Source organism: Grammomys surdaster, unplaced genomic scaffold (genome assembly GCF_004785775.1).
Source record: "Grammomys surdaster isolate TR1022 unplaced genomic scaffold, NIH_TR_1.0 332255, whole genome shotgun sequence".
In the NCBI taxonomy this organism is placed as follows: domain Eukaryota; kingdom Metazoa; phylum Chordata; class Mammalia; order Rodentia; family Muridae; genus Grammomys; species Grammomys surdaster.
In genome coordinates, this window is record NW_021627514.1 from 41,052 (window position 1) to 104,289 (window position 63,238).

At 42.3% G+C, this 63,238-nt stretch overlaps 1 protein-coding gene and 1 pseudogene across 2 annotated transcripts in view; one reads left to right on the top strand and one right to left on the bottom strand.

Annotated features, from left to right (window-relative positions):
• Positions 1-12,128, top strand: part of LOC114616469 (zinc finger protein 39-like) — a 13,758-nt gene extending 1,630 nt beyond the window's left edge. The window contains exons 2-6 of one of the 2 annotated variants that reach the window (XM_028761921.1): positions 1-4; positions 493-588; positions 5,325-5,451; positions 5,575-5,664; positions 8,199-12,128. The exon at positions 1-4 is cut by the window's left edge and continues 100 nt beyond it. In XM_028761921.1, coding sequence (XP_028617754.1) covers positions 568-588; positions 5,325-5,451; positions 5,575-5,664; positions 8,199-9,781 — 1,821 coding nt within the window. In that variant the 5' untranslated portion in view covers positions 1-4; positions 493-567 and the 3' untranslated portion in view covers positions 9,782-12,128. The remainder of the gene's footprint in view (positions 5-492; positions 589-5,324; positions 5,452-5,574; positions 5,665-8,198) is intronic. The other variant, XM_028761922.1, reaches the window with a different exon arrangement.
• A 25,574-nt stretch (positions 12,129-37,702) lies between these two features.
• LOC114616468 lies at positions 37,703-59,142 on the bottom strand (annotated as a pseudogene).
• Between the last annotated feature and the right edge of the window lie 4,096 nt (positions 59,143-63,238).

Genomic DNA, 63,238 nt, shown 5'->3' on the forward strand with positions numbered 1-63,238 from the left:
TCAGGTAAGTGTACATACCAAAGAGAGCCCATCTGATCCTAGCCTAAATTACTGACCAGCCCAATCATGCTGTATTTAAAAAAATTTGAAGGGTCTTGTTATCTAGTGTAGATAATTATCATCCCCTATGATAGACAGGATTCCAAAATTTAATGACACTTTGCTAATATTGGCAAAACAGTAGGTACATTATAGGTCATGATTTCCTCTAAGTGAAAGATGAGTCACATAGAAAAACTGTAGACATGAATACATAGGATTGGTGTTCAGCTCACAGCACCTGTTAGGCTGGCTTCATTCATTTGCGGGTTGGTGACTCTGCTGTTACTTAGGGCCCCAAAGGCATCCCCTCCTGTACAATTGAAGGCACTGGGTTGAGGAGTCGGGCAGATGAACATAGGGGGCAGGTTTTCCCGGTTTTGCTAGGGCCTTTTACTCTGAAGCTCGCCATCTTGGGATGCGTCCCTAGGCTCAGTCTCCTCTACTCTGGAGGTCTAGGTGGCTGTGCTGTAGACTCTGTTGCCCTGTGACGTGCTGGTGCGGGGAGTTCCATAGGGAGGACGCTCGATGTCCTGGAAGCCAGAAATGGTGAGTGTGTGGGTCAGTGTTTTGAACCAGGGACTATAATTGGTGGGAATCATTTGTGGCTCTGGAGTCTACAGGCCAGAACCCTGTACTGGGTCACTGGGCCCCAGGTCCCCTCTTGCTGTGGGGTGGGTGATGGGCTGGTAATTGGGACCCAGGTGGCCTGTCTCATTCCTGCAAGGTGACTTCAGCTCCTCTTGGAGCTCTTCGAGCCTTTAGTTCCTTACCGACTGTAGGGCTGCAGGCTGGGCCATCAATGGGCACAGGGTACGTTGTATTCTGTTCCCAAATGATTTTTTAAAAAGTTTTTACAGAATCATGAGTTTAACATTTAACACAAATGATACAACTTTAAAAAATACTTCACGATTTCATACATATGCATAGCATACTTAGATCAATGCCCTATAGCCTGTTTTCATCTTCCCTTCTCACTGAATATTCCTTCCCAAGAAGCCCTTCTCTTTCTTGTCTGTTTTTTTTTTTGTTCTTAAATTATTTTTTAATGGCCCACTGCTGTCATGAGTGTGGCAGGGGGATTATTGACTGCAAGGTGGCAACATCACTGAGGAATATTCAGCATTTACATAGTGTCCATATTCCTTAAGGAGTGGTGGGGCCTTGTCTCTCCATGGTGGACTGCACTGGGCCCTTCCTGTGTAGGTAGCCACTGCCAGTCTGTTTCCCCAGGCTCCTTGGCCTGCCTGTAGTTAGCCTTTGGTCTTTGGCCCCTTTCTACTCTGTGTTGCTTGAGCTGAGGCCACTGGCTATCTTCTCACTGCCTTGTCTATCTCACTGCATTTTCAGCTTAAAGCCTCCTCTTTCCCCAGCATTCTGCCCCTCTGTTCAGAATAAAGTCTGCCTTTTGTTACACCAATCTTCTTGTTCTTGGAGTCACCTGTAGACAGCTTCTGTTCCTCTATCTGACACAAGAAGTTCCCATTTTCAATCAGTCGTCATCTTCTTTCTTACTTGATATCTTTTTCATTGTAGGATTTAAAAAAAAAATGTGTCAAACTCGGAACTTCACACATCTTAGCTCACTGCTGTGGAAATGACCTACATTCCTAGTCCTCAGAACTGTTTTTTCCTTTCTTTTTTCTGCCTGAACTAGAGGTGGCAACTTTTAATTTATTTTAAAGCAGAAAAGATGGAAACATACTTAGATTTTCGTACTGCGTGTCCTCAGATGTCTGCTGGTTCCTTGCTCCTCTTTCCTCACTGTAAGCTGGCTGGTTACACTGTCTGTTCATAGCTAAATGCAGTGGCCAGCATCTGAGATACACTGATGTCATTTATGTTAAGTCCCTATGGTGAGTACAGGACATGTCATGTAACACTTATGCTCTTATCCTAAATAGTATAAATAAAACGTAGCTGAAGTTACACTGCTTAGTATGTATTAATTGCCATTATTTTTTTTTTTTTTTTTTTTTTTTTGGTTTTTTGAGACAGGGTTTCTCTGTGTAGTCCTGGCTGTCCTGGAACTCACTCTGTAGACCAGGCTGGCCTCGAACTCAGAAATCCACCTGCCTCTGCCTCCCAAGTGCTGGGATTAAAGGCATGTACCACCACTGCCTGGCTTAAATGCCGTTCTTATTTGTAGTATTTGTTGACTTTTAATTAGCATTTAAGACAATGTATAACAGCATCCTTACACTACTTACTATTTCTTATGATTTTTGTTATGGTGCTAATTTTCCAATGAGCTTTTTTTAATCTGTCATCAAGAGCATAGAGCATTTATTTCTCTGACTAAGAGTACCAGAGGAAAAATATTGTTTTTTCTCTGTGTAGTACATTCTCAAACCTCCTGACAAAGGGAAGATGTGAATGTGTGGATGACACTCCTGACTTCTGCTTAGAAGACTGTACATCACTTGCATTCCCAGGGCAGAGGGAGCCCAGATAGCAAAGGGAGGCTCCTGTGAATGAGGCTTCTTCAGTATTTGACTCTGATAAAGCCATGGCAAATCAGAGCTATGATAGTTGAGGTGTTGAACTTTTCCCCATAGCTTCTCTATTGAAGCCTATATCTAAATCCACATGCCAACTGTAGGTGAAGATAGGCCTTACAGGAAGTAATTAGCAGTAAATGAAGAAATATATGTGGGATGTTAACACTATATAGTTGAACTTCCTCATCCAAAAGATGAGGAAAAGCTGGGTGCTAGCACAGTGTAAGAGCATTTATCTACCATGCCCAAATCGACAATTTGAGCCTCAGAATTGAAAACATGAAAACAAGAGGAAGGGAGAATTAACTTGTTCTTCCATGGAAAGATACTCTGATTAGGATGTCACCTAGATGTCAAGAAGGGAGACTGTCAGGAACTGAACCACCTTCAACCTTGACTATTTATGAACTGTGACAAAATTTTGCTTTCACCCATTCTGTTTAAGTTTTTATTGCAACCCATGGTAACTAATACTGGGGGAAGCATTGGATTTGGAAGAGTAGGAATAAAACCTGTACTACTCTGTTGCTATGTGTGTGTTCATTTTTTAAGACGTAATTTATTTTTTGAAGCATGTATGTAGAGATCAGAGGACCACCTTTGAGAGTTGGTTCTCCTTCCACTGTATAGGACCTAGGGATTGAACTCAGATCGTCAGACTTCCTGATAGTCATCTTTACCCTCTGATGTATCTTGCCACTGTGTAAGTTTTTTTTTTCATAACAACATTGAAATCAACTGTTTGACATCTAGGAAGAAAATTTACTGGCCTAAGAAAAGTTATTGATTCTATGTTGTAGACTTTATCCATTTATTTGCTGTATATTTGTTATGTAAATTTTATGTTCATTAATGTAATTTTTGTTACTCTTTTGATAACCTTAATTTGTTTTATTCTCTGATAAGTTGGTATATTTTTGTTGCTACAGTAGGTACCTTTAATTTGGTATTTTGTTATTGTCTGGACATATTCTTATGTGTGAACATTTTCTGTGATGGCAATTGCTCAACTGAAGTTGCCTCTTCTCAGTTATGTCAAGTTGACAAGTAAGAGTAGCCATCACAGGAAATCTATTAGGCCAGCTGACTAAGCTAGAGGAAGAGAGCCAGTAAGTAGCATTTCTCTCTTGTCTCTGCTTCAGTTCTGCCTCAGTTCCTGCCTACTGGTTCCTATTTGAGTTCTTGACTTAGTACCCCTTGATGATGGGCAGTAACCTGAAAGGTGTAATAAATTTTTTTCTCTTAAGATTGGTTTTGATCAGAAGCAAATTAAAAATTTGCTGTGTTATTATTTATTTGCATTGCTGGATGTTGAAACCAGGGCTTCATGCGCTAGGAAATCTGTCACTGAACTACAGCCCCAGTCTTTTTGTCACCTGTATTGTGTGTTTATTCAATCCTCCTATTGGGAATAATGTCCAGGGAATTCTCTTTGGATTGTAGGTATATGTTGTGAAGATGATAGTCTTTCTTGTTTCTGTTTCATTGGATTTGCAAATTTTCATTATAGAGTGCTAAATACTTCTGCGATTGAGCATATTAACTCTGCAGTTTTGTGAATATTTCTTAGGAAGGCGTCAAATTCTATTCACCCAGACAACACACCAGTGAATAGGTGAAAGAAACTAATTCTACTCCAGTCTTGTTCAGTGAACTTCAGTTAGGATTACTTAGAGTGTTTAGTAACTCGCAAGCAGTTATACCACTGAAGGGAATGTCTCTCTAGTTGTACATCTTTGAGAAGGATTAGAGCCCCTCTTCTTATAACTATCAACTGTCTATAAATCAGAGTTAATGATGTAGATGGTCAAGTGTTACCTTGGTTCATGTTAATTTACGTATCACATAGCACCCGTGTCTCCTTTTAGACTCTTTGATTAAGGAAATAGGTAATAGTTACTTTTATGTGGACCCTAGCAGTAGCAGTTATTTTTGTTTAGTGAGAAAATACAGAATTGGCTATAACTACAATTATTTTTTAAAGCAGGTTTAATTTTTAAAAATTTTATGTATATGAGTGTGTGAATATTTTGCTCACATTTATGTAACATGACTGTGCCTGGTGCCCTTGAACACAATTAGATCCTCTGAATAGGAGTTCTAGATGCTTGTGAACTACCATCTGGGTGCAGGGAATCAAATTTGGGTTCCTTGGAAGAACTGATGAGCCATCTCTCCAGCCTTGGACAATTACTTATGTATATAATCGACTATTAACAAGTCCTTGAAATTAAACTGTTAGAATTACTTAAATACAAAATCATTGGATAGTAAATGATTTGACCATTTACTGGAATTATTACTCATTACACGAGCATACTCAGACACAGTATTCTGTGTAGTTCTGTTAGCCTATCTTATGTCCTTTGTGCTGTTGTAATTGGACTTCTGTTGCTTCATTTTCATGAGAACACATCCATGAAAACATTTGATATTTCTTTCTTGTATAAGTAGCAGATGCTTTCTGTTTTCTACATCATTGTCTTGTTGTACATAGAACATTGCTTTTTTTTGTACACATCAACAATGTGTTTGTTCTTGTGTCTTTGGACTATATCAGGTGCTTTCCTGAGGAGAATTTTATTCATTTATTCCTAGTAATAAGGGTTGTTCAGAAACTTGAAGAAAAACTGGATAATTACATTTTCTTTAATTATTAAATTCATGTGTAGGTAACATAACACTTTCTTCCACGATACAGAGTTTAAAGCAAGTTTTGTTATATAAGACAGGTATCCACATAGGATGAGCTCTCGGCTGAGGAGAAATGTGTCATTACAGGGGTTGGTGTCGTTTGAGGATATAGCTGTGGAATTCACCTGGCAGGAATGGCAGGACCTGAATGAAGGTCAGAGAACTCTCTACAGGGATGTGATGCTGGAGAACTACAGCAACTTGCTGTTCTTGGGTAAGTGGAGAATGGAGTATAAACTGTCTATCAACTAATTGGCCTCATCATGGGATGTCTCCTCAAATGAAGATTCTTTCTTCTCTCTGCCTGGCTTTGAAGTATAATATTTTCCATTTATAGGGCACTGCAAGACCAAACCTGAGCTGATCTTCAATTTGGAGCAGAGACTTGGGTCATGGATTGTAGAAGGTTCACACCAGAGCATACCAGGTACATCAGTGCACAGTAGTTAGGGATTAGGATGATGAGTACTAATAGATACAGTAACAACATTTAGCCCCATGTCTCAGTCCTAAAAATGGCTAATCTCATTAAGACGTTTGTCTAATACACTCTCTGATTGGTCAGGGTTTACTGCTGTGAACAGGCACCATGACCAAGGCAACTCTTATTAGGACAACCTTTAATTGGGGCCGGCTTACAGGTTCAGAGGTTCAGTCCATTATCATCAAGGTGGGAACATGGCAGCTTCCAGGCAGGCATGGTGCAGGAGGAGCTGAGAGTTCTACATCTTCACCTGAAGGCTGCTAATGGAAGACTGACTTCAGGCAGCTAGGGTGAAGGTCTTAAGCCCAAGCCCACAGTGACACACCTACTCCAACAAGGTCATACCTCCTAATAGTGCCACTTTCTTGGCCAAGCATATGCAAACCATCACACTCTCCACAGAAGACTTTTTGTCATTATTATTGAAATATGTTATTTTTTTGATTTACTATAAATTCATTCCCTATATGAATCTTAGAGAAAGAACATATATTGTTTTATTTTAGGAAAAGTCTAATAAACTGAGTTGTATGGAAGTAGGTAGGCATTTATATTATTTATGTAATTAAATTGAGATGAGTATTTTCCAAGTTTGCTACATAATATGCAAGTGGCTGTCTACCAAAGTCTTAGTCATGGGTATTAATAACAGATTTATTAATGAATAACTTATGGCTAGTATTAAATTATAGGTATTGTTGCAGTTATAGGTGAAATTTGTGAGAGTAGCGTTAGAGTGTTCTAGAGTAAAGCAGTAGATTAAGAATGTTTTATGGTTCTCTGAATAAAAAGAGAGATGATAACAAAGGACAAACTATCCCAAGTCTTTAGGGCAAGTAAAAAGAAATCAAAACTATAATGCGTGTGCATACACACACATAGAGAACTATAATGTACATGCACGCACACATGCATGCACGGAATAGATAGCCTGTAATTATCTTCCTTTGTGGAGAAAACCCAAAGCCATAAGCCCAAAGCTAAGTCTGGAGAATGTAGGCAGCCCTAGGGACAAGGGGATAGAGAAGAGACCCACAGTTGTCAGAAGGGCTAAATCCAGTTGAGTGTTCCTTGTCTGAAAGTGACTTCTTCATAACAGGCTAGCATTGGAGGAGAAACCAGTTAGGTTACTCCCAGAATACAACTTGAGAGAGGTACTTGAGGTAGTACTCATTCAGTTTTTGAGACTAAGCGATACTGTGGACATGAAATCAAGAAATAATCACAAATCACAGAGGGTATAGACATGCTATCACCATTACAAATTTAACAAACTAGAAGACCTTTTAAGATAAAAGATTTGATATGTATCTTCCAATAAGAATCCTAAGTTTAAGTGTTCTTAAAGCAGATGGCCAGATGGAATAAAGACTTGCTGTGTGTAGCATCTCCTCTCACTGGACAAAGTACATATATGTTTAAAATATGAATAATATTTTTTGAAACAAGCATTGTAAAGGTACTCATCAGTAAGCCAACTTCATACCAAATTAATTTGGATGGGATAAAGAAATTTACTGAATATTCATAAAGGAACCAATCCATTAAAGTATAGTTATTCCAAATGCTTATTATGCACTGAATATTGGTGTTTTGATTTCCATTAAAAAAAAAAAAAGGAAGACAAGTTCTGAATAGAGCAGTAGCATTCTTGGAGTGAATAATGTATCAGAAAAAAATACAACAAAGGAATCTGACCAAGGCAACATCCACTTTTATGAGTGAAATATGAGTAGCTAAACTAGTCTATCATCAACAGCCAACTCAGTAACAAGATTTAATGGGGCAACTTTATAGTTAAACAATGAGACCGAAGAGACATCTATAGTATATACTGTACCAGTGATTGTGAAATACACATCTAAGTTTTCTCTAAAACAAATCAAAATTGAGGTTGTAAAGCTAGCTCTAATAAATAAAAAAACATTGAAAATAATTTCTTTAACCTTTTAAAATCAAAACCAAAAATGCTAAAACCCAATAGCCAGAGAAATGAAAAAAACAGATAATGTGTTTGAATAGTTTTGAGTGATCAGTGGCTTGTAAAAATATAGGTGAGTTAAATTTCCAGAATGAAGTAAACTCAGAAAAGTAGAAGGGGAGTGTGTGGAAGGAGGAAGAGAACCTGCAGGTGTGGGCAGAGAAAGGTAGATATGCGCATTATCAGTGTACATTGTGTACACATACAAAAACAAGATAGTATTCAATTGTGTACATGCATAAAATCACAGTACATATTAGTTTGTACCATTAATATATGTTAAACTTAGAAGTCACATATGACATTGAGTTACGTAAAGGAAAATTCATACCATTTTGGTAAGCAGTTTAAGAACTTAATTTTTTCATTTTTGGTAAAATGATTTAAAAGCAAATAGATGGGTAAAGCATAAAGATTAAATTAAGAATTTGTGTGTGATGTGTGTGTTATCCCAGGATAGTCCAGTTTGTGCATATTAATATGTCTGTCATTTTAGATTTCCAGAAAATGAATACCCCGAACAAGACCAGTCCAGAAACCAAAGCAAGACATGTGTGGCAAGTTGCCCTCAACAGTGATACATCAAAGGAGTTGGCTGGAATAGGGAATACTTGCAATGTTAGCACAAACCACATTTCAAATAAGACTGTAAAGAATGAGAACTCACTAGGAATGAGTCCTAGAAAGTTCATTCTGTGGAAGGATGTGTATCTCTATAGTGATGTTGATGAGATAGAAGTTGGAGAAGAACCTGATGATCTTAATGGAACTGTAAAATCTGTCAATCGTCCAGAGCATGTTAGTCTATATAAGTTTCAAAGTTCACAAAGTTACTTTCAGAGTCTTATACCAGGGAAATCCTTCAACACAAAAGCAGTATTACTTACTCATAAGTTCAATGAATATGCAAAATCCTTAGGTGATACAGCATTTATTGGCAAAGAGATGGCTCAGATAAGGGTGAAATCTTTTGAATGTAATGAATCAGAGATAAAGTGTAACAAGCCTGACCGTAATGAAAATGAACCAATGCATGTGGGAGAGAAACATTACAAATGTAGTGACTTTGAGAACCCTTTTATTATTGAGTCATACCTTCCAAAACATAAAGGACAACATGAAAAGCTCTTTGTCCAGAAGGAATATGAGTTTTCTCAACAGTCAGAAGTGAGTCTTCATCAGAAAATCCGCAGAGGGAAAAAGACATATGAATGTAAAATATGTGGCAAGTGCTTTTATTGGAAAACAAGCTTCAATAGACATCAGAGCACTCACACTGGTGAGAAGCCCTATGAATGTACGGAATGTAGTAAAGCTTTCTGCCAAAAGTCACACCTCACTCAGCATCAGAGAGTTCATACAGGTGAGAGGCCATATATATGTTTTGAATGCAGGAAAGCTTTCTATCGTAAGTCAGAGCTTACTGACCATCAGAGAATTCATACAGGTGAGAAGCCATATGAGTGTAAGGAATGTGGGAAAGCTTTTTGCCAAAAGCCCCAACTTACTCTACATCAGAGAATTCATACAGGTGAGAAGCCCTATGAGTGTGCAGAATGTGGGAAAGCCTTCTCCACCAAGTCCTATTTAACTGTACATCAGAGAACTCACACAGGTGAGAAACCTTATGAATGTACGGTATGTAGGAAGTCATTTATCTGTAAGTCAAGTTTCAGTCATCATTGGAGAACTCATACAGGTGAAAAACCCTACGAATGTAAGCAGTGTATGAAGACCTTCTACCGTAAGTCAGGCCTGACTCGACACCAGAGAACTCACACAGGTGACAAACGCTATGAATGTCAGTTGTGTCAGAAAGCTTTTTACTGCACTTCACATCTCATTGTACATCAGCGAACGCACACAGGAGAGAAGCCTTATGAGTGTAAGGAATGCAGGAAAGCTTTCTATGATAAGTCAAACCTTAAACGGCATCAGAAGATTCATACTATGAAGAAAGCCTCTGAATGCAAACAATCTAACAAATTTTTTCTAAGTAGTACTTCTCAACATCAGACAATGTATTATGAATATGAAGAATGCAAGAAAGCTTTCCACCAGAAAACCAACTTTACTTAAACATCCAACACTCTTACAGGTAAGGGAACCCTGTGATTAGAAAACATTTATCCAAAAGTCAGATCTTATGTACATTGGGGCACTTAAACAAGGGATTAAACCAAATAATGAATAAACAGTGAAGGAAAACTTTGATTCTTGTTTGTTTATCAAAGAACTCACAACTGACTGTGGCAAATAATTTAGCCAGCTATATTAACCCAATATAAGATAGATGTTTATGATGGAGGATCACATAGAGGAAGACACCATGACTTAGGAGAAAATAGGGCAAAGTTTTCTACTTGAGGCTCTCTTTGACATACTACCAGAACCTAGTGTGAAACCAGTGAAAGTGAGGAATGCCCCAAACTCTGAGTAGAATTTGGAAGTCATTGCTGGGTGTTGGGACATGTGTGTAATCTCAATACTTGGCAGTTTGAAGAAAGAAGATGAGTTGTGGTCTAACCTTGGCTACAAAGCAATTTCAAACCCAGCCTGGGTTACATGAGGACTTTAAAAAAAATGACAATTCAAAATATAAGAATCTGAGAGTCTAAACTTCACAAATGGTATAAAGGGGACAAAGGACAATACAATTTGGGGTAAATTGCTATACCTCACTTCCATTTGAATCAAAGATGCTATAGGAGCTCTATTTGAGTTTTGTAGAAACTTGTGGAACTTTGTGGCAATTACATGACACTGAGCATCACTCATAAAAGTAATCCCACTTGAATTTAAGCAGTTAGGGCTGAGAATGTAGCTCAGTGACAGTGTTTGGCTGCTATTGGTGTTATCTGTCCTTCATATAAATTACATCTACGATCACCTTAAAGGCTGTATTACATTTATCTGTACATGTCCATAGCACAGCATACAGCATATCAAAGTCAGAGGACAAACCCCAGAGTCCGTTCTCTTCTACCTGGTGGGTTCTTAGTATCAAACTCAGGTTGTCAGGTTTGGCAGAAAACATCTTTACTCTCTGAGCCATCTCTCCCGCTCCTGTATTTTATACTCAACAACTGTTGTAAATTAAAGCGATACTGGAGGTATTTTCAGCCAGTCCAGAATGCTTTACTGGGAAGGACATTTCTTTTTATCACTTATAGTAGTCTCCCTAACTTCAGTTTGGAGATAAGGTCTTGGTACAAATGCCCTGAAGTCCCGCTTATCTTGCCTTAGGCTTGTGAGTGCTTAGATTAAATGTATGTGCTACTATGCCCAGCCATAAAATTTTAAGGAAGAAAAAAAATTTTCTGGAGTTATTGGATGGTGTGTTCATGTTCTAAATACCCCATCAATGTTACAAAAAAATTGAGCAAATGAAAAGATTTGATTTTACAGCTCAGTGAAAGGATGACAAATCTGTCTCAAATGGTAATGATGGTATTGTGAAATTTCAAAGATGCTGGATTAAATACCTATATCTTGTTCATCACAGACAAGCAGAAGGCAGGGAAGCTGAAGAAGATAATGAAAGGTGAAATAAAATACACTCTCATTTGGATTGTATTAAAATCCTAAAATGTAAAAACATTCTGATCATATTACTTGGGCGTTAATTGGAAATAATAAATGATTTAAAAATATTATTTCAAGTTGTATTCAGTTGTGTACAAACAAGCAGGATGGTCATTCCCAGTCAGCATAAACTGACCTCCAATCTGGGGCATTTGTGGTTGACATAAATGAAAGTTGATAGTTATAATGAAATCTAGTGGACAAGCTTGAACACAATTCATAATAGAACTATGTTCTGCATTTTATAGTTTTAGAAATCTGAATAAAGGCACTCATCTAGAGTACAGAAAATTTGTTACATATGTAAAAATACATTAAGAGACTAAAGAGGTAGGGTACATGCCTTTTTATGTATGCAGTATTCCTTGCAATTTCAGACTTACAGTATTAAATTACTGTGGTTGTATTATTTAACTTGGTATTGCTGTGGCCAACTATCTGATAGAACCTATTTAAGGGTGTAAATATTTATTTTGGGCCATAGTTTCAAATAGTCAATAGTTTACCCCTTTACTATGGGTAGGTCATGGTTAGCAAAAGGGTCAGGAAAACAATGTTAAAACAAATAGGAAACAGCAAAGAAGTGACTGAATACCAAGTTTACTCTTTAATGATATACTACAGCAACATATATTAAAAACAAATATGTCCCCCCTTCCCCCAAAAAAAGACAAGCAAAAGGTCTTCCTGGATTTTATATCACCTTCCAAAGTATTGGCACTGTCCAAGAACCAAGCATCCAAGCCTTTGGGTAACATTTCAGATTCAACTTGATATATACAGTTTTACATTAAACAACTAACCCATTAATATTTTGTTAAATATATCATGTTTATATAGAGTTGTATGGATATTTTTATATAAACTACTCAGACTGAAACTGACAAGTTATCCACTGCCCCAAAGTGGGTGATTGATAACGCATTTTTAAGGTTTAATCAACATAGAACTTGATATTCTAATATAAATTCATGTTGAAATGCAGAAGCTGGTATACAGTTGTTCATAGTTGACATCTGAATTAAAGCATTTTTTGGCAAACAATTTTTGTTTTAATTTTTTCCCCTTTTAGTTAAATTATGTGGGGTGGTTGGTTGTGAGAGGCAGCTGGGTATCTGGTCGAGCACACTTCGAACCCTGGAGACCCTGAAGGGACAGTTAGGAGTTTGGTGGTACTCCTGGGCCCCCTGGTTCCTTTCAAATAGCCACAGCCTTCTACAGCCCCTCCCAAAGAGGTTTGTGGCCATTAGTCACATAGCACAGGTAGAGAGTGTGACTACAGGCTGCAGAGCCTCAAGACAGCTCCGTATTCATGAGATACCTAAAGGCTAGAGGGCCTAGCCGATTAAGCATTCCTTCCCAGACCCTCCTCCTTGCAAAAGGTATTCAACCTGAGGCTCAACCTGAGAATATGGGGTATAGTTTCCTTCATTTTCCACCATGACAATAAATATCTTAAGATCACATCTTAAGACCTGTACTACCTCTCTTCTTTGGGGCTTGCCGTGGGGAACCATGGAGAAGGTCTTCAACTACCAAGTCGCTGTCTAACCTCCTGCTGGCCTCTCTACATTTCAGCCATGGAGGCTGCCAACTCAAGCGAGCCAACTAGAGCTAGCCAAGGCCCAGCCAATAGAGTCACCGTGACCAAGAGTCTCTTTCCTGCGGGACGCTGCCAGAACTCATCCCCCTCATCCCTTCGGCTGTGGGTTGATCCAGCCTGTATGCCTATTCTTGGTCCTTCCGAGTGGTGCCTGAGAGCCCAAGGGTCTGAGACCAGTCGGTCCCTGGCCGCCTCTTGGCCCAGGGATCCCCCAAGCCGAGAGCTCCGGCCCCCATGGGGTCTCAGACTGTGTTCTACCCACGCCCAGAGTGGAGCCCTGTGGCTTCCCACAGCCCGAAGTTCGCCCAGCACAGTGTGGAAGAACTTGGTAGAATTCCTGTGCCTCTGCTTCCCTGAGCCTTGGCCCTGGCCCCTTGGGGCGGCAGATATGCAGATACGCGGGACCCATAACTCAACCCACAGGACCCACACCCATGCTCAAGACACAGCCCAACAAAATTATAAAAATGCCACTGTCTCCCTTACCCTTTCCCTCTCTGGGTTCTCCAATTCAGTGCCCCACTCCTCACTCAAATTGAGAGCCTCTTTATTTTAGTTACATATATACCTACAAATATATAAATACAATTTACTGAGTTCATTTTTGTTGGTGTGGATGTAGATTCAGGGCTGACCCCTTTGTAGTGGATAATCAGTCTAATTGGGGTTCATTTCTGGGAGAGAATAATTCTGTTTCTCAGTAGTCATGTTAGTTCCACAAAATGAGAGTAAAGAACACTGACTTTTTTTTTAAAAAAAGCAATTAAGAATTGCAAGTTAAGAATTTAAGAAGTAAGCAAACTTTGTTTTCTGACAGGGCTATCTTCATAAGTTAGCATAGCCCCAAACAGGAGAAAAAAATATTAAAAAATATAGCCACTAAATTGCAAGGCCAGGGGATTTTCAAGGGTTTTAAGTTATTGTAGGAACTTGGCAGAACATCTCAAAATTATTTGGTAGAGCATCTTATCAGGGTGGAGACCAGGATATAGTGTTGAATATATCAAATTCCAGAAAATGTGTCAAGACATTGTCCAACTTAAGTTTTACAGGAAACAGGAATGAACTTGTAACAGGATGGCTTCTGAAGATGAAGCCAGCCTGGTTCATCAAATAGTTGCTCCCAGTTCTTTGTTTAGGGGTTGGACCCTGTGAGATCCCCCTGCCCCTTTTACATTAGCTTGTCTTTATATGTTCATTGTTCAGGTTTTACTTATTGTCTTGTTTTCTATTGTGAAGAGATGCCATGATCATGGCGATTTATAAAAGAAAGCATTTGTATTAGGGTTCTTTAGAGTAACAGAACTTATAGAATGAATTGTTCTATATAGAGGGGATTTATTAGAATGACTTAGGCTATATACAGTCCAGCTAATCCAACAATTTCTGGCTATGAGTAGAAAGTCCCAAGAATCCAGGAGTTCCTCAGTCCAGGAGACTAGATTTCTTCTCTGGTCTTCAGTCTACACTGGAATCCCTAAGAAGTAGGATCTAGTGCCTATGAAGGAATGGGCTTGTTAGCATGGTGAGAGCAAGCAAAGACTAAAAGCTTCCTCTTTATATAGGTTTTCAGCTGAAGGTCTGGCCCGGATTAAAAGTGTGTCCCCTTCTCAAAAATTGGATTAAAAGTTTATGCCTTCTGTATTCTGAATTAGAAATAGATCTTACTACTTCCTACTTCTATTCAAGAGAAAATATTCCTCCCAGGTATGCATATCATTTTTGGATTTTAGTTAATTCTAGATGTAATTAAATTGAAAACAAAGAATAGCTATTACAGCATTTAATTAGCCCTTGCTTACAGTTCCAGAGAGTGAGTCCATGACAATCATGGCAGAAAGCATAGGCAGGTAGGCATGGTTCTGGAGCAGTAGCTGAGAGTTTACAACTTATCTTTGAGTTGAAGGCAGAGATAGACTGGTCCTGGCATCGGCTTTTGAAACTTCAAAGTACCCTCCAGTGGCTTACTTCTTCCAATAAAGTCCAACTAGCCCTTTTCAAACAGTTCCACCAACTGGGGACCAAGAATTCAAACATATGAGCCTATGGGGGCATTCTCTTCCAAACCACCACATTTATGCAGCTCTTTCCCTCTCTCCCTCATTCCTTCCCTCCCTCCCTCCTTCCTTTGTTTCTTCCTTTGTTTGTTTCTTTCTTCCTTTAAAACTCTTTTTGAAAATTAATTGCATTATTTATTTAGGTCCCAAGCGTTGTCCCCCATCCTGGTCCCCACTCCCAGAGTTCTTTATCCAGCCCCACTTTACCCTTGAGAGGGTACTCCCTGCTTCTGGCATCCTCCTTTCCTGGATTCTACTGAGGCCAGAGAAAGCAATCCTCTGGTACATATGTGCTGAGGGCCTCAGACCAGCCGGTGCATGCTCTTTGGTTGGTGGCTTAGTCTTTGGAAGCCCCCAGAGGTCCGGATTAGTTGGCACTGTTGGTCTCCCTATGGGGTTGACATTCTCTTCAGCTCCTTCAACACTTCAACTAACTCTTCTATAGGGGTTCCTGACCTCAGTACAATGTCTGGCTCTAAGTATCTGCATCTGTCTCAACCAATTGATGATAGAGTCTCTCAGAGGACAGCCATGCTGGGCTGCTGGCTGCAAGCACTGCATAGCATCAGTAATAGTGTCAGGGTTTGGTGCCGCACATGAGATGGATCACAAGCTGGGCTGGTCACTGGATGATATTTCCCTCAGTCTCTACTCCATTTTGGTCCCTGCATTTCTTTTAGACAGCAACAATTCTGGCTGGGTCAAAAATTTTGAGGGTGGGTTGCTAACCCCAACCCATCACTGGAGGCCCTGTCTATCTACTGGAGGTGGTCTCCTAAGGTTCAATCTCCCCACTGTTGAGCATTTCACCTAAGATCATCCTCATTGAGTCTTGGGAGCCTCTCACATCCTAGGACTCTGAGATTTTTCTAGAGGTCTCCCTCACCTCTCACCCCCCGCAAATGCATATATCTATTCATTCTCCTGCCCCTCTGGGCTTTTCTCTTGACTCCCTCATACCTGATCCTGCCCCCTTTCCCTTTCCCCTCCCTTCTCCCACCCAGGTTCCTCCTTCCCTCTGCCACCTGTGATTATTTTGTTCATCCTTCTAAGTGGGATTGAAGCATCCTCACTTGGACCTTTCTTCTTGTTAAAATTCTTATGGTCTGTGGGTTGTATCATGGATATTCTGTACTTTTTCGCTAATATCCACTTATCAGTAAGTACATACCATGCATATCCCTTTGTGTCTGGATTACCTCACTCAGGATGATATTTTCTAGTTCCATCCATTTGCCTGCAAAATTCATGATGTCTCATTTTAAATAATAGCTGAATAGTATTTCATTATGTGAATGAGCCACATTTTCTGTATCCATTCTTTGGTTGAGGGACATCTGAGCTGCTTTCAGTTTCTGGCCATTATGAATAAGGCTGCTAATAAACATGTGTCCTTGTGGTATAGTGGAACGTCCTTTGGATATATGTCCAGGAATGATATAGTTGGGTCTTCACGTAGAACTATTTCGAATGTTCTAAGAAACCTCCAGATTGATTTCCAGAGTGGTTGTACCAGTTTGCAATTACACCAGCAATGGAGGAGTATTCCTCTTTCTCCACATCCTCACCAGCATGTACTGTTGCTTGAGATTTTGATCTTAGCCATTTTGAATGGTATAACGTGGAATCTTAGGGTCGTTTTGATTTTCATCTCCCCGATGACTAAGGATTTTGAACATTTCCTAAAGTACTTCTTGGCCATTTGAGATTCCTCTGTTGAAAATTCTGTTTAGTTCTGTGTCCCATTTTTAATTGGGTTATTTGGTTGTTTGGAGTCTAACTTCTTGAGTTCTTTATATATTTTGGATATTAGCCTTCTTCTGAATGTAGGGTTTGTGAAGATCTTTTCCTAATCTGTAGTTGCTATATTGTCCTATTGACAGTGTCCTTTGCCTTACAGAAGCTTTCAGGTGCATGAAGTCTCATTTATCAATTGTTGATCTTAGAGCATGAGTTATTAGTGTTCTGTTTAGGAATTTCCCCCTGTGCCAATGATTTCCAGGTTATTTCTCTTTCTCTTCTATTAGATTCAGTGTATCTGGTTTTATGTTGAGGTCCTTGACCCACTTGGACTTGAGCTTTGTACATGGTGTTAAACATGGATCAATTTACATTACGCTACATGCAGACCATCAGTTAGATCAGAACGTTTGTTGAAGATGCTTTCTTTTTTCCACTGTATGGTTTTGGCTTCTTTGTCAAAGATCAATTGTCCATAAGTGTGTGGATTTATTTCTGAGTCTTTGATTCTGTAGCCGTCTAGCAGGCACAGATGGACTGGGTTCACCTGAAAGGGAGGCTGGAAATGAAAGAGATGGAGGGATGAAATAAACATGAAGCCAAGACAAAGTTTTCTGATCAAGGCTCAAATTTTAATATTCAGAACTTGTATATATAGGGAAAGTCCAACAAACTCATTCTTTGTTTCAGCTGGATTATGTGGCAAGACAAGCTCAGTGGGCAGTCTATTCTTCTAAGTTCCTGTAGGAAGTTGTACATGCAGCCAGGGTGGATGACTTCACCTAGGTCCGATTACAATAGGTCTATTGTGGTAAACAGGGTCTTTATGGCCTGCTCAAGGATGAGGAAGGGCAAATTCCCCCTTTTTAGTTTTTTAAAGATGAGCAGTACCAGTAGCTTGATGGGGACACAAGATTTACTTGTTTTCCATAATCCCATCTAGGGTTGAGTGGCCAGAAAACCATGTTTGGCTTAGGTTGGTGTCTGTATTGTTCTTTCTTATCCATCAAAGAGGACAAACATAGAAGTATTGATGTTTGCCTCTGTCTTGGGTTGATAGAAGCTCAAGAACACTCTTACCCGTCTTTGACTACTGGCCTTCTATAGCACACTCTTTCCCATACAGACCAAAGCCACATATGAATTCAGACCAAAGAACATATGAGCATACACTCAATGTATTTCTTCATAGTGATGGATAAGTGCCATGGTGAATAGTGATCCTGTATGAAGGCAACTAAACTGTTTAAGATATAAAGTCCAAAAGTTAAAAGTAACAAGATTATAAGTAATGTTCTAAGCAGTGTAGCCATTAAAAGTTGTAAGTGGGAATGTCCCAGGTACCTAATCTCGCTGCTAATTGGCAAGGATCAAACAAAAAGTCTGGCCACCAGGTATATGGGGGGTGGCTTTGAGTACTGATAGAAAATACTTTCTCTCCAGTAAGAGTGGAGACAGCCACAGCACAAGGTACAACCTTGGCTATTTCTGGGACTCAGCTTCTGTGCTCTCAAAAAAAAAAAAAAAAAAAAAAAAAAAAAAAACCACTTCCTAGAAGATTTTACCTTAGTGATGCTGATACTGGTCTCTTCTTGATCACAGCTAACTTCTTAGCTCTAGCTAACCAGCATCAATAGTCCCAGTAATGCAAAGGTTTTGCTTTAGTAGTTCTGGTATATGTTAATCATCGCTGATTCTTCAGCCCCAGCTAACCAAAACCACAGAATCTTCACAATCAAAATAGCAACAGCACTGATACGAGTCTTTAATCTTCTCTCTGAAATTTCATAAGCCAGGCCTCCATCTTCTGCACTGGTCTCAGCATTACCTTCTAGGCTTCTACAGAACATCCCACAGAGCTCTAAGCATCCCAGTGGCTCTTCTAGCTCAGAGTTCCAAAGTCCTCCCACAGTCCTCCCCAAATCATGGTCAGGTTGTCACAGGGATACCACACTATGCTGGTACCAATTTGTCTTAGTCATGGTTTCTATTCCTACACAAACATCATAACCAAGATGCAAGTTGGGGAGGAAAGGGTTTATTCAGCTTACACTTCCACATTGCTGTTCATCACCAAAGGAAGTCAGGACCGGAACTCAAGCAGGTCAGGAAGCAGAAGCTGAAGCAGAGGCCATGGAGGGATGTTACTTACTGGCTTGCTTCCCCTGGCTTGCTCAGCTTGCTTTCTTATAGAACCCAAGACTACCAACCTATGGATGGAACAACCCACAATGGGCCCTCCCACCTTGATTACTAGTTGAGAAAATGCCTTACAGCTGGATCTCATGGAGGCATTTTCTCAACTGAAGCTCCTTTCTCTGTGATAACTTCAGCTTGTGTCAAATTGACACAAAACCAGGCAGTACACCACCCTTGGAACACAGCTAGCAGGATATGGGTCTTCTCAAGTGCTAATAGCTGTATGAGTAAGGCTTCTTTGTATAATAATGTGCATATTTTGCTTTATGTTCTTCCTTCAGGGAATGCTTTCCCTGCCAAAGTTATTGGGGAATGTCTTCCTGCCAAAGTTAATGACTCCTTGATAATCAGAGACAGCACAATTCCAGGAATTGAGACTGTGTCTCTGATGCTGAGACTTTCAGGAAAGCTCTTAAGGCTGTGGGAAAAAACTCACATGTGTTCAAGAATATTTCTCTTTACAGGAATTTTCAACTATGCAAAATATAAGGATGCAATATTCTTGGGAGCCATTTGCCTGTTCCTCTGAGGCAGAGAGAGAGAGAGAGAGAGAGAGAGAGAGAGAGAGAGAGAGAGAGAGAAGAAAAGTCTGCCTACCAGGCAGAGTCAAGGCAGGTTGGGGTCTGTTGGCAGATTTTCTGGCCTGCTGAATGATAAGAGGAGGTGTACTTGAAGCTCAAGGCAAGAGACTGAAGATTCTATTGACCTTAGTGGAAGGAACAGAAAGGATTTTGGATGAGAACTTATGTCCTATGTGTAATTTTAGTAATCATTTCTCTTAGCTTGTGGCTTTGCTCCCCAAGGTATTGAGAAGTATAAAAAGCTAAGAAAAATAAACTAGAGGATGATGTGGTATTGACCTGCAGCTCTTTTGTATCTGTCTCTTGCATCTTTTTTTTGGCCTTTAGTATAATCATCCTCACTCCCTCCTCAGAGGCTGTTTGACTCTGTGTCAGTGGGCCCAGAACACAATATGAATTGTATGAGGGGCTTCACAGACCTAAAAGAACAGAGGGTGCTGCACTAATGAGTCAGCTTGTCAGAAAGATATTAAGGAAGGAGATAAAGAAATTTATTTGAGTGGAGATTTCAGGGCAAGCTCCTACCCGGCTCAGTTTATTGTTTGTGTTTACAAAGTCAGGCGGATTTCTGAGTTCAAGACTGGTGTAGAACAGAGCAAATTCTAGTTGAAGAAAAGCTTGGGTCTAGGTGTGGTGTTACATGTCTTTAATCCCAGAATTCAGGAGACAGAGCCATTATAGATCTCTGAGTTCAAAGTCTTTCTACAGAGCAAGTTCCAAGTCAGCCAAGCATAGACAGTGAAGGAGTTGGAAAACAGAAAGCTAACTTTCTCACATAAAAATAACCTCGATGTCTGTAATTGGCGACCACAAACACTGTACCTAGCAAACTGCATAGGACTTGCTCTGTTAAAAATGTTCTTGCTGTCTGGTTCTTCTGTCTCAAGTGTGCTCTGTGTTTCAGTTTTTTTTTCTTCTTCTAAGAGTCAAGGGGCTAAGGTCATAAAATGCTGATTCATGAGATAATCAAAAGAGAACCTGGGATAAATGATTGAAATGATCTGCAGTCCCTAAGAAAGTAGCTTATGCAAATAAAGACTGGGTTTTGGTCTGCAAGAGTTGAGTTACCTAGAGAGCGATCTAGAGAGCTATCTTGAACAGACTACAAAGCTGTCAGCTTGCATTCATCACTGATGTTTTTGTTTTTCTACTGCTCCCATTCACCCTTTCCTCAGTACTCTCAAGCTGAGACTGGTCCTTGGCACTAGGAGTGATAGGCAATCCAGAGGCAGGAATGCAAATACTATATGTTCTTATATTTGTTTTTCCTAGCTCCAAATCTTCAGATGTGAATATATAACAGAGTAACCACAGAAGCAAGGAAAGTGTAAAGGAACCATGGGATATGGGCTTGAAAGAGGAATGTCAAGATATAGGTGATATGTAGGAAACAAAATAAAAAAATAGGGAAGGGGTTCTGATGGGCAAGGGAGATCAATATAGAAGGAGGGAGGATGGCCAACACCAAAGGTGTCTGATAAAGTATAAAGGAATCTTGTTTTATATTTACGTAAAATAATACAGAATTCACAACACACATACATATACATACATACATATATAGATATGTATCTTTAATAAGATGTCATGTTACATGAACCAATAATGCTTTCTACCATAGACTAATAAAACCCCTAGTGCCAGACGTGAAAATACTTTCAAGTAGTTGGACAGTGTAGTCTAAATGACTCCTCAAACAACATAGGCTGTTGGTGTTGCCCTTAGATGCCTTTCAGGCGTTGAAGGTAATCCTTTTGCTGAAGACAGAGCATACTTAGGACAAAAGACTCAGATTATTTAAGTTGAATCTAACCTGAAAGCTTCCTTCCTGTAGGCTAGCTTCCATGGTACCAGAAAGTTCTATACAAGCTGCCAAGGGAGGGAAGCAATTATTCGTTCTATCCAGTTGTGATGCTTATGAGCCACAATGATGACCAGAATGGTAAGATATCCCTAAAGGTGAAATAGGGACATTTACAACTTGATGGCAACCAAGACCTAAGTGGACTTAAGGTCTGCTCAGCAGGAGGGAAGTCATATCCGGTACTAGAAACCTAACTAACTACCCAGGGCTAGTGAGGTCATGGATCTTAGAAGAGAATCTACTACTGACACTTTGCTAGACCAGCATAATTACATTAATCAGGATTAATCACTTTTCAATTGGTTTAGAGTTCCAGACAGGAACCTGGTGAAAGGAGCTGATGCTGAGGCCATAGAGGGGTGCTGCTTACTGGCTTGCTACTCATGCCTTGCTCAACTTGTTTTTTTGTAGATTTCAGAACCCCCAGACCAGTGATAGCACATTTTCAGTGGGCTTGGCCCTCCTCTTTCAATCATGAATTAAGAAAATGCCCAACAGGCTTGCCTATAGGATCTTATAAAGGCATTTTTTTCTTTCTTTTAAAAAATAATTTACATAAAATTTAATCTTGTATTGGGTCATCTTGGAAATAAATATTTATACATTACCACAATTATTAAAATTTTCTTTCCAGATTTTCTCTCTGCCCCTCTCCATCTCTGTCTCTGTCTGTCTCTCTCAAGGAAACAAGTTAGCTTTATTTTTTATAATTCTTTTCCTTTTATTGAAAAATAGAATCTTTTTTCATACACTGTATCCTGATTACAGTTTATCCTCTCTGTATTTTTCCCAGTTCCTCCCATCCCCCTGTTCTCTGGATCCATTCTGTTCAGCCTATCATTAGAAAAGAATAGGTTATAAGAGATAACAACCAAATATCACAAAATAAAATATAAGATAAAAAACCCATCAAGGCCAGACAGGGCAATTTAACAGACGAGAAAGAGACCAAGAGCAGGCACAAGAACCGGAGACCCATGTGTTCATACACTCAGGAGTTCTTTAAGAAAACTAAGTTGAAAGCTATAATATCTATGGAGAGGACCTGGTTCAGACATCTATTTTCATTATTTGATCATCTTTGTATTTTTAATTCTAGTATGTGTGAATATACTTGGTTATGGTTACAAAACAATTCCACAGATTTGACTGAAAGTTCATTGATAATAGATTGCACACACCGTCCTTATGAAAGCTGTAGCTGTTTCAAACAACTCAAGGCCCCTTCACTTTGTGCTCAGATGCCTTGATACATGTTATCCCCAGATATATAACTGGAGATTGCAGAATACTCTATCCTGACCACAGGGACTTCTGCAGCTGTTATGGGAATTACCCCAAGTGTGGCTTTACTTGGGAAACACTTCTTTGGCCTCTCTGTATACTATGTTACATCCTGGAGATGTTTCTTTATCCATAACAGATGAAAATGTCCTTTAGGTGACCCTGCTTTCAGACACTGTGCATGGGCTTCTCTTTTGCTGCTCCTGGATTCTTTATGTTTAAATGTGGTGATAGAACATGTGTCTGAAACACAACAGGCACAGGCATCACACTTCTCATTTTCTGGTTAGTGCAAGAGCTAACTCTCCTGAACACTTACTATATTATTCCTAACATTAGGACCCGCTGAAGCCTTATACAGATGGCCGTATTACTATTTTGGTAGTTATCCTAGGCCAAGATGGCCAAGATTGTTGCTCAAAGGTCAGAAAACTAAGCGTCTAGTTTGTAACTGCAATATTCCAGAAAGTATCTAGAAGCAGAAACTACTGACTTCTAAGACTGAGAAGGTACAGAGTAGGAGACAGTTTGTGGCTGTCCAAGATTTTTAAAGTCACAGGAAGAAAGAAAGCCTAGGCTGTAGGAGGACATCTAGAGATCCACCAAGACCTACTAACCCCAGATAGAAAGGAGCCATGTAGAGCATCAAAGAGTTAAAGGGAGCATCTCCCAAAGCTCCAATCTGTAATGTCGTGCCTAGCCTTGACCAGCAAGGAAGATGCAACACAGGAGCTCTTCTCCAAGCAGTTTATTCGGGAACCTTGAACAATCTTCTGACCCCGGGGAAGTGTCTCCCAGGCTTAAGTACTCTAGGACTAGCCTACTCCAGTAAGCAACGTGGCAACAGCAGATAGGTCCACATACACGGAAGCAAGCCAGATCACCAGCCACAGCCAAATAACGACTTGTTTACTCCTAAGAGCACTCGCCAACGGATGGCGGAAGGCGGAGACCAGTGCCATCTTAAGGGCATAGCACTATGCGGCTCTCCACACTGTAACACTGAATGCTACCTTCAGGTCAAGCCGATGGAACTCATAGCCCAGAGCTATAAGTAATTGGCTTTGAAACACTCAAGTTATAGGCCAATATTTCTCAACCTGTGGATTTCATCTCATTTGGGTGGCTGATGTGCCTTTTCAAGGGGTCATCTAAGACCATTAGAAAACACCATGTTTACACTATGATTTGTAACAGTAGCAAAATTGCAGTTGTAAAGTAGCAACAAAAATAATTTTAGGGTTGGAGGTCACCCCAACATGAGGAGCTATATTAAAGGATCACAGCATTAGAAAAATTGAGGACCCTGTATAAGATAACAACTTATCATATAAGCCCTTTGTCATAAAGACCTACAGGTAGAAGCCCATTGCTCTGAAGTCTAGATAAGCTTCAGGCACTGGAGTACAAAGGTGATAGCACAAAGCAAGCTCCTGCTTTTGTATTTTTGATATCTATCCAAATAGAGCAAAGTTACATTAGGATTGTAGACTGATCTACAATTCAGCACCTTCTAGATATTTGTGGCATGGCCACACCAAGGCACAGTAACACATAACATGATTTTATGGCATCTGCCTGTATCCTATCAATGTTCCCGCATTGGATTAAGCTCAAGACCTCTACCAGATGAACATTTTCTTTGGGAACCATCATTCCAGTCTTTGGCTCTATGGACATTTGTTACATTCAGGATGAGAAATGTTATCTGAAGGGGGAGAATCAGAAATCTGTAGAGTTCCATGTCTACACAGGTTTTCCTACTTTATGTCCCAGGAGTGCCTAGTAATCAGGGACTTCTCAGTATATGCCATTCTCTCTGTTCTGAAGAAATGTGAACATTTGAAGACATGAAGTACAGTGTTTTCATACATGAGCATGTCTTCTCAATAATAGCATATAGATGAACAAGTGCCTACTGTTGGATATGGCAATTGCTTCCTCAGTGTCTTGAATCTGCAGAGGTATCAAGGGGCACTTAGACTAGAGGTTACCCAGTATATGGAATCCCTCAGCTACTTTTGGGTTTTAGGCTATATTGCTCAACTAGGACAGTTTCATCATTTTGATGGTGCACAAAGTTGGACAAACTAAGAGAGTCTGAAGGATTTGCTACATAGAAATAGGACTGTTCTTAAGTCCAAACTGTTAGATGTTCAGTTGAAGTGGAGAGTGGTCTCAGTGTGCTAACACGAGAAATTCTATTTGGAATAGCAGTTATCTATTTCAGTTATCTCTGAAAAAAAAAACACAATTCAGGTTAGAGCTTTTCATGGTGTCTTAAAATTTTCTGTTCCTAGGATAAAATATCATGGCTGAAAGCTATTCGAAAGGGAGCTTTTATTTCCCTTACTTTTATATCACTGTCCAACATCAAAGGAAGTCAGAGCAAGAACTTAGGCCAGGAACTAGGAGGCAGGTACTAGAGGAGAAGCCAAGAAGAAGTGCTGATTACTAGTTTATCCTCCCACTGATTGATTAGCCTGCTTTCTTATAGGACCTAGGACCACCAGCCTAACCACAGTGAGCTAGGCTATCCTCCTCAGTCAAGAAAATGCAGCACAAGCTTGCCCACAGGGTCATCTGGTAGAGGTATATTCTCAATTGATAGGCTTGTACCAAGTTGACATGAACATACCCAGCACACATAGCAAGTACCATTTCTTCCTGAGCTATCTTGCTGTCTCAACCATACTTCAAAACATGTTTCTGTTGGAAAGACCAGAACTAAGGATTTGATGTTCTTGGCAACACTTGGTTTTGGGGTAAAAGTATTGATTTAAACAAGCAATGCTTATAACTGTACATTGAGATACCATAAATTATATTAGCAGCCATCACAAGATTTCTTGTAATTCAATCTGGAAAAATAGAATAAGAAAATTGGATGGAGGCATTATAGGGTTCTTCTAACTCTAAGTGAGACTTCTGTGTAGAGGGTACAAAAAACAAGTTAACGAAATCACAATTCATCATGCTTATAAGGCTTTAGGTGGAATCTCGAGAGCAGATGTAAACCATTACTATTTCCATGATTGGGCTAAGGGGTTTAACGGTGTCTTAGTCACTGTTCTTTTGCTATGAAGAGACACCATGACCAAGAAAACTCTTATAGAAGAAGGCATTTAATTGGGGGTTTGCTTACCGTTTCAAAGGTTAGTCTATTGTCATCACAGCGGCACGTAGGCACACATGGAGCTGGAGGAGTAGTTCAGAGTTCTACAACCTGATGTATAGGCAGGAGAGAAAGAAAGAGAGAGAGAGAGAGAGAGAGAGAGAGAGAGAGAGAGAGAGAGAAAATGGACTTTTGAAACCTCAAAGTCCACTCCCAGTGACACATGTGCTCTAACAAGGCCACACATTTTATTCCTTTCAAATAGTTATACTCCATAGTGACAAAGCATTCAAATATATGAGCCTATGGTGGCCATTCTTATTTAAAACACCACACTAAGGAAAGGGATGGGAAAGCAGGGCAGAGGAAGTGGAGGGAAAGATAGCACTAAGGATGTTTGGAAACAGCTTGTAAAATCTTAGTATTTTATAAGCTTTATATATAGTAGTTAAATGTGTATATGAGTTAATTGCCATTACTGTACACAGAGCATAATACTTCTCTAAGAAGCCATAGGTTCCAGATAAAAAGCCTCATGGTAGCTTGGGATACCTTCCTCTGAGCTGTTGGTCAAATCATCACAGAGATTCCACAAACAATACAGACATTTTAATGATAAGGCTATTGCCATTGGTTTTGGTTTCTGACAAGACTTTGTTGCTAAAACCCTAATGCTTGTGTTGAGGAGTTAGCTCATCAATTTATGACCACTGGATATCTTCCCAGAGTACCCAGGTTTGATACTAGCACTCATTTGTAAATCCAGATCCAGAGAATTGATTGGCTTCTTCTGGCCTCTGAGTTTACTAGACATGCAAAGGGTACAACCAGCAAACATGTAGGCAAAACACCATTGTACATAAAACAAGCAAGCAAGCAAGCAAGCAAGCAAACAAACAAACACATTGTCAAAGAAATGACATACTTTTGTCACAGGATATGGAGAAATCAAATGAGTATTGCTCAGGAAACTTGATTCCTTGCTGGTTAGCTTTCATAGAACTGGAATTTGCAGTTTTATGGGGTAGAAAAGTCATTAACAATCTTATCCATCTATGAACCATGAAAGCTACAATTATGATTAACCTAGAAAGATATGCCTAGACACAACAAGAATGTTATGGGGTAGCCATTTGATTTCTAATTGGATAAAAACCCTCTTTAAGGTTATATTGTATTAGTCAGGGTTCTCTTGAGTTAGAGAACTTATGGAACTCTCTATTAAGGGAACAGAATTCTCTATGTATTTGTTGGGGTCTGGGAGTCACCACACAAGCCACGCATACACAAATCTCAGTTAAGCAAGAATAGTTCATTGAATGTACACCATAATACTGGATGTCCATGTCCATAAGAAAGAAAAATTCAACTGTGGCACCAGTCTGTCCTCAGAGGAGGCCTTTTATATGAAATACGAGATTTAAAAGTTCAAAGGCAAGTAGAGAAGTGTTACAACATTTTGGTCTAACTAGACAAAATATTATCACCTAAACTTGAGTGAGTCCTGAGTGAGGTAAGAAGGGTGGTGGACAGGTAGTGAACAGGGGAATTTCAGAACATTGGTATAACAGGATACAAGTGATTCAACCATAACTTTTTGGCTTATCAGTAACATTTTTTAGTGTCAGCTATGGATAATTACTTCTGGGAAGTGGAGTCTGAGAATCTGAACTTAATTTCACTTTATGAGCAAAATGGAGACCAAATACAAAATGATTACAGTTATGTTAAAAGGAGTGGGCCTCAACATATTGTTTCCATAGTTTAAGGGAATTTATTGGAATGAGTTACAGTCTGTGGTCCAATTAACCCAACAATGGGCAGCTGTGAATGGGAAGTCCAGGAATCTAGTAGCTGCTCAGTCCCACAAGGCTGGTTGTTTCAGCTGGTCTTCTGTATAAGCTGGAATCCTGAAGAAGTAGGTTCCAACAGATGTGCTGGCAAGCAGGTGAAAAAGAGTGAGTCATCTTCTTCCAGTGTCCTTATGTAGGCCTCCAGCAGAAGGGATGACCCAGATTAAAGCTGTACACTATCATGCCTGGACCTAAGCTATTCTTTACTTGGAATTTGCTATGTCCCAGGATGGCCTTGAACTCAGAGAGCTGCTTGTCCCTGTCTCCTGGAATTAAGGGTGTGTACCACCTTGCCTGGGGCTAAACTTTTCATCACTACTATGCCTCAAGATTGGGATCACAGGTGAGAACCTCCATTTCTGGATTGCAGTTCATTCCAGATATAGTCAAGTTGACAACTGGAAATAGCCATCACAGTTAGATTTAACTTTGTAATTGTGGTTTTGAATACAGAAGGCATCTGCTCTACCCAAGAAGTGAGATAGAAAATAGCTATCTTTTTTGAAGTAGTGTCTCTATGTAGCTCTGGCTGTCGTAGGACAGATTATGTAGAGCAGGCTGACCTGGAGCTTACAGAGACTCACTTGCCTCTGCGTCCTCGGTATTGGGATTAAACTTATGCATCATGCACAATTAGTGAATAGTTACTTTTAATTTTTAGTGAAACACAATAAAACATTTATTTTGTGTCCCAGTTATCTAACACTAGAAACACAGCCAAAATATGTTAAACTTTGAAGCAGAAGAGTACATTACTACCTGTCCCTGCTAGTTTTACTTCCACCTGACACAGAATAGAATCATTTGGGAAGAAAAAGCTTAATTGAGAAAATTTCCTCAGCAGATTGGTCTGTAGACAAGCCTGCTGCTTTATGTGCAAGGTGGACAGCTCTCTGTTGGTAGTTCCTCCCCTGCATCAATAGTTGTGAGTGCTACAGAAAAAAAGGAAGCAGGAGGAGGAATCCATTAAGAGCAAGTCAGTGATCACTGACTCGGCATCAGCTCCTGCCTCCAGGTTCCCACTCTTCTTGAGTTTCTGTCCTGACTTTTCAGTGACTATTACTGAAAGTATAATATGAAGTATCCTTTCCTCTCTTTCTCAAGTTGATTTTGGTCATAGTGTTTTAGCACAGCAATAGAAACCTTAAGATACAATTCAAGTACTTTAAAAACTTTCTGGAAACTTTAAAATGTCATTGTAAAATTGTAAGAGAGTTGCATGGGTTTTAAAATTATTATTTCTTTGAAAAACCTCTTTTTAAAAAGAGGCATCCACACTTGAAAATACCATCCTGAGTGAGGTAACTCTGTCACAAAAGAACACACACGATATGCACTCACTGATAAGTGAATATTAGGCATCCCATATACAGTCACCAAACCCAGATGCTATTGTGAATGTTGGGAAGTGCTTGCTGACAGAAGCCTGATATGGCTGTCTCCTCAGAATCTCTGCCAGAGCCTGACAAATACAGAAGCAGAAGCTTGCAGCCAACCATTGGACTGGCCATGGGGTCCCCGGTGGAGGAATTGGAGAAGGGACTGAAGGAGTGGAGGGGGTTTGCAGCCCCATGGAGGGAGCAAAGTGTCAACCAGCTAGACCCCCGGAGCTCCCAGGGACTGGACCACCAACCAAAGAGTACACATGGAGGGTCCCATGGCTCCGGCCGCATCTGTGGCAGAGGATAGCCTTGTTATCATCAGTGGGAGGAAAGGGCCTTGGGCCTGAGGGTGTTTGATGCCCTAGTGTAGGGGAATGCCAGGGTGGGAAGACAGAAATGAGTGGGTGGGTGGGTGGGGGAGCACCCTCATAGAGGCAGGAGGAGGGGAGATGGGATGGGGGCTTCCAAAGGGGAGACCTAGAAAGGGGAAACATTTTAAATGTAAATAAAGAAAATATCCAATAAAAAAAGAAAAAAGGAGGCATCCAGCGTTAAAAAGAATCCTAAAATCACATACATCTTAAATCAAATGTGCAATATATTAAAATAAAAAAAATAAAATGGCATGGCCACAGATCTAACACCCAAAGTCAATTACATAAAAACATTTATAATGAGCAAACATGACACAATTAGTTTAGTTGAGGATTCCCACATTGGAAAAATATTATCAAATGTAATGTGTGAGAAACAAAATCTGGAGAAACACACAAGTTTTGTTGTTTGTGGGTTTTGTTTTTGTACCTTCACAATATATATATATATTCCTGATATATATATATATATCAGGAATCTTAATTGAAAATCTTAAATCTCTGCATTTAAATTAAGATGCTAATCTGAAATTTATGAATTCATCATGACAAAAACTACTACCCCCCAGGATTAAGCTAGAGACTGTTTTGGAAAATGGGGAAACATGGATGAAATATTGAAATACAAACAGGCATGATACATTTGCACAGACAGTTTTAGAGGGCAAGTTGTCTTCTTTTCTTTGACTGGGCCATGCCTAGTTTTGGGCTTTTTGGACCCTTTCATCTTTGACCTAGCACAACAAACATCCTCTGACGTAACACTTTGCATCATCCTAAGTGGCTGACACATAAAAGTTTCTTGGTACAGTGTTCTGTATGAGTAGTTTTCATCCCTAAAGCATTGGTGTTTGTAAGTTCTAAATGAAATCATGGTGCCTGCAGCTGTAGAAGATCTACAAGCATACTTAGCAGAAGGACTTCCCCTGAATCTCTTAAATTTCAGGTCTGTATTTAGTTTCCTGTAGCAGACTCATCTCATACCTGACTTCCTGGTCTAAAAATGTGGCTGTAGATTCCAAACAAGCATTCAGTTTTGGCAATATCAGAGTCTCCAGAGATCTGCTTGCCATGGCAGCAGGAGGCTCTTCTGTTACATGTTGCAATACTTTAGTGTACACAACATCCTGCTCCCAGGATGGGGTGGTACTGCTTCCAGCTCCATCTCTCCTGATCCAATGCAGGCTTCTGCAGTTGAAAAGACTGCATAGTCCACCCAACCCTCAATTAAAGGGAAAGATAGGAAGATTCAGGACTTCTATTAATTGTCCCCTTTCCCAACACAGACACACATATGTGGCCTAATCTCTGCTCTGACAGAAGTCACTCTGAAGCTGTGATGGTCTGGAGATCCCATACTCAGAGACCCTGGCTATAAGCCAAGACTGTTAGAGAATCTTTTGTCTGAGTCAATAGTCTCCACTTTGTCTTGGAAAGAATTCTCTATATGGACCTTGCTGTATTCCTAAAACTGGGGGCCTTATGTACTGAAAACAGAGGTGGACTTCTTGTGTGACCCCAGGATTATAAGCAGGTATAAGAAAATCTTGGGGTCATAGTGACAGCTCCTGCTGCCTTTGATAGTGCATACACATTAACTCTGCTTTGTGCTGATGCCCAAGGGTCACACAGAAAGGTTTGTCAGTCTGAAGGGAGTACCAGATAAATCCAACGAGAATGTTCCTCTGGTAACTGTCATTGCATCTTGTGATCTTGAATTATGCTGTGTGTGTGTGTGTGTGTGTGTGTGTGTGTGTGTGTGTGTGTGTGGCACTGACCCAGCACTATTGTCAGAGGACAATGTGACTGCTATATTCAATAACCCTGGTGTTGAGGCTTTCTGGCCAGCTTTGTGCTGCTAAGTTTTTTGGTTTTTGGATTTGTTGTTCCCTTTGAGATTTTCTTTAAATTATTCATCATGCACTACCCGCTTTCGAGCAGTAGGTGGCGATAAGAGACATAGTGACACTAGAGAAAGAATGCAATGAGGTTGAGACATGGTACTGACACAAGAAGGATGCAAGTAAGGCAGTAAAAGGAAAGAAGAAGATTCAGGAGAAGTCTAGGGGTGCTGGGGTATGAGGAGGCTAGGGCAGGCCCTGAGAAGTCTTCTGTAATTACAGCTTTACTCCACTCAAGTACTGAGCTGCAGCAAGGAGATTGTCCCCACAACAGTGTTTGAAAAAGAGGAGACTGGGACCTCTGTTATGAGATTGATTCCAGGCACTGGGGATGTTTCTCAATGGAGGAACAGAGTTTGATTGTCCTGAGGACCATGTGACAGTGTCCTTTACATTCTGTGAACCTGGGTGGAGAGGGAGCAACCTCACAGGGAGATGGGGAGAAAGGAGCTTCCCCTGAGAGGAGAGAAGATGAGCATCCACTTCAGTCTTGCTAGTGAGTTGGGTCCATCGTCCTCCCTTTACATCTTGTCTGAATAACTTTGGTTGGGTTGTAGGCGCTGACCCATCTTCCCACTGCCTGGCAAATGGAGGCCTCTGGGCTGCAGGAGTCTGGATTCTGAACCTCCCAGAACCCTCTGTAGCACTCACTGGGCAGTATATGATGACTGAGACACACAGGCCCCTGCCCAGCACATGTCATGTGTATCATCCCAGAGAAGGAGAGCCCTGCCATCTTTCATGTCCCCCTTTTATGTCCAGGCTCCACCAAGTGTGCAGATTCTGTGTAGGAGAGAAAACACACCACCTCTGTCTCTAGAGACTTGGCTTTCACATGTAGCATTATCCTTAGTTCTACCTATTTTCTGGAAAATGACAAAATGTCACTGTTAAGGTTAGGTGTCTTTTGTCTTGTATACACTTCACATGCTTTTATTTATGCATCTGTGTATTTCAAACTCACCTTCTATTCGTGAGTGAACTGATCTTGATCATGAACATGAGTTTTTAAATGTGGTGTTGAACTAGTGTGAATTATCATGCACTCTCATTGAGGTTTTTGCAGTTTTTACATGGAAATGTTGACTTAGTATTTGGTTTACTGTAGTTTTAGTTGTATGTGTGTGTCTGCACACATGTGAAAGTCAGAGGACAAATTGTTGGGCCAGTTCTCTAGTTCCACAATGTGGGCTTGAGAAACAAAACTTTGGTCATCTGCTCTGGTGGTAAGCAGATCTACCCTCTAAAGCAGCTCTTTTCTTTGTCTGGTTTTGTTTACAGGTAACAGTGGCATTGTGGAAGTGTCCCTTCACTTCCGTTTTATGGAATTCTTTTAGGAACATTGGTGTTCTTTAAAAGTCTGGGAGATTTCATCTAAGAATATTTCTGGTCTCGGGCATTTTGTTTATTTGTTTTTAAATTAATCTTTAAACTTTGTTGGCTGTTACTGAACTATTCAGGCATTTTATATATATTTGAAAATTTGCCCATTTCTTTCTGGTTCATGATGGATGTCTGTATAGGTTTCCTATACATATTCCATAGATTCTTAGATCTTTCTAATAGTTCTTAGAGCCTGGCTGTATCTGCTACAGCGTTTCCTTCCTGTGTCTCCAGTTTTACTCTGTACATTCTCATTTGGTTAGTTTTAGGAATGCTTCCTCTGTTTCCTCTGTCCATTCCAAGGACCATGTTTTATGTTTGTTCTATTTGTTTTGTTATGTTTTGGGTTTTGTTTTATTCATTGTATGTTATGGTCTGTTTGGTTAGGTTCAGCTCTCACCTTCAGTGTTTTTTTGTCAGGACTTCTTTGGGGCTTTGTGTGCTGTTATTTTTCTATGACCCTGAAGCACCTGGTGGGACCATTTTGCCCTTCTCTCACTTTTCCATGTAAGAACTGAGAGTAGCAAATGTTCCTCCCAGACCTGCTTATTCTGTGTGTAATATCATGGTTTTCATCTCAGTGTTTTGACAGCTGGTGTTAGGATGGAAATTTTCAAGCAACATTCAGGGAAGTGAAGAGAGCAGGCAAGGAGGAAGCTAACCGGGATGCCAGGTCCTCCAAAAGCATGACCCTTTCAGATCACCTCCTCTTCAGGACCATTGACAAAGGCAGCTTCTTAGAGCTCTGCTACCTCAACTAAAAGTACAGGAGACTTTCCAATTCCAGCAAAGGGGTGAGAAAAATGACTCAGTCAACCTGACTGAAACTGACTTAATAAGTTTCTGGACCATCCAAGTATAATGAAACTGTTTCACACCATCAAAACTATAAAACATATCTTGGCGGTGCTAGAATGTGCTGCTGAGGGAGATCTGGGGAGCCACAGTGAGAAGTCTGGCTGTCTACAGAAGGAACAGTCTCAGCACTTCCTAACACAGAGAGTGGGTGCAGTTCACCAAGCGATGAGAACAGCATTCTACACAGCAGCATCTATCTGTGTGAATTTGGCCTGGCCATCAAGTCACCTCTGGAGAGAAGTTCAAGGGTGATACTGGCATAGTGTGTGATGTGGTGAGGCTGGATATATGTGTGGCAGGGAGGGGCTCTCCAGCAGGGTCTGATCATAGAACCGTATTAGCAAGTGCAGTTTGATGTGGTATACAACATGACCTATAACCTAGAGTCCTATGTATTTAGTGAACATGGACCTCCCTGTTAACACCGTATAGATATTGTTGGTGAAGGATATTGGGGACACTCACAATATAGATTTCTAGATATCAGTCCTACCTAGACAGCATCTCTTCTACTGTGGCATATACAGCTCCAGGTGCCAGAAATGGTTAGACAACCCTCTGACCCCAGTGTAAGCTGAGGTACAGGGAAAGCTATCAGGTCCTGCTGGTCATTCCACCTCCTGTCATTTACCCACATATTCTGTTAGATTCAGATCTTGCTGAAGACCTCCTACCCTGATATAAGAAAGCAAGTAAAATCTTATCAGCTTAGGTGTCAGTAGAATTTCTTCCCAAGGGGAGCCTTAACCTCTACCCTTCTTGTTAAGGTCCCATTGACAAACTCTGAAAGGATCCACTCTGGGAATCAGTGAGTGCATAGGTCTCACTTACAGGGCATAGGTTTGGGTTACCTGCAGAGGGTCAGGTGTTCCTCCCTGCAAAGTTGTACCAGAAATGTTATTATGCAGTGATGCTGATGTCTTCCGCATACTTACTGCCACATACTAACGGAGGTCCCCTCCCCTAGTCTTCTCTGGATTTATACTCTAGCCCACCTCCAAGGTCAAGTTCAATTAGGAAGCTGTTGCAAACATAATTTGTTTGTAGTGAGGACTCTCTTCCTGGTTTGGAGATGGGTTTCTTGAATTGGTACACCCACCCACCAAGGAAACAAAGAGGAAGGTGTGCACTCACACACACACAACACACATACACAAACACACATACCACAACAATACACACATACACTATACATGGGTGATAGAGCACACAGACGTTCTCTGTTTTTATGTACAAGGGTATCCATGCTCTTAGTAACCTAAGTATGTCCCAAAGCCTGTATCAGTGGAGTGACTGGAGTTTCAGTGTGAAGTGGGGTGGATAGCACATGCCATTTAACAGAGGAGTCTGTTAGAAAATGAACAGAGAGGAAAGCTCTGAGAATTGAGCACAGTAGCTGGTTAGCCATTCAATGTGGAGCAAAAAAGTATATTTCTATATATAAAAAGAATCTTAGTTATCTTTATTTGAACAGGGTATGTTATGTCAGTTTTTTATTTTCCCAAGCATTGTGCTTTGTTTGCATTTCTTACAGTATATTTTGTCTATATTGTTTCCTTCCTCCAGCTTTCCCCCAAATCTTCCCACTACACACACAACTTCATATTTTTATCTTAAGGAGAACAAAGCAAATAAAAATCACAAAATTATAGTAGTCTAATCATTATTTTAAAACATGACTTGCATTTAGAAAAGTATGTAATATAAGTAGGAAAGTCTTGACGGCAAAGTTTTACAAAATTATGAAAACAGACATGTAATATTCCTAAAGTTAAAACAGTAATATCATCTTCAAAGTTTAAAAATCAGTTTAATAAGGGTAATGGTATTGTAATTAATATACTATAATTTAATTAAAATGAGAATTCAACATGCAAGTTTAAGATTAAATATAATGATAAATTTTAAGGATTTTTCCCCTGAATTTTGAAAGATATGCAAAAATAATGGGGCAAAATAAAATTATTTTGAAGGATGAACTAAATACAATATTTGAACCTATGGGACTGGAGATGTTGTTCTGTATTTAAAAGCACTGGCTGCCTTGGACAAGACTAGAGTTCAAATCTCAGCGCTTACATGGCGGCTCCCAGCCATGTGTAACTCAATTTCCAGGAGAAAGTACTTTGCATAGAATAATTTCCTGTCAGGATATACAACCAATAAAGGAATCACATCCAAATTAAATGTTCCTATAAATCATAGAAAAGAAAGTCTGTTAAGAGTGGGAAAATGGCTCGGCTGCATGTAATCAAACAGAAATATAAACAGGCGCCAGACGCACTGAAGTCCCCGACCCCTTGGCTAACACTACAGTTACTGAAGTGATTGAGCTTGGGAAAAGAGGCCTCAAAATGCCACAAAATAAACCAGCCCATTTGCCAGTGGAACCTCTGTCCACCTGAGCTGGAGACCAAGAAATGTACAAGTTATAATAGTGTCATGCACGGAGGAAGCAGGATCAAGGCAGTCACAGCAATTAAGCAAGGGAATGTGAACATCAATTTTGGAATGAACAGGGAAATGTGGGTACATTAAAATAATGTGAAAGTACTTAATATGAATGATTCAGATGTGGCTCTCCTGAGCAAGGCTGCATCATCCTGTGCCACAGTGTTAAATGGAAGATGCCAGACAGAGAGGAGACACAGTGTGAGTGAGCCAGGCTGCTGAGATGAGCAGCACAAACTCAGGGTTTCAAGATTCTACTGAAGTGTGCAGAGGAGCTTCCTAAAGGAAGGTGGCTTTCTTTGTAGGAGGGAGGGGTTGAAGACAGAGGAGCACATGTGATTTGAGGATCTGATAGAACCATGACTTGTTACTCTGGGTGTTTGTACATTTGTTTGTTTTATACTAATGAGTTGGCATAACATACACATTTTGCTGTATATTCTTCATTTTACACTATAAATAAATATATGAAGAAAATACAAAAGAAGTAGTGGAGTTTAGATCTGTTGAAGCAGTGGGAGATGAAATATGGATTGTTTCATTTGGGGCTTGGCAGGAGGGATGCAGAACTGAAAGAATATTACGGGGAAAGAGGCGAGGCTGAACTTTGACAGACAATGGATGCTGAGCGACTTTGATCTCTGTCATAAAGTAGCATCATAAAGTAGGAATGTAGGTTTCTAAATTATCCACAAAGAAACCGTCTACCAGGAAACAATCTACAAGCTGACAGACATTGTGCACACCGGAGTGGCACTGGTGCTGCATCACACAGGCTGCATGTCCACATATCAGCAAGGTGACGGCACAGGCAGTATGGATCCAGGTCTCCAGGGAGGGAACTGAGTGAACTCAATGGGATGTCTGAGTTTCTCTGCAGGCTTTGCTCTGTTACTGTGCAGGCCTCGGTGACAAGGCCCTCAGTAACCACCCACGGTCACACTCTGCAGGTTCTATTCTGGGCCCTGCTCTAGTCAGAGAGGAAGGCAGGCTGTGGACAGTCAGTGCCCTATCACCCAGGCTGAGATAAATGATGATGGGGCTCAGCCCACATCAAGGTGAGTAGGGGCTCCTGGGATAGGTGATCTCTATGTCTCTTCTAGAAATGCAGGTAGAGATTCTCCTGTCTTTGAACTGGGAGTGACAGCTTGTGATTATTGTCTCTGCACACCATTCTGTACAGTGACAAAAACATCAAGGTGGGATGTTGAAAGGAAGGCATGGGGCCACAGACGTATGTAAGGTCTTCCCATGGCTGAAAAACATGTAGTCTTTTGTTGTCTCTGTCAGGACAGAAAGATTAATACTAACTGCACAGTGGCTAGTGATCATGCCTTCCCACATGCCATGTCTCTCCACAAATCACACTGAGGCAGAAACAATGCTGACCTTCCCCTGCTCCATCACTGTAGGACAGAAACCACTGTGCTGACAGGCAGGAGCATAAACCAGGAAGCAGCTCCTATCTGGGAAGGAGCCATGAGCAGGGAAGGAAGAGCTCCAGAAAGAAAAGTTTCTTTGTAGGAGAAAAAAAAAAACAAGTTTATTACCAGGAGGCATGGGGAAAATATGGCTGGCCAGATGGAACATCTTCTAGAAAGTCCTGGTGTGAGAATGCAAGGATGGTCTGAGCTACTTGCTCCTTGACCTATTCTGGTAGGGTCTACCTGGGATCAGAGGCTTGCTGGGCAGCAGCTGAAGGCCAGGAGCAGTCAGATTCCCTGTGCTTGACAGGATGATTCTCTTTGGGACTCAGAAAGCAGCCACAGCCTATTCCTTTTGTTGTACTTTGATGTGGGTCAAAGCTTTATGATCAACAGCTGGCTGCTGTTTGTTGCCAATTTCTCTGTATCTAAATGAATGCTTGTACCTCTTGGGTCTCATATGTGGAAAGTTGCCCATTACAATCTTTGTTTTAATTTTACCTGGGTCACAGGCTCTTGGGTCTACAAGATCTGGCTCCTTGTCTCCAATTCCTCTGTACCCACATGGAAGTTCTTTCCCCTTGGGATGGGGAGCTGGTCAAACACATCCCTCTCTTCTCTTAGTTCAAACGTTGGTCATAGGCTCTCTGGGCTTTCATCCCTGACTGCAGTTTGTCTCCAGTTCCTTTATATGTGAAGGGATAGTTGTGCATCTTGGGGCTGGCATGATCACAGCTCCTTCTTCTTGCTGCTCTGCTATGGTTTGTGTCACACAGACCCTCAGAAAAGTGAGATGAGTCACCCTGCTGGGATGTGAGTGATTCCACTTTACACTCTTCTATCTTTGATGGGTCTCCTTCAGTGTTCTCTGACATCTGGAACAGAACATTAGAAACTGTCATAATTTAGATGACAGTTTTCTTTGTTAAGACTTTCTGTGTCTGCACATTTATTGGGTGGGTGGGGGGTGATCATTCTTTAAAGAAACTCTTTTCCCATTGTATTTTGTGCTGAAGTTTCCATCCTGTAAAGCATTCCTTGGGATGTTCTTCCAAGAGCTTTTGGAAGTAGTCTCTCCTTTTTCTGGTATCCAAGGCTTGGCTGTATCCTTGAGCTGTGTGAAGCTTGAGATAGAAGGTCTTACTCTCCCAAACCTTTCTCCCTGGCCCTTAGCTCTAGATCTTATAATGCACCACCTCTCTTCATGGGGATGGAACCCCTTGAGATACTTCACTTAGATCTTATTCTTTGGAACTCTGTTCTCTTGAGTATCATCCCTTTCATGTCTCTTCGTGAAGACATTACATAAGCCCTGGGAAGTCTTGGGGTTTTGGCATCTAGTCTGGAAGCTGGGCAGAGTGTGCTGTGAAGACAAGCTGACCTTAGCAGCGTGTACTCTTCTGGGGCTATCGGGATGGTGTTCACAGACCAGGTCACTGGCTGCTTGCTTGCACTGAAAATAATTTTACTCTACCCTTATGTTTTTGGAGTTGAGTCCTGTGAGTGTTGTGGCATAGGTGTTTGGAGATGGCCTGGGCTTCTGTTGGCCCCAAAAGACCCAAAGACCCTGGGACTGATATTGATGTCCTGGCCATTGTGAATCTCATTGGATCCCAGTCCCACTCTCCAAGCATGAGGTGGCTCTTCTTTCACCTCAACAGTATTAATTTGTTTGGCTACTGAAGTTGAGACCCTTTCTCTAGGGCCTATCATTGTCACACTCCTGGGGTGATGTCCTGAGTCCACTTCCTGAAAGTTCTTCTGTGGTGCCCATTTGGGCACTGGCATGTGGTTGCAGGCTGCCTTTTCAAGGGCCTAGGATAGTCCTTTTCTGCTGGTATTTGCTACCTGGAAGTAGAAAGCAGGTTGCTGAACATTCATATATCTCTGCAATGGATCTGGATGGGCCTTTGAGGCCCCATGGCTGCAGCATGTGGAGGGGTTCTTTGAATTTCCTGAACCTCTGGAAGTAAGTCTATAAACACAGCACTTTCCATCCTAGCAGCTGATGCACTTTGTACCAATGTCCCTCCTGGATCTTGGTGATGCAAATTTTCCAGGACTGTGGCAGCATAGGAATAGTGTTCAGCCTTGGAATCACAGATGGGTGAGGAGGGATATACAACCTGGGGGAGGTTTGAGACTGGAACCCCAGGTGGGGTGAGATCCCTTGCTTCAAGCATTTGCAGATATGATCTTGTTTTACATTTCACTGGAAGCTCTGTGATGTTTGATGCTAATTTCTTAGTCAACCAGGGAATGATGCTCAGCAGGGTTCATGTCAGACAGTTTGTCTGTCCTCAGTGCTGGATTCCTGGGTTCAGCCTCTTCCCAGAGGTGCTGCATAAAAGGTGAGCCACCTTTTTTGCCCCAATACCAAGGCCCTCCTTGATGGTGTTACCTACATTTGACATAGCTATTTCCTTCTTTAAGGGTACTCTGTGGGTACAGACCCCATCATTTCTCTACATTTGCAGCTTTTGGAGTTTAGGATGGAGACTGGGCAGGCTGGTAGAGTTGAGGCTTGCTTTTGCAGTAATGATCACTGTTTGCAGGGAAATGTCCCTGAAGCTGGGTCAGTTTCCTGGGTGGTGGGAATCTGACAGGAGTTCCTTGTTTTTTTTTTTTTTTAACAGTAGTGGCCTTGTGTTTTTTCTGTGGCTCCTTATTGTGCTGGAGCATATGACAGTGCTCAGGATGGATGGAGGCTGGCCTGATAGCTTTAGTAAGCAGGATACTCCTGGGCAAGTTCCCTGTGTGCTTGCTAATGAGATTTTGATATTTTTGGTCATAACCTTTGGTATTTTTCGCATACAGTCCATTTCCAGGACAGACTTTCAATTGGTAGGGTGCCTGTATCCTTCTCTCATTGGTAGGACACGACAGTGCACAGGTCTGACTCTTGAAACAAGGAGGCAACCCTTCTTCCTCTCTCTGGTAGACAAGCTTCCTGCTCTCTGTGGTCATGGATAACACGGAACCTGCATTTTCCAGGAAGTGTTCTCTCATGCATCCTTGACTCATTCACACTGTACATAAACACATTTCCTTGTCACCTTGTTGGCAAAACAGAATAAGGCACTGTCTATGCCACTGTTACCATGGATGTCCTCAGTCAGTGTTCCTCAGACAGGATCCCTTCCCAAGGCTGAGCTCTGCAGCTGCCTTTGGGCTGCCCTGTGATATCTGCTTCTTCAGATCAAGGGAGATTCAAACCCTTCTTTAAGGGCATCCCCGTGTGCACAGACCCCATCATTTTGTTACATTTGCAGCTTTTGGAGTTGAGGATAGAGGGCTGAGCAGGCTGGGAGAGTTGAGGCCTGCTCTTGGAATAATGATCATGGCTTTGTCCCTGAAGCTGGCTCAGTTTCTTGGATGGGAGGAATCTGACAGGGGTTCCTTGCTGTTCTCTCACAGTAGTTGCCTGGGCTCCTTATGGTGCTAGAGCATCCGACAGTGCTCCGGAAGAATGGAGGCAGGCCTGATAGCTTTAGTGTCCAGGCTGCCCTTGGGCAAGTTCCTAGTGTGCTTTCCATCTGAATTTGGTGTTTTGGTCATTATAACCTTTGGTATTTTTCGAATGCATTCCCTGTTTCTGGGGCAGGCTTTCAATTGGTAGGGATGCCTGCATCCTTCTCTCAGGACATGGCACTGCACAGTTCCTGCATTTCAAACAAGGAGGTATTTGTTTTGGGGTAGAGCTTGGGAGGATTTTCTTTTCTTGGACTGGTTTCACAGCTACCAAGTTTGGTTTCACAGGTTGGTGAGGTAATGGCTGGTACCTGGAATGCTGTGGAGGTCCTTTAGCCTGGGATAGAGCTTGGGCAGGGCCAAAGGTATCAGTAAACCTCACAGATTTTTGTTTTCCCAAGGACGGACTTCTGAGGACATGGGCAGTAACCACAACTGATTCAGAGAAAATAGAGGATATTACCCAGAAAAGTTGACTAAATTTCTGCTGTATAAAGTCCTCCAGGACCTTGAGGTAAGACAACAGCTGAGAGAGAGAGGTGATCCAGTTTCTGACTAGGGTTCCAAAATGGTTGTGGTGTGGAGTCCTCGACAAGTTGCTTGGTGACACTGCAAAAGACAGGAGGCAGAAGCATCAGCCCCACACAGAGGGTCATGAGGCCTCTAAGTCTGTGTAAATATGGCACTTGTGCTCTTACAGTCCCTCCATTGCCTCCATATCACATGTCCCTTAGTGTCACATACAACAGGGCTGTCTTCAAATCCCTCACTGCATAGCATCTTTAGTATGAAGATCCCCAGACTCTGAGCTCACATTCTGGTATGCAATATTTAATGAGATGAAGATTTTTTTTTTTTTTTTTACTTTTTCACAGGTTGTGATGGAGTCTTGGCCTCTTCCATATTTTCTCCTCCATCTCTATAACCTGGAGATAGTTATGTAGGATCAGACAAGGAATGAGAACACACAGGACTGAGGAATCTGTCTTATGACTACCCATGCTAGAACTCTAATGGTCAACCACTATATTCCAAGGACAGAACACTGAGAGTGAGCAGGGGGTATGGAGGGAGCCCACGTCTCCATTTACACTTTCCTTGCTCCTCCCTCAACCTGTGAAATTCCACTTACAACATTGTAATGGCCACAGGGTCAGTTATCTGAAAGAGAAATGCAGCTGGGAGAATTGAAGCTACCTGCTGTCAGGAGGACCTGAAAGTCCCCCATACCCGGGCACAGCATCACTCCAGTGCCTTAACTACACTCTCATATGGAGTGCCCAACCAAGCCAACCACTCTCCTTTCCTTCAAAAAACCTGGGGATTCCATAATTCTAGTTTCCATTCCAGAAGCCCCCTCTTCTTTCCTGAATATCATGTCACCTTCACTAAAAGATAGGCCAGAGAGAATTTCTCTCCACAGGAAAGCAGAAGCCTACCTTTTCCAGCAGCAGTTTTCATCTTGGTCTTCTTCTTCCCCCTCTTCACAGCCTGCCAGTTAGAAACAATACAAATGAGCTTGGGACCCTTCTCCCTCTCTCTGGTAGACAAGCTTTCTGCTCTCTGTGGTCATGGATAACGTGAAACCTGCATTTTCCAGGAAGTGTTCTCTCATGCATCCTTGACTCATTCACACTGTGCATAAACACATTTCCTTGTCACCTTGTTGGCAAAACAGAATAAGGCACTGTCTATGCCACAGCTACCTCATGTCCTCTATCTGTGTTCCTCAGACAGGATCCGACCCAAGGCTGAGCTCTTTAGCTGCCTCTGTGCTGTCAGGTGATATCTGCTTCCTCAGACCTGAGGAGACTCAAGCCCTGATCTGAGGCCCTTGGTCTCATCTTCTGTTTCATATCAGCTCAACCCAAAGAAAACAAGGGCTTGAACAAAGGACAGATGATCTTTCTCTGAGCTTGTCCTGTGTCCCCACCAACTCAGAAGTGTAGTCTGTTTATGTAGGCACAGTAGTCCTTAGTAGGCTCTCTGCATCTTTGTACAGATTCTTTGAGAGCTTTAGGTAGACACATCAGGGCACTCTCACCTCTGCCCTGCCTATCAGCCTCTGCAGATTCTTTCTGGAGATTTCCTCTCTCCTGTCTAGCTAGATATTAGCTGGTTTGTAGGCTTTTCTTTCTTCCGCCCTTCTTCATCCTTTTTCTTTCACCCATTCTATCCCCTAACACTTGATATGAGAGAAAAAAAGGTTGTAGGGGATATGTCCCCAGAATTCCAAAAGTCACAGGAACAGAAAATATAAGGTGCTGGCAAAATCATGCCCCGGCTTGAACACGAGGCAAGTCATACTTATCTGCTGTGGACAATTTGAAGGAGCCCCGTATCTCATACCAGAAATTAAAAGAATATATTCTTCTGTTAATGTTTTTAAAAGAAATACTAAAATTGTCCCTAGACCTGTTTTCCTAGGAAATGTGAGAGTAACAGTCATGAACAACAGACTGCTGCTCCATTGTGTGTGAACCAAGGCTCTCCTCACCTTTAGGATGTCCCTTCACTCTCAGGTGCTGATGACACTGGGTATTCCTTCAGGAAGAGGAGTATTAGGAAAAAGATCCCCTCTCCACTCATAGTTGCAATGCTCATGTCCATTGCTGTGTCCATGGATCTGGGGCTCATCCATGAGTCACTAATGCTATTTATTCATCAGAGTGAGAAAAGTCTCCATCTCCTGAATCTCAGTGCTGCTCTCAGACTACTGAGCTGTTGTGTACAGCATGTGACTTGTCAGAAGGGCTCAGGCCACATCACACAGCTGTGGCCTCCTCATCACAGAGGGCTCCTGGCAGGAGCGAGGGTGCCACAGCCCCTCCCTAGCCTCCAGCCCAGTGTCCCCTCCTGTGTCCTTTCTCTCTTCCCTCCTTCCAAATCCTGCTGCTGAATCAGGCACAGATAGACCTCTGTTCATGTTTTGTTCTTTATCCCTGAGCCTCAGTACTCTTCTGTGTAGTATATTTTGTTCAACCTACTTTCTAAGGGCTAAATTTCCCTCTAACCCACCAGCCACCAGAAGTGGGAAAGAAAGGTTATGAAGATATGGGGGAAGTGTGCCTGTATTGAAATAGTTCTACAGGGCAATTACAATCTTTGTTGTTCTCATTCCAGTCCCCTAGCAAGCACCAAACATGAGTCAGCCCCTTCAGAGCAGTCCACTGGGCAGACACCATACATGAATCACCAAGGGCAGCTCAATGCAGATGAATCTGTGAGCCTCACCAATGGGGCCTGAGTCCAAGGAAGCAGCAAAAAGCCTCAGGAATCTCGCTAGAACTTCTTTGATGAGTTTCCCTCTAAGAAGACTCGACAGGTGAAGCTCAGCAATGCAGTATAAGGTGAACTAATACAAGCTTGTCCCCAGAATGAGCAGCAAGGTAGAGCAAGGCAAACCACAGCTCAAGCTCTCACTGCCTGTGGGGTCATATTAATGTTTCTTCTAAACATCATGTATTCTTTCACTTGTCTGCTTTAGAAAAACATTCTTTCACCTGTCTGCCCCAGCAAAACATCAGTATAACCTAACCGAGTCTCTAAAGAAACCAGAAATTTACACTGTATCTTTGCCTCCTAGATGGTACCTACTTAAGTCAATCAGGTTCTTAGTTTTTGACAAAGTGGGCTTCTCGGTGGAACTTGGGTTGTATCTTTAGGATTGTTGCTCTCAGTTTGTCTTCTGTCTGCAGATCCCTGTTATGTTCATGTGACCATAGCTCCTATCAACTCAGGCACAAAACTTCCTTATTTTTCTTATTTATTTAGCTTTGTCATTATTCAATATAATCTGAAACAACGTACTTTTTTTGCCTTCAGGTATAGAATGGTAAGGAAAATGAAATTCATTTCTTAACCATAAGAATGCATGTGGCTGATTGTTAACTAAACCTTCTATGATAATTGGAATGCTTTGTAGTGTTTTGCTTTGCGTCTTTACATGTTCATTTTTTTAAATTAGCAAACTCTAATAGAACTTATTTAGGTATTTTAAATACATAATTGTGTTGCTGTTGGCAGAATTACCACAACCAACATAGATGTTTAGATATGTCCTTGGCAGGAAGTATAGCTCATTTTTTGAGTCCACGCTCAGAAATGGTACACCTAGGCCCATGGTAGTTCTATTTTTAGGAAACTCTGTACTGATTTCTATCACGTGGCTCCAGTTTACATGCCCCATAGCAGCTCTGGACAGGTCCTTTCCCTCATCTTTGCTAGAATTTCTCATTTGTGTTGATCTCAGTCATTGTCATTAGGCAAAATGGCATCTCAGTGTTGCCCTAATCTGAATTTACCTGAAGGCAAAGAGTTTGAATATTTCTTGCCTTTTTCTCCTTTTGGGTGTATTTACTTCTTTTTGTTCTAGGGCTTTCAGTTGTGCTGTTATTAGTGTAGGATCTCTCCAATTTCTTTATGTGTGCACTTAGTGGTATGAATTTCCCTCTTAGCACTGCTTTCATTGTGCCCCATACGTTTGAGTATACTGTGTCATTATTTTTAGTGAATTCTAGGAAGTCTTTAATTTCTTTCTTTATTTCTTCCCTAACCAATTTATTTTCGAATAATATTATTTACTTTTCATGGATATGTGCTTTTTCTGTGTTTTTGTTGTTATTGAAGTCTAGCCTTCATCCGTGGTGATCTAATAGGATTCATGGGATTATCTCAATTGTTTTCTATCTGTTGAGGTTTGTTTATTGAGAGTTTATATGGTCAATTTTGGAGAAGGTTCCATGAGGCACTGAGAAAAAGCTATATTTTTTTGTTTTAGAGTGAAATGTTCTGTATACATCTGTTAAATCCATTTACTTCATAACCTGTATTAGTTCCACTGTGACTGTTTAGTTTCTGTTTCAATGACCTGTCCATTGGTGGGAGTGGGTTGTTGAAGTCTCCCACTGCCATTGTGTTGGGTTCAATGTGTGTTTTGAACTTTAGTAAAGTTTCTTTTATGAATGTGGTTGCCATTTCATTTGGGGCATAGATATTCAGAACTGAGACTTTCTCTTGGTGAATTTTTCCTTTGATAAATATTAAGTGTTCTTCCTCATTTTGCTTGAAAACTTTTGGTTGAAAGTCTATTTTATTGGATATTAGAATGACATCTCCAGCTTGTTTCTTGGGATCATTTGCTTGTAAGAATTTTTTCCAGCCTTTTACTCTGAGGTAGTGTCTGTATTTGTTATTGAGTTATGTTTCTTATATGCTGCAAAATGCTGGATCCTGTTTGCATATCCAGTTTGTTAGCTTATGTCTTTTTATTGTGGTAATAGTGTCTTATTGTTATTGAGAGATATTAAAGACAGATGATTGTTAGTTCCTGTTATTTTTGTTGTTGAAGGTGGTATTATGGGTATGTAATTCTCTTCTTTTTGCTTTGTCCTGAAATGACTAATATCTTGTTTTCTCTTTGGTGTAGGTACCCTCCTTATGGTGAAGGTTTCCTTCTAGTATTCCTCTTTAGGGATGGATTGGAACATCCATATTATTTAAATTTGGTTTTGTTCTAGAATATTTTGTTTCTCCATCTATAATGATTGAGAGTTTTGCAGAATATAGTAGCCTGACATGGTATTTGTTTGCTTAGGTTCTGCATTAACTCCGTTGAAGTACTTCTGGCTTTTAGAGACTCTGTTGAGAAGTATGGTGTAAATCTGAAAGGTCTTCTTTTACTTGGTACTTGGCCTTTTTCTCTTACAGCTTTCAATATTCTTCCTTTTGTACATTAAGTGGTTTTATTATTTTGTGTCTAGAGGATTTTTTTCTAGTTCAATATTTTTAGTGTCCTATAGGCTTCTTGTACAGTTATGGCCACTTCATTATTTAGGTTGGGGTACTTTTCTTCTATGATTTTGTTGAAGACATTTTCTGGTCCTTGGAGCTGGGAATCTTCACTCTCTTCTATTGCTATCATCATTAGGTTTGGTCTGTTCATTGCCTTCTTAGATTTTCTGGATGTTTTGGGATAGGAATTTGTATGCTTTGTATTTTCTTTGACCGTTGTGTCAATATAACCTAAGCCTGAGAGTCTATCTCTTATGTATTTTATTCTGTTGTTGATACTTGGATCTGTAGCCCCTGACCTTTTTCTTAGGTTTTCCATTTCCAGGGTTCCATTTGTGATTTCTTTATTGTTTCTACTTCCACACTTAGGTCTTGGACCACTTTGTTCAATTCCTTCACCTGTTTGATTGTATTTTCCTGTATTTCTTTAAGGGATTTACTTGTTTCCTGTTTAAAGGGTTCTATCTGTTTGTCTATGTTTTCCTGTATTTCTTTCAGTGAGTTATTTTATCCTCCTTAAAGGACTCTATTATCTTCATGAGATAGGATTTCAGGTCAGAATCCAGTTTTTCAGGTGTGTTGGTATATCCAGGGCTTGCTGTGGTGGGAGAACTGGGTTCTGATGGTGCCAAAGTGCCCCAGTCCCACGGGACATTGAACTGGACTCAGAAGACCTGGAAGAGAGAACTGGAGGACAGGGGTCGCAAAGAACCATGGCTTGTCTATCGTCTCATCAAACCGTGATTTTAATTTTTTCACACAGGGGTTATATACACATATAGGCAGGATGTGGGGAAGGGGATGATGCAGGAGAATAGGTGTTCTCAGGGAGAGTACAGATATCTTCCAGAACAGAATGTTGGCTGGGCGAAGCAGCAGGGAATAGGTCACTATGACTCTGTCTATGATTCATTTGTTCTTATCCAAGCTGGCACTTTCCACCAAGGCTACCTATCCACAAGGTCTATGACTACTTGTTCTTATCCAAGCTGGTAGTTTTCCATCAAGGCTGCCTGTTTACAAGATCTATAGCTATCTGTCCTAGGGTCAGTGTTTTCCCACAGAGATCAAGACTTTGTGTTAGCAGACGTGTATGACTGACTTAGGCCTATGGCTGATTTAGATCTTCAGTGTATAAGCAAGGATGCTCTCAACACCAAAGTATATTGGCTTCTGTTGGTAATGATCTTGTGCTTGCCTCTTACCGTCTGGTTATCTCTGGTATTAAATGGCCTGTGTATCTCTGTGTTGAGCCTGCCTCCTGTGTCCCTGGGTTTCTGCAGGTCTCCTGGGAGATCTGTGGGCATGGCTGCAGCAGATCCCCTGGGAGGCCTTCAGACTATTGGGTCTTTCTAGGGGCAGACATGCTGATGATCTTCCCTGGCAGAAGGCCAAGAACTAACTTTTGTTTGACTTATTTTTCTAATTATTCATTTAGTCTCTATTACATTTGTTTTTGCCCCATTCTGTATTATTTCTTGCCTTGTACTGCTTGTAGAGTGTGGCAGTTCATTTTGCTTACCTAAGACCTTAGGATGTACCATTAGGTCACTTGTTTGAGATTGTGCTGGGTATTTTGTTTCTTTGTTTTGTTGGTTTATTTTTGTTTTCGTTTGTACTTCAAGCACACATTTCTTCAAGTTTTCCTCTTGGAAATGTCTTAGTTATATCCAAAAGGTTCTAAAAAACAAAACCCTATGGTTTTGCTTTCATTTGATTCTTGAGTAGTATATTTGAGTTTGCAGCTTCCAGGTAGGGTCAGCCCAGCAAGGCTTGCCAAACACATGTGACTTTGGCATCAACAGAGGGGGATATCTTGCAAGGTCTGCTTCTAATAGTATATGTGGAATAGGAGGGATACATGGCCTGACACCTAGATATGTGTATGCGGCAGTGGCCCCTGTGTGTCTATCTGGGCATGATGCCTAGTGGTCTATGTGGGGTGGCAGAAGAGGTGAACATGTATCTAGAAGGCTCTGATATCTAGCATTGTACATGAAATGTCAGCCTGGGGGTGTTGTTCAGCAAAGCCTGATATCTATAAATTTTGATAGGAGGGCATCACCTACACCAGTGTAGTTTGGATGGCAATGGTAAGGGACTATCAACAAACTCCGTATGTGTGGTTTAGGCAAGGAGGTAGATCTTTGGGGCCTGGCACTTTGTTGTGTATGTATGGCTCCAGAAGTTTGTGCAGTTGGACCTCACACTTAGACCCCATGGTGCTGGACAGCATGGAGGGAGTGTCAGGCAGGGGATGATTTTTTAGCAGGGGTGGTGATGGTGATAGAGTCTGCTAAAGGGACTGACACCGTGCTAGGTCTGTAATGGTGTAGCATTTTTATGCACTGTGTTAAGGTTATCTCTGCCCTTCATCACCTGCCTAAGGCAATCTCTGATTGGCTTTAGTAAAGAGCTGCAGGCCTGTATCTGTGAAGAATAAAGAATTTGAGACTTCTGGATCAAGAGACGAACTGGAGGAAAGTTCAGAGGTGGCAAGGATTCACCAGTCAGACATGGAGGAATTCAGATGTACTGAGTGAGAGGCAATGAGACATGGCAAATGTGAATTAGAATAAATGGGTTAATGAAATTATACATGCTTGTTGTAGGGTACCAAGCTGAGGCCTAAGCTATAATGAATACATGTAAGTCACCATGTCAGTATTCAGGAGCTAGTGGGTTCCAGCGATAGTTCTGGGAAGTAGTTCAGGAATTAACAGTGAGTATAGGCTGTGGGTTGGGTTTCCACAGGACCTGATACTTAACAGTCTATGAATGGCATGTGCATGAACCAGGAAGCAGCTCCTATCTGGGAAAGAGTCATGAGCACAGAAGGAAGAGCACCAGAAAGAAAAAGAGTTTCTTTGTAGGAAAAAACCAAGTTTATTACCAGGAGTCATGGGGAAATGGCTGGGCAGATGGAACATCTAGAAAACTCCTAGTATAGGAAGACAAAGATGATCTGAGGCATCTGCTCCTTGACCTATTCTGGTAAGGTCTACTGGGTGTCCAAGGCTCCCTGGAAAGAAGCACCTGAGAGCTACTGGCCTCCAGTTCCCCTTGTCCTTGACTGGATGGTTCTCTTTGGTACTTATAAGGCAGCCACAGCCCATTCCTTTCTTTTATTTTGATGCGGGTCAAAGGTTTTATGGGGAGAACCTGGCTGCTTTTTGTCTCCAATTTGTGTGTACCTGAATGAATGGTGGTGCCCCAATCCAAACTTTATTCTATGTTGTGAGTCATAGAGACCCTCAGAAGTGTGGGATGAGGCACTCAGTTTGGATATCATCGATTTTACATTCTTTACCTTTGATGGGTCCCCTTCAGTGTACTTCAAGATCTGGAACAGAACATTCACAAGGGAGTGCAGTACAGCCAGCATATAGTAGAGGAGGTTTTTTTTCTTGTTACAACTATCTGTGTCTGCTCAGTAGCTGGTGGGGTGTGCTAGAATTCTTCAGAGAATCCTGCTGTCCCTTGCATTTTGTGCTGAGGTTTCCACCATATTGAAAAGTATTCCTGCTGGGCAGTGGTGGCACAAGCCTTTAATCCCAGCACTTGGGACGCAGAGGCAGGCGGATTTCCGAGTTCGAGGCCAGCCTGGTCTACAGAGTGAGTTCCAGGACAGCCAGGGCTATACAGAGAAACTCTGTCTCGAAAAAAAAAAGTATTCCTTGTAATGTTCTTCCAAGAGCTTTTAGAAGTAGCCTCTCCTTTTTCTGGTATGCAATACTTAGTTGTATACTTGAACTAAGTGGAGCTCTTGGTGGAAGGCCTTACACTCCCAAGCCTTTCTCCCTGGCTTATGGCTCTAGATCTTATAGGACACTGCCTCTTTTCATATGGATGAAACCCCTCGAGATACTTTCACTTTGATCTTATCCTTCAGGACTCTGTTCTCTTGAGTATTCACCCTCTCAGGTCTCCTCATGCAGACATCACATAAGCCCTGGCAAGTCACGGGGTTTGGGCATATATTCTGGAAGCTGGGCAGTTAGTGCTGTGAAGGCAAGCTGACTTTAGCAGGGTGTACTGTACTGGAGCCATCTGGATATATCTCACAGGCCAGGCCTCTGGCTGCTACTTTGAACTCAAATCAATCTTAATGTACCTTTGTGTTTTTAAAGTTGAGTCCCGTGACTGCTCTGGTTTAGGTGTTTGGGGATGGGCTGGGCTTCTGTTGGCTTCTAAAGACCCAAAAACCCTGGGATTGATATTGATGGCTTGGCCATTGTGAATCTCACTGGATCCCAGACTCACTCTCAAGGTACAAGGTAACTCTTCTTTCACCTCCAGTGCATTGGATTGTTTGGGTGCTGAAGATGACACTTTTTCTTCAAGGCCAGCCACTGTCACACTCCAATGGGGATGTCATGTGTCCACCTCCTGAAAACTCTTCTATGTTGCATGCTTACCCATTTTTTTGACTGGCATTTGATTGCTGGCTGCCTGTTCCAGTTCCTCACATAGTCCTGCTCTGCTGGGGATTTGCCTGGAAGTAGAAAGCAGGATCCTGAACTCTCAGGAATCTCTGCAATGAACCAGGATTGGCCTTTGAGGGCTCATCGCTGGCAGTAGGTGGAGGATCTCTTTGGGTCTCCTGATCCTCTGCAAGTGAGTTTGTAATCTCAGCACTCACTAGCTTGGCAGCTGATGTATATTCTAACATTGTCCCTCTTGGCTCTTGGTGATGTAAATTTCCCAGGATGATGGCATCCTTGAAATAGTATTGAGCCATGGAATCACAGTTGGGTAAGAAGGGGTGGCTAGGGAAGGCTTGAGGCTTGAACTCCAGGTTGGGTCAGATCCCTTGCCTCAAGAATCTGCAGATATGGTTTCCTTCTGCCTTTCATTGGAAGCTCTGTGATGGTTGAGTCTAGCTTCATTTTCATCTGTGAATCAAGGAAGGAATGGTGCTCAGTAGGGTTCATGTAGGACAGATTGTCTGTCCCCTGTGCAGTGTTTCTGGGTTTCAGCCCTTTCCCACAGGTGCTGCTTGAAGTGCAAGGCACCCTTTTTGCCCCAACACCAAGGCCTTTCTCGATGGTGTTATGTGTCTCACACTTTGCTAATTACTTGTTTAAGGGACCCCTGTGGGGACAGACTCCATTGTTTCACTACACTTGTAGCATTTAGATTTCAGGGTGGAGGGCTGGAGAGGCTGGGAGAGTTGAGTCCTGTTCTTGCAATGATGATTACTGTTCTCTGGGAAATGTCCTTGAAGCTGGCTCAGTTTCCTGGATGGGAGAAATCTGAGGGGGTTCCTTGTTGTTCTCCCACAGTAGTTGCCTTGTCTTCATTCTCTTGCTTCTCATGATGCTGGAGCATCTGACAATGATCAGGAAGGAAGGAAGGAGGCTGACCTGATAGCTTTATTGTGTAGAGTGCCCCTGGGCAAGTTTCCAGTGGGCTTGCTAGTAGCTTTTTGATATTTTTTGATATCATATCCCATGTTGCATTTCCAAAACTGTTCATGTATCCAAGACTGGTTTTAGTTGATAGAGATGTCTGTGTACCTCTCTCAGTGTTAGTGCATGCTATTCGAAAGGCCTTACTCTAGAAACAAAGAGGTGTTTGGTTTATTGTTGAGCTTGGTAGGTTTTCCAGTTTCCTTGTCCCTGTTACACCTACTAAGGTTGATGTCACAACTTGATGAGGCAATGGCTGGTCCTGGGAAAAGTGTGGAAATCCTTGATCCTGGGCTAGAGCTTGGGCAGGGCCATCTGCATCACAAAATGTCAGAGATTTACATTCTACTGAGGTATGGCTGTTGAATATCTGAGGAGTAGTCACAACTGACTCTGAGAACACAGATGTTATGCCCCATAAAAATAAGCTAAGTTTCTTTCATATAAGATCCTCCAAGACCTTGAGGTAAGACAACAGCTGAGAGAGAGGAAGGTGATCCATATTGTGACTAGGTTCCTAAAAGGGAGGTGGTGTGGAGCCCAAGAAAAGTTGCTTGATGGGATTGCAAAAGACAGGAGGTGAAAACATCAGCCCCAAGCAGAAGCTGAAGAGGCTCATCAGTCTGTGTAAAAATGGCACCTGTATCTTTATAGTCCCTCCATTGCCTACATATACTATGTCCCCTACTCTCACATCCAACATGGTTATCTTCCAATCCCACCCTGCATAACATATTCAGAATGAAGATGCCCAGACCATGAGCTCACTTTCTGGTATGAAAATTTCATAAGACAAAAAATTTCTTGCATTTCCATAGGTTGTGATGGAGTCTTGGTCTCTTCCACATTTTTTCAGCTATGTCTACAACCTGGAAATAGTTATGTAGTATCAGGACAAGGGATGATTACACACAGGAATGAGGCATCTCTCTTATGATTCCCATGCTAGGACTGTAATGCTCAATCACCATAGCACATGCACAGAACACTGAAAGTGAGCCAGGGGAATGGAAGGACATCATGTCTCCATTTACATTTTCCTTGCCCCTCCTTCCACTCCAATCATTCCCCTTACAATGCTGCAAGGGCCACAGCATCAGGTATCTCAAAGAAAAGGTAGCTGGGAGAATTGAAGCTACCTGCTGGCAGGTGGACCTGGGAATCTCTTACATATGAACATAGCATCACTGCAGTGTCTTGAACAAAACTCCTGTGTCTACCGCCCTGCCCACCCCACCACAGCTTCTTTCCATCACAAAACCTGGGATTCCTTGATTCTGATATTCTTCCCAGTGGCCCCCTCTGTCTTCATGCATCTCATGTCCTCAGGGGGCATGGCTCTCATCATGACCCTCTTCACTGAGGGGCAGGCCAGATGGAATTCCTCTCCACAGGAAAGCAGAAGCCTATCTTTTACAGTAGCATTTTTCTTCCTTTCCTTGCTCTGTCCGCTCTGCACATCCTGCCAATTAGAAACAACACAAATGACCTGGGGTCCTTTCTTCCTTTCTTGAGTAGTCAAGCTGCCTGCTCTCTGTGCTCATGGATAACTTGAAATCTCTATTTCCCAGGGAGCTCTCTCTCTTCCATCCTTGACTTATTCATACTGTGCAGAAGCACATTTCTGTTTTGCCTTGTTGGAAAACAGAAGAAGACACTGTCTGTGCAATACTTACCAAGGATATCCTCAATCAGTGTTCCTTAGACAGGATCCTACCCAAGGCTGAACCCTGTTCCCTCTTTCCGAATCCTGATGCTTAATCAGACACAACTAGATCTCTATCCATGTTTTGTTCCTTCTTTCTGAGTTCATGGCTTAGCTGAAGTCCTAACTGTAACAGTAGTCTGAAAGGCTGAGTGGGTGAGCTAGTTGTTCTGGAAATGCCCTGGAAGCAAGAAAATTAACACCTACACAGATAGTAGGTATGCTTTTGCCACGGCCCACATCCACGGGGCTATATACCAAGAGATAGAACTCCTTGCATCAGAGGATATCTAGGATCTCTTGGATGCCCTGATGAAGCCTGCAACTGTGAGCACTATTCATTGCCCAGGACACCAGAAGGGAAGAGACTCAGTGGCCCGAGACAATAACCAGACAGGTCAAGTGGCTCGAGAAGTGGCTATATAGGAACCTATCCTGGTTATGGGCCTGCAAGTGACACCCGCTGGGGAGTCAGACTAGATTAAGGGATGGCCTCACATAAAACACACAGAAGAAGAAAGGACTCAGACTGCTAGCCACCCTACCAACTATTAACTAGAGAAGAAAAGACAATGGCACACACAAGAAGAGAGAACTACGCACTCCAGAAAGCAAGCAAAAGACTTACTAGGCCAAATGCACAGATGGACTCATTTAGGGGATAAGCTCATCCAAGCAGTCAAGGGATCTAAGATATATACAATGAACCACAGGTTTTGGGCCAGAGAGATAGTAGAATACTCTAAGGTATGCCAGCAACTAAATGCTTATGTGGCCAAGAGTAAACAGCGCAAAACACCTAGGGGAGAATAGCCTAGAGTATATTGGGAGGCCGATTTTGCAGAAGTTAAGTCAGGAAAATATGGATACCCTCTAGTGTTTGTAGATACTATCTTTGGATGGATTGGGGCTTTCCTCACCAAGCAGGAAACAGCTGCTGTTGTAACCAAGAACATATTAGAAGAAATCTTTCTGAGGTTTCAAGTGCCTGAGGTAACTGGATCAGAAAACGGTCTTGCTTTTGTTTCTAAGGTAAGTCAGGGATTGGCAGAGATATTGAGGACTAATTGGAAGCTCTATTGTTTGTACTGTCCCCAGAGCTCAGGGCAGGTAGAGAGAATGAACAGAACCCTAAAACGAGACCTAAACTAAATTGCCCTCGGAAACTGGCTCTGGCTGGGTGCTGCCCCTTCCCCTGGCTCTGTTCTGAGCCTGGAACACCCCTCCTGTGTGGGACCCACACTTTCTTGACTCCGGCTCTTGACTCCTCCTACAGAAGTGGACTTTTCAGGCTGATAAGGATCTTATGGCTCAATTGTAAGCTTTCCAGGTCAGCCACCAGGAAATGTGGCCTACACTTAGTGCCCTGTATAATGCAGGTACCTCAGAGGTTCCACCTGAGTAAGCAAAGTGAAAAGGGCTATTCCTGGTGGTGTTGATCATCCTGTCCTCTGTTGAAGTAGATGGAGTAACTGCCTGGGTTCATGTAACTCAGACCAGCACCTGCATTTGACTGGAGAGCAGCCAGACACCTGAGCAAACCCCTCAAGCTCAAGATCACCTGCCATTCTGTAAGGCCAAAGAAATCATTAGATGGCTATGGTGTATCTTCCTTCCCATGCTGACCCTCAACAACCTGCACAACCCTACCAAAGTGACTTGGCAAGTACTCTCAGCCACTGGAAATGTGGCTTGGTCCACTACAGTGGAATGCCTGCCTTGTGCCTGGTGACTAGACCTTGTGTTTGATCTCTGTAAGTTAGTGGCAGGCCTTGACTCCTGGAATATCCCCACCCTAGAGACACAAAGGTGGATATTACTGGAATGTCAAGGATGAGGAACTTTTGAATCTAAAATATGTCCCAAAAGCAGCCTTAGAGGGTGGGGCTTAGGATGTGTACACCCAAAGTTGAGAAGTGTCCTGTGAGAAACCCCCATATATGTGTACTCCTGAGATGAGAGAAGCCAGCAGCAAGCCCATCAGTGTATGTGTGTCGGGGGACAGTTACTTTTTCTGTATTACCTAAGGATGTAGAAAACTGAGAAGCACATACTGCAGACCATTTAGGGGGTGGGAGGAAGATAGTTAAGGATTTGATGGCAAAAGTATGGGAGGGATTAGCCAAAAGAAGAGAGAGAGCAAGCCCAAAGATGGTTTTAGTCTTGGTTTAACAACTAACTCACCTTGGTTTACTACCTTGATTTCTACTTTGTTAGAACCCCTGATAATTTTGTTCCTGCCTCTGACTTTTGGCCCTTGCATTTTAAATCTACTTAGTTCCTTTTATTAAAGATAACATGGGTGCAGATAGGACCAGAGATATGAGCTGCATAGGAACTATCCAATAGCTCCAAGATTGAAGCATGCACAAAGAAAAGGGGGGAAAGAAGAGGAACTTTTGAACACTTCTTCCCCCAACACTCCCATGAGAGAGGCTAATTAACATTCCTTGAACAGAGGACACTTGCTGGATTAACATTCCTCAGTCAGAGGAGGAAGGGAGAGGCTGATTCACATTCCTCAGGACACAGGGGAGGGAACCCACTTTCGGGTGGGGAAGGCCCAGAGCAGGTAGACACATTCCACAGGACTGACCAATCCTTGCCACCTACAGACAAGGGAGGTCCCTGCCACCTCATTCCCCAAAGACCAATCAGTTTAAAAGTCACACTGTTCTGCCAATCATATTGTGCCTAGTCACTGTTTCTCTAGTCCACCCCTTAACCTGTATAAAAACTGACCAAATGGGCTGCCTGTGGTCGCTGCCTCTCCTTCGGGTGCAGGACAACCCCAGTGCATTGGATCATTAAAATTCCTCTTGCTTTTTGCATCAATTCATGTCTCTGCATGGTACACTCAGGAGGTTACCAGTAAGCTAAGGCTGAGCAGAGTCTTACAGAATCACCTAGTCTGGCTTACACTGAAATAACCCCACTTCGCTGGAAGCAAGTTTTCGTTTTGATACTCTGCATTGTGACCTGACAGAACTAAAGTCAGAAAAATCTCATGTTGGATCATTGTTTCAGAGTTCTCAATGTGAGAAGACAGTGGGTACAGGAGAGAAGGGTGTTCCTGTCGAGGAAGCAGAGGGTAGCTACTACTACCAGGATGGATATAACCTTCAAAAGCCAACTACACATGCTCTGTCTCTGCCAACCAGACAGTCTCTGCAGTCACCAAATTATTTCCACAAGTTGGAGACAAGCATTCGAAACATGAGCTGTGGAGAGCTTTTGGGGCTGCTTGGAAGGAATCTCACATTGGCCATGGACAAGGAAATGGGCTTCAGGCAGGAATCTGACTTTGGGCCATGACAGGGAAGTAAATTCAGGCAGGAATCTAAATCTTAGGCTAGAACAAAGAAGTAGGCTTCAGGAATGAAAATGACTTTGGGCTAGGACAGGGAAGTAGACTCAGATATTTTACTCATCCTGATAAGCCGTTAGAAACATTGATCACGGCAGAGAAAACTGAAATTTGCTTATTCCCTCGCTTGTTCTTTGACTATTTGTGTTTATTGTCTTTCTTGTTTCTTGACTATTTGCATCTATTGCTAGTTCCTCAATCTAGAGCAGACCTTAGCACTTGCATCTAATTAAAATGGTATAAAAGCAGATTGGGGAATAATGAACCCGCCTCAGCCTCAGAACGAACTGGGGTGATGCTACAGTGTTGTCTACTTGTCTTTTTTCTTTTTAATCCTCGCTCCTGCCCTGGAGAACCTGTTGACTGACTCATCTGGCTTGGTCAATGAGCTTATGAGGAAAGTCAAGATTCAAGCCATAGTAAATGCTGTGAAGGTTTGAATATGCTTGGCCCAGAGAGTGGCACTATTTGAAGGTGTGGCCTCGTTAAAGTAGGTGTGACCTGGTTGGAGTAGGTGTGGCATTGGGGGTGTGGGCTTTATGATTCTGCTCCTAGAGGCCTGGAAGTCAGTATTCTGTTAGCAGTTTTCAGATGAAGATATAGAACTCTCGGCTCCCCAAGCACCATACCGGTCTATACTCTCCCATGCTCCCACCTTGATGATAATGGGCTGAACCTCTGAACCTGTAGGCCAGTCCCAATTAAATGTTGTCTTTATAAGAGTTGCCTTGGTCATGGTGTCTGCTCCAAGCAGTAAAACTCTAACTCAGACAATCACTAAGTGGCCTGGGAACAAATGAGGGTGAGAACTTTTAAGTAGGAGGCAGAATAGGAAGCTGTGTTGGGCTGGGATGCACCTTAGTGGAAGAGTGTTTGCCAAGAGGACACAGGAAGGCATGGGTCTCGTTCCCCGCAGTATGAAATAGAAGAGCAAATGGGAACAGACCAAAGAGGAAGAGAGAGAGAGGTGTAGCACTGCACAATATTTAAGTGCATAAGATAAAAATCAGCTGAGAGTCGTCAGCAGAAGTGAAGGAGTGGAAAGAGGGGTCAGAAAGGGCCTCCCAGGCCAAGTGTCAGACACAGCCAATGGTCCACCGCTGACATTCACTCAGGTGCCTGAAAGAACTCCTGCCTTTACTGGCTATTTGGCCTGGACTCCTCTCTATGTCCCTTCTGTGTGTTCTAGGCCCTGGAAGGAAGCAGTGAGAGCTGTTCTGTGCCTCCTGGTCTTGAAGGTGTCCTGTGAGCTAGCTCTAGCGACACAACCTTTCCCAGGAGTGAGGTGAGGAGAGCAGAGCAGGCCTAGTCATGGATGGGACTGCTCGTGATGGACATGGTGTTTCCTTTTAGGAGGCCTGGCCTACAACAGTGAAAGACAGGATGCTACATTCTTCCTCTCCAAGGTTTGTCCAGCTAAACCCTTCAAGATGAACACAGGAGGGACAGCTAAGGATATTCAGGGAACCCAAGGCTCAGCTGGCATGTTCTGTGCCTGCTCCCCTCCTGATCCCAGCACTCCTTACGCCAGTACTCCTACCTCATTTGTCCTGGTTCCTGCTCCTGCCTGGATGTCACAGGCACCATCAGAGCCTCTGGGCTACGAATGTGCCTCAGTGGAGGACTGCTAGCTAGCTGGTCGAGCATGGAGGTGCTAGGTTCCACCCCAGTGCAGACAGAAAGTATAGCAATGGGAGAATAAGACAGAGAGAGAAAGAAAATCACCAAAATGAAGACCTCCTTCCATCCCCCAGTTCTCCAGCCTTGGCCCCATTCCAACACTTGGTCTCTTGTGTGTGCCCCTCTACTGGTTGCCTCAGCTGGGAAAATGCGTGGAAAATGCATGGAGAGGAAGTCTCCGTGGCTTACCCATTGTTTCATGAAGACCAAAGCATTGGACAATCTCTGTTCAAATAGTTCCTTGAGGCCACTCTTCTCTGGGAGTTTTTCATAGATCTGGTAGATGTCTGGGGCTTCCACATAATGGTAACTGTAGCTTGGGCTTGACAGGCTGTTACGCTTCACAGGTGCTTGTGTTACTGTGGACAGAAGAGTAGCTGGTCTGAGACGGATACTCAGAAGGTAGCAGGGTAGACAGACAGCCCTAGTGCCAGTCCCATTTATCACCTGGGACAAATTACTTCACCTTTTTTTTCACCTTCCCCTTCTGGAAAAAGATAGGAAAGGTTTGCTTTCACACAGGGTTTTCTGAGGAAATGTATATTTGATAATAAAGCCCTCAGTTTAAAAACTAAGCTAGAGAATGTAAGAACATCCCTTTGTGATTGCCTGACTCCTCCACATGCTGCTCTGGTCTTCACAGATGACTCTGGTTCCTCAAGATCCTAGTCACTGAAGGGGACAGAGCAAGGCCAGCCTTCTGTACCCTGCTAGTGTCCCAGGAGACATGGATCAGACATCAGAAGCTCCTTGGATTTCTTGTGGGCAAAAGCTAGAGTGGAGGGAAGGAAAGGGTGGAGTAGGGATGGGAGGAGGGGACATCAGACAAAGAGGGGAAAATAAGAGACATGGGAGGAGCCTGAGAGCTGAGAGACAATGGGGAAGCTTGTAGAAAGAAGGTAGAACAGGCAAGGGGAGGCTGGAAAGGACCAAGGAAGCAAAAATAAATCCTAAAGAGGAACAGACAAGAAGCTAAAGGATTGGGGACCTACCCTGTGCAGGTCATGCTGGCAATCCAGGAAGCAAGAAAAAATTCAGAATCCAGAACGTGGAGTTGGCCACACTGCTGCCCAGCCACTGGGGTGTCAGAAGTGCTGAGAAATCCAGAAGCAGACTCACACCCAACTCAGGTGAGTCAAGCACTTGGAATCTGGAATCCCATTTTTGAGTACTCAGCTATGTGAATGAAAGCCCTGACTGCCAGGGCCAAGTCCGAGTTGGGGCATTTAGGAAGCAGCCTTTAGTGAGAAGGGCTCACACCATCACTTAGTGGGCCCAAACTCAACGCAGATATGTTCTGCCGTGTCTCAGGTCAACTGAATTGTAGGGCAGCCTGGGCAGGGACTAAGGTTCTTCTACCCTTGAGGCTCTCCTAGTCTAGGGAGGAAGACAGTCCACTGAGTCAATTCTCAGAACACTGCAGAGGCCCCGGGAACAGGAAATTTCCTGGAGTTCTTGGTGTTGCCTCACATCCATAGAATAGCTCCTGTCACACAGGACGAATCAGTCAGTGTTGACCAAGTGGGTCCTCAGTACAACAGAGGAGGTCTTAGTGCTTCTGGTCAGGAAGGTGAGGCTTAAAAGGAGCATGAAGGTCAAGTACAAGTCCTGGGTGGAGACAGGGAAAGGAGAGCCCAAACCTGAAACTAGCAAGGGTCAGTGCCTGGGACTTAGCTATGTGAGTCTGGTAAGGTCAGAGAAGGGCTGATATGGGCTGCTGGCAGGAACCAAGAGTACAGGGCCAGCCAAGGGTTCAGACCTAACAAGACAGATTCTATCCTTATGTCAAGGATTGAAGCAGGCTCAGAAATGGCCAATATTTGTTGATGTTATTAACTTGTAGTATCAGGGATGGACCCCAAGGCCTTGACAAGCACTCAAGGCAAGCTTCCTGTCACTGGGCCATCCATAGGCTAGTTTCGAATTTTTGTGCAATTCTGTTCTACTTTTGGACATTAAAGCCTGGACTTGGCAATTTTTCAAGTGAAGAGTGAAGCCACACCATGAAGCAAAGAGCAAATGAAAAGGCATACCCTCAACAGGTGGTGGCAGCAGCCTGTGAGGCCGAACTGTAGATCACCCAGGATTTTCTTCTGGGAGCCTGGTCGCCTCTAGCATTCTGGGCAGAAGCAGTGGACTCAGTACAGGGTAAGTAAAAGGAAGAGGAGACCAAGCAAGAACAGTCCAGGAGAGAAGACAGCCATGGTGAACACACCAGCCTGTGTTGAAGGCATCTATCGAATCCTCTCCTTCCTTCCTTTAGTTCCATGGCACCCAGGAATGTGTGCATAGTGTAAGAACCCACAAGGATACACAGATACATTGTCTGACTATAAACAGACATGGCAATGAAGAACCCACGCTAGACAGAGGTCTGCAGAGCCCTGGCTGGGCAAACACTGGGATCTAACCTGGGTGAGATCCAGGTGAGTGGTCCAGGAGGAGCACTCTAGCCTCAGCCCAGAGGCAAAGCAGGATACACAGTAAGCTGAGTCTCAGGAGTCCAGAAGATCTGCTGCAGAGCTCAGAGATAACAATTATAAGAAACCACAGAGCCTGGAAGAATCTTAAGACTGAAATAGCATAATCAGAGAGATGCTTTGAGAATCACAAGGAGCCAGTGAAGAGGTAACTGCAGTAATCTGGGCAAGAATTAGGTGGATCTGAGTGCAGACTGCAAGAGCATGGACAGAGTGAAGAGAACACTAAAAAGGATAGGGACATGAGGACTGGACCCAACTCAGAGATGCTCCGTATATGGTTGAAGGAAGCAGTGAGCAGGTACCAAGGGTGCCAGAAAAGCCTGAGGAGCCATCACCGGAATGGCACAGCTGGTCACTCTTCAAGAAAGTTTGAAAACCCTGGTTGGGACTGCAGTGTGGAAAGGGCTGAGGAACCCTCCTGAGAGAAGATTGGAGCCAGTCCCACTGAGTGTGTCCATGGGTGTATGTAATTCACTGCAAGGACTCCTTCAAGTCCTGTTGTGATCGGCTGTAGGTGGAGCAGAGGAAAATGAATATCAATGCTCTCCAACTATGTTCTCCAACCTGGTGCTTCTATCGACTAGCCTGTGGACTTACCACATAGCCTTTCAATCTGGCTCAGATTTATTGCAAGATAGTCTTCACGGAAGCAATATTTTGGATCCTGAGAGGTACAGGTGGCAAGAAAGATGGCAAGATCCAGAGAGGAAGAGTGAGTGTTTCATGCCTTGGATTCCACAGCCATAGTCCAGAGGCCAATGTGCAACACTTTCCTACGTATGTACCGGTTCCCGTGAAGCATCAATTAATACTGGCCTTGTGAACCATACAGGGATTTCCAGCCTTCCCTGCTTCTTACCGTAATTCTCTCCTCAGCCTGGGTAACTCTCAGTAACTCTGCTTTCTAGTATCTGCATTCCTAACCTGTATAGAAGTGACCTCTGAGCCTCCCTGACATTTCCAGTTGCCACTAGATCCCCAACCAGATGCTCTCAACCCAAGAAGACATGGATTAAGGAATCACCTTTCCCCATTCCCATAGGTCCCCCAAGATGGCCTTGGTATGGTCAGCTCCAAAGTTATCACAAACAGCTACAGGCCTGATGTGGCCACTAGCAACTGATGAAAAAAATACAAAGATTTGTTGAAAACAGGAATAATATCTTCTAATCAAGAAAAACTCTGTCAAAACAGATGAGTTGTAGAAGCCACAGAAAGTTCTTTCAGAAATGTCAAGGGGCCATTTCTGCTCTTTCCTGTCTGCTTTAATAGGACAGCTATGTAGAACCCAACAGTGTCCTTAGAGGCAGATGGTACCTTTCCCATTCAGATCTGTTTGCTGTGGCCAAAATAAAATACCACAAGAACTTTGAAAACAAGTAAAATTGGCTGATAGGTAGGCAGCAAGCTACATGGATAAAGTGGGAGACACAGCACCAACGCCATACCATCCTTGGATGGGAGAGTGTAGGAGATGTACATGGCAGGCCGCTTTTAATTCTCCAGAATAAAAATACAAATGGCTTTCTCACTCTTTCTAGTTTCTTGTCCGACAATTCTGCTGCCCCAGGAAATCCCTAATAATCTTGGTTTACATTATTTATAGTCGTAACCTGTCTAGACAGAGAACAACCCCCAAAAGGGTATTCACCTCAAAATAATTTCCTACCATCTCAGCGGTGGGTTAACTGCCAAGCTACAATGGGAATGAATCCAGACACAGGAAATGATGTGATCACCATGAAATTACCAATGCTAGGGAAGCAGAACTGGAGTCTGGAGCCTTAGACTGTTCTACAATCCTGACACCTAGCACTATTAAGGGTGACCGGTTTTGAAGAAGACAACCAGTTATGGAGCAATCCTGGAATTGAAGCAGCATACCCACTCACTTTGATCAACTATCCTATGGAATCTCAACAAGACACTTCAAGACACTGCACTCCTGCCATGAGAATCAAAGGACTCTGTA